This window comes from Poecilia mexicana, unplaced genomic scaffold (genome assembly GCF_051168715.1).
Source record: "Poecilia mexicana isolate PSO_F unplaced genomic scaffold, ASM5116871v1 scaffold_16, whole genome shotgun sequence".
Taxonomy (NCBI): domain Eukaryota; kingdom Metazoa; phylum Chordata; class Actinopteri; order Cyprinodontiformes; family Poeciliidae; genus Poecilia; species Poecilia mexicana.
The window spans coordinates 17,037,126-17,107,207 of record NW_028263385.1 but is presented as its reverse complement, the minus strand read 5'-3'; the positions used below and the strand labels follow the sequence as shown (position 1 = coordinate 17,107,207).

Sequence of the window (70,082 nt, the reverse complement as noted above, 5' to 3'; positions counted from 1 at the left end):
AATATCTGCATGGATCAATGTCGGTGCCTTCTCTCTAAAAGGGGCTCTCTCTCTATAAATTTTGCAAGAGTTGCTCCAACTCCACGTGCAAACACACACACACACACACACACACACACACACACACACACACACACACACACACACACACTTTCACGCTGAAATACACACCTTCCACAATTAGGAAGAATTAAGATGAATGGCTGTGAAGTTGGAGTATCTGAAGACCACTCTGTAAATGTCTCCCCCCAGCTGTCCGGTCCCATCACCACCCCAGATGGTGGAGGGAGGCGAGGACGAAATCAATTTGTTAAGATAGCAATATCAGGCTAATGAGAATTCAAGTGGCTTGACTTTCGACATGAATCCCATCGTGTCACTCACATTATGAAACCAAGAGGCCATTAACAAAGAGACCAGCGTTCTGAAAGTGGAGTCTTTGCTAAGAGTTCCACCTTGTGGTAAGTCGGACAATTACACCTGTCGGGTTTATACTCCACTGATAACACAGTAAATAACAAAAGTTGTCGATCCAGAGGAGAAAATATAGCCATTTTAGCCTTTGCATGTTTATGGGTAACACAATTAGATCTTAGTTTGCAGACTAAGATCTTGCAGACTGGTGTTTGCATGAATTAACACAATGATTGACACATCAATTATCCCCGATTTGGTTTTACTGTATCGGAGGAGGACCATACTTTAAGCCTGATGCCTACGCTGAAAATCTACATGCGGTTTAATGGATGACTCATTTTTTGAGGCTGTCGCTGAGATTATGACTTATTGTATTCACAGCGTGAACTCCCACATCAGCTGCCAGGACAAGAAAACTGCCAAAAAGAAATAAAGACACAGCAACAGCTCACACATGCTTTGTGATGTTGGTTCACATTCCTGAAGCCACATGATCAAAATACCAAGACAAGTTTGATGTTTCATATTTACTCTTTTTCACTTGAGAACAACGTAATTATGTATTGAAAACAAAGTACAGCTCAGTAAAAAAATAAAATGAAATAAAATAAATATATGCAGTTGCTTGTTTTTACCTTACAAATTTTAAGTCTAAACCATTGATCTATATCTAAATTAGGTTTTCTTATAGCTTCCACATCAAAATGATTGCCTGTTGCTGGATAGATGTATCTGTGCAAACTACAGAAATGATGGCTGGGTTTCTGCTCCACATACAGTTCACACCTGTCCCGTCTCTTCGCTGCTCTTTCTCTCACGCACAGGTGAAACTAGTTAAGCCATTAGTTTGCTCTCAGGCTAATGGCTGAACTAGTTACCTACATTGTTGTACATTGCAGTTCATTCTAAAACCACTGGGTGTTGCACTTGAGCAACAGGATTTCAGTCCTGAACAACTCAAGCTGAAAGTCAAAAAGCTGTCTATACGCAGAGTGTGTAACGCACTCATGTGCGGTAGGTGGCGGTATGCACCTTGAAGTTGTTTGCAATTAGCAATAATAAAAAGGAAGAAGAAGCAGAACTGCGATATCGATTTCTTTTTATTTAAGTGAGCCTCACTGAACAACAGGAACGAACCTGCTTTAATCTTATCCAACACGTGTTTATTTACAAAAAACATTACTCCTTGAATCTCCAATACTGCATTTTTAATGAATTTCAGTGTTCTGTCGCTACCTTGCTCATCTTAAATAGTCGTGAGAAAGTGCCACGGACATTGCACATATCTGAAGGTAATATGTCAAACTCAAACATCAAAAGTACACTAGAACACATCCGTATTTAATATTTTATGGTACTTTAAAAAATTTTGTCACTAGTGGAATACTTCCGATTCCGAATGAGGCCAAAATGTGAGGTGAAGAGTTAAGAAACCTGGACAGAGTCCGAAATGCACTAATCTGTGATGTCAAAAATCATATCCTTCACTTAATTGTTTTAGATCATTAAACAAATATTACTCGCAATGCAAAAAGCAGTTTTAAAACCATGATTTTTATCTATAGAGAGGAAAATAGCTATCCGTATCAACTTGGTCTTGTGTGAAAGGTAAGAGCCTTCATTTCAACAGCCACATTATAGGCAGCTTCAGCATTAGCAGCCTGTTTAACATCCCGCCTTCATGCTAATTATTTAAGTCCAGGCATTGATTTGACCACTCCAAAGTTTTCATTTTTTTCAGTTTTTCAGAGCACTTTGTGTTTAGGTCTCAAACTGATTGCTCAGCATTCTTTCCCAAGACTTTCTGCAAATCTCCTGCTCAAGAAATTACTGCAAGATTTTCAGGCTGTAAAGCAGCATAGTAACCCTAAACCGTCACAATACCACTACAATGTTTGCCTGTTGAATTATGTTATTGCTCTAAAATGCTATTACCATCAGACGTGACAGGGAGCTTCCCAGAAAATATATTTTTAACTCTTAACAATAATCTTTGAGGATCATCAAGATAATTTTTGCAAGAGTCATTTTTTCTCTTTAATCTTTTTAAAATCAATTTTGGTTTTTCCCTCATGTAGATGCTATTTTGCCGAGTCTCTTTCTTGGTATTGGAATAATGACCTTAGTTCAGGCAAGTGAGATCTTGAGTGACCTCCAGCATATTGTTGTCAATGTACTCTCATGGTAATTTCGGCATGCTAGCACTCCTGTGATAGTCCATCCCTGTTTCGTTCTTTCCCTATTTGTGAATAATGGTTCTCACTGTGAATGACTGGAGTCCAAAAGCCTTAGAAATGACTTTGCAACCCTTTGAAGACTGGTTTCTGACATGCTTCTGCCTTCCGGTGTGATGCAGGTGTGTGGGTATGTGAAGATGCGCAGCAAGAAAAGAGTCTCTTTCATGAATTTTACTCCCTCCAGTAACGGGTAAGTTGCAACGCCAGCTGAGTTGTTCTAACTGAAGAACTGTGTCGTTTTCAGCCTCTTGCTCTCGCACAGACAGCTCTTTGCAGTGCGCATGCAGTGAGCTGCGAGAGCCGTAACCACAGCAACAGAACATAGAACCTATAAAAGGTACGATACTAACGTTGTCTCTAGGGCTGTGTTGCAGAGGCTCAAAAAAACTAAAATAAAGTGCAAAACCAAGCATATAGGGTTATAAACAGCTTCATTCCCAGATCTAACATTTTAGATCTGGGGGTCTTTCAGCCTACTCCATGTTGTCATATGAATTCTAATAAAATAACTTCTTTATTCTACTAGTGGGAGAGTATTCAGGCCTGCACCCACCACATGGGTTTATTTTCCTTGTCTTTTAAGTGAAGAAGAGCGTCCCTTGTCTTTGGAATGCCGATTAACCAATTACTCTTGTTTAAATGAACTGGTTTGTTTTCTTCTATCCATTTGTGGAGCTGTCGTTCCATTTGCGTTTTAGTGCTCTGCATTCTTTGCTCCAAACTGTTCAGCACAATTTGTTCTTGAGTGTTTCATCCTTGGAGTGAACCACCAATTTGTTTTTGATATTGTTGTTAGACTGAACATTTCCCAGACTGTTAAAAGCTTCACGCTGCTTTTTGTTGTTGTTTTTGTTGTTGTTGTTGAAGCCACTGACTGCTGACATGGGTTTACAGCTCACCTGTGTTTGGTTCACATAAGAGCTTAGTCATCTTGAAATTTAAGAGGTTGTGTATTATTTTAATACTGATTATTTACATAAGTCTCAACTTTTACAAAAAGCGCATAAAGACAGTTTTAGCAGATCCGAGTAACGAGATGTCACGTGAATAATATATTCAGTTCTGATTTGTCACTTTCATTTTTTATATTGATCTTGGGAATGTCATTTATTCTCGAGAGGTAGCATACCTCATACAGACAAAACAAATAGTTGCATCCTGCTCTGCAGTATTATTGATAGTGACTCATTTTCTTCTTGAATGTCAGATCAGTCACAGCTCTTTTTTTATATAGAGAGAGTCAAAATTAGGTTGTCACTCTTATTTGAGAATATTGTTGATGGCAAAGAACCTGAAAACAGAGCAGCAGAAGGGAAGCTACTTCTTTGCTCCCACTGTATACTATCCAGCACAACGCAGCATCATTGCAGTGAAAATTAAATGAATGGCCATGTGGTTCAGGCCACAGCTGCCATGACTAGGGCTCTCCCTCCCCTGTAGGTAGGGAAAACAAGCTTAAAGAGAGAGTGTGTCTCGTAAAGATGATGTCATCAGTGACTGAAGGGCCTCCTCTTTCAATTGCAGAAATGAAAGGGTGTGGGTGTGTTCTCCTCTGGGCCATAAAGACAGCTGATGGCATGTAGATACTGGACCGCTTGGCTACAAGGAAGGAGTTCCACGTTATGCTGAGTGAGGTAAAATGCTGATTTAGAGCGAATGTTGTGCAACGATCATTGCAACAAGAGGAATTTCTAAACGGGAACTGCAAAACTTTCTGCAACATGAAGACTGTGAAAGTGTGAGAGACGAGAAAGGCTTGAAACAAATGGATTGGTAGCTATTTCAGAGGGTCGGCTTTAAAGGTCCAGCACCAGGAGGAGAGCGAAAGCAAATTGGATAGAAGAGCGGGCACAAAACAGGCTGACTTCACTCTGCACTATTAATCTCACTGAGGACTGAGTGATTCAGCACCATGGGAAAATCCGGTAAGTGGAGACTGCAGTCTGACGGTTGTAACACAAATCTTCTGACTTACAATTTTCCAAGACAGAAAAATCACTTGTGTGATCTTTGTAATGTAGTACAAAAAATATATTGAACTGTAAAAAAACAACATCCACTAAAAGCTGTTTTTCTGCTCTTAATCTGGCATACTTTGATCCCTTTGATTCTCGTTAGATTCCTAGTAAACAATAGCAGAATCTGTCCTTCTGTTTTAGTCTGTGTAAATATTTGAATGTACCTATTGTTTAAGCACTGGAGATTGTGAGACTCATGAAAAGGCCAGTGAGTGATAGGCACTGAGTAGCCTTGTGGAGAAGGGGGTGACAGCGGGTTGAGGGGGATGATCCAGCAGACGTTTCCTTACTCACAATGTGAGGTCATTCAGTCTCACCATCGCAGCTCTGAGGTCACGGATGAGTCTCCCTGTTGTATCGTTTCATTCCTGCCGTCATCAGACGTCTAACCGTTCCCCTCTCTGATCCGTCTCCGTCTCTCAGCCTCCAAACAATTTGCTGAGGAGGTGCTGCAGTGCCACAACGAGTACAGGAAGAAGCACCAGGCTCCCCCACTAAAGCTGAGCAGCAAATTGAGCAGAGAGGCTGCTCGGTGAGATACAGCACACACACACACACACACACACACACACGCACACAGATTAAATTACAAAGCTAAAGAGAAAAGGTTTATGTTTAAACATATTGGATACAAACTTAATGTATCTAACATGTTTCTGATTACAAGTGATATTGATAATTCGACTGCAGCTGCATTAAGATGTTCAAATTGCAATTAATTAAACTGCTTTTCAGTCACTTTTATTAAATCAGTAGCACCAAGTAAACTTAGGGATTACGTATTCTCTTGAGTGAAATGTTTTGCAAGTTCCTTTTTCACAAGAACTAGTTCAAATACAGGCAATTAATGTGAAAGAAAGTTCAAAATATAATACGGTTAATGAGCCCGAGATTATTCATGACACTGGCAAATTTGAATATTTTTTATTGAACCCATAGGGAAGGAGACGGGTACCTCTCCGAAGACAATCAAATAACATGTAAAAAAATAAAAATAAGACTCTTTTTTGCCTAAAAAATGTAAACAAAATTTGTGGCACAAAATGTTTTGTCACAAAACGTTTGTGGCAATGATGTTTTCTGCTACTAAGCTTAATGAACTTCAGTCTTTTCTTCCTTTTTGTTTTGAAAAGTGCAAAAAAAAGACTAAATTCTCTCTCTTTTTTTTTTTTTTTTTTTTTTTTTTTTTTTAGTTATGCTGAAAGTCTGGCTAGCACAAGAATCCTGAAGCACAGTGTGGAGTCCAGCAGGGGGAGCTGTGGAGAAAACCTGGCATGGGCTTCTTATGACCAAACGGGTAAAGACAAATAAAACCTAATTTTTATAACATCGCACACATGTTTAAGCTTTGGAGTATGGTGAAGTTAAATCTATGCATTCGATTATTCTCCCCTTGGTCTAAAAAACAAAAACAAAACAAAAACGTCTCGTTAGGATCTGTATGTAGGACCTAAAGTAAATGCTCTGTTCTGACTGCCAGTTGGTGCAGCTGAACAGCTGGACTCTATTTTCCTCAGACACTATGACTCACTGCAGAAAAATGTCAGCACAGGACAAATATTGATAAAACAGCCCAGTAATTACTGACAAAAAAGTATCAATATAAGCCCCACGAGACCAGGAGGAATTTGCTCCAAATGACATCCATATTAAGTTCTCCTGCATTTTAATGATCCATTATTAATCTGCTTGGCCTCTAGACTGATGATGCTTTTTTTTTTTTTTTTTATTCATTGCTGATGCAGGGAAGGATGTGGCAGATCGCTGGTATGAAGAAGTCAAACAGTACAACTTCAGCCACCCTGGATTCTCCTCTGGCACTGGTGAGATTCACACTGTTCTAATGTTTTGTCTCATCTCATCTTTTCTTTTCTCTCTCAGTTTGTCAACAGCTTCTTCGCCCGCGATGCCGTTTTGTGCTTATGTGCTGTCACTTTCGCTTTCTCTCGCTGTCACGCTTGTGCAGGCGTTGGGGTGGCTGGTTGTTATTTTCGAGCTAATGTCAGCGTGTGACTTGGTGTCTCTCCAATGGGAAACTGAGGGGAAAGTCACTGTCATATTTATAGAAGACAGACGCACATGCCTCATATCTCAGTCTGCCCTAATTTCTAAACATAGTCGCCTGTATCTTCAAACACAGTGTAACTTAATAACTTAATAACCACTACAGTAATTCACAAAGATTCATGTTACATTTCCTGTAAGAAAAAGACTGATAAGAACTGGAAGGGAGACTGATTTAGGGCTGAGCGATGCTGGAGAGAAAATTCCCCCCTTTTATAAATGTTTGGGGGAACTTGAGTGCCTGAGCGCACAGCTGCAGCAATTTTCAAACAAAAATGTTTTTCACTCTTCATGTGTTTTCTTTTGACTTTCTGTGTCACCTTCAGGACATTTCACTGCAATGGTGTGGAAGAGCAGCAAGAAGCTGGGTGTGGGAAAGGCCACAGCGTCAGACGGCTCTTCCTTTGTCGTGGCCAGATATTTCCCAGCAGGGAATATAACAAACCAGGGACACTTTGAGAATAATGTCCTCCCATCTAAAACTGGCTCCTGAAGACCTATCGATCCCCCTGGACTTTACCCGGTGGCGGGGGGGATGGGGAAGCTACCTCCCTTGCAGAGCTCTGGAGAATACAACGGCTAAAAACCCAAACTGCAACGTCGTCGAATTTTAAAAGATAAAACACACTCAGTCCTCTGCACCTATAAAGACCTTTATGAGGCAGAGTGTTCAAATTGCCTAACATTTTTGTAACTGTAGATTTTTGCTGTTTAAAAACCATTTTCTCTTAAATTTGTACACTAAAGAAACGTTTCATGTATTTTCCTCTCCTTTTTTGTAAGAGTGAGTTAATATGGAGAAATGGTCGCCGACATGCTGACATATTTCCTTAGATTTGAAGCTGATGACTGTACATGTTAGGAATGTTCTTGTTATTGCCCCTTCTTGTTAAAGAAGTCAGGGCTTGTGTTGTTTTTCATATTCTAACTTGTTTTTTTACAATAAAGCTGAAAGATTGTCATAACAAAACGCATAGTGAGTTTGTGAAAACATGTAGAGTCAGTTTGCTTTTGACTACAAAAATGTTCTCTCAGTATTTTCTGAGTCTGTTTTGGTTGTATGTGTATGTAAGTATATATATATATATATATATATAAAGCTTTAAAGCAAGCATATTAACTTGCATTGAAATAGCATCAGAAAAAAAATAAATGCAGTGCTTTACAAAGGCAATAATGTCCATAAACCTTGTATTTTATTGGAGTTTTATGTAATAGACCAACAGAACTTATGACAAATAAGTGAAATAGAAGGGAAAAGATCAACTTTTATAAACGTTCTACAAACTAAAATCTGAAAAGTGTGGCATAAATTTAGATTCAGCCCCATTTACTCGGACATCGCTTAACAAAATGTAGTTAAACAGATTGCCCTGCAGGAATCACCTATCTAGTAAATCTAGTCCACCGTTGTCTGATTTAATGCCGGCATAATTCAAGCTGTTCTGCGAGGGACTCGGAGATTTGTTAGAGAACATTAACAGAGATCATAACAAAAGTCTAGGAACACAGCAGACATGTTATTCAGAAAGATGTGAAGTTTAAGAAGAGTTAGATAATAAAACATTATTTGAACATTTGAGTGACAATGGAAAAATGGAAAACAAAACAAAAAAAAACGGAAAATGCAAAGCTACCAAGACAGGGTGTAAACTGTGGAGCTGCAGAGATGCACTGCTCAGAACCTTTTGTCATACACTCTACAAACCTTTTGTGGAAGAGCGGCAAGTTGGCAGTTGAAATGAATTCACAAGTAGTACAGTTTAAAGTTTCCTACAAGCCATTTAGGGGACACAAGAAATAAAGACCAACACTGCATTCACCAAACTCAACTGTAAAACATGGTGGTGGAAACGTCATGCTGTGGGGTTGTTTTCCATCTAAGGTAAATACAGGACAGTTGTGGAAGAAAACCTGTGAAAGGAGTTAAAACACGTGAGACGGGTGAAATGTTGCTTTCCGTTTGCAGTCGGAACTGGATAATTCTGATCTCCAAGTCAGAAAGTGTAAGAAACTCACAGCTGCCCCCTGTGGCTGGATTTCAATATGGCCACTTCTCACACCAGCACTGAGGCGGAAATATTTATACAAGACACACCTGTAAGAGTAGGTCTAAAATTAATCTTACATGTAGCGCCTTCAACTCTAAACTGAACAAATTAAAAGTGTTGCTTGCCTATGAAAAGTAAAACTTAAAATGATATTCATGGTACTGTGACCTTGGGCACTGCTATGTTGAAATCCTGACTTCTTAACTGTAACGCTGTTTCCTTGGGCGCAATGTCAAACCCAGCTCCAAGTTCAGATGTATGTCCAAATCAATACCTATAGCAAGAATTAGTACCAAAACATGAATAAACTGGTTAATCTGGTAGAGGCATACCCCCTTTCGGCTAGAATCGTAATGAATGAAGAGCATTAACTCAGGCCTGAATCTATATACACGCCACACTTTTCAGGTTTAGGCTTGGAAAGAAATTTAAAACCAAATATACTTTCCATTCCATTTTATAGTCGCACAATACTTAGTCCACCACACAGAAACCCCATAAAATACATTGTTTTGCGGTTAAACGTGACAAAATACTGACTGCAAGGCACCAGTTTTTCCCGATTTTTCTAAATGTGGGTCTGTTTTTAGTCCCTTCATAGTAATCATCCTCCGTGTTTTGTCAGAGTCCACACTGGAACTTGTCTTAGACTTTATTTAGCAGACTGGGGGATGCAACATACAGCAGCAGCGATACAGAAGAGTACGCAGTAGTTAGGCTTTATAGGCAGGAACAAGGGAGCTGGGAATCAAATTGTCCTCAGTGCTCACTCACATGGTCAGCTCCTATGAGGAAAAATAAAGAACAAAAATTGAAACAAGGCAGAAGAAACACGAAAATCAAGAAAGAAATGTATGTCATTGAACTGAGCATTAGCCATTGCTGCCATCTAGTGGACATAGAACTTCACAACAAAGCCGGATCTCAGCTACAACTCTGGGATGAAACTAATTTGTGCTCTGTTTTCTCATATCAGCCTTCTCCCTTTCCCCCTCCGCTCTCTGGCTATGACACATTGTTTTGTTTGCCATCTGCCCGCCCCCTCGCAGCCGGCTCCTCCTTCCTCCATCCCTCCTTTGTCCTTACCATGATGGCATTCACAATGTCGTTCTTGTTGTGTTTGAGTGCGCGGATGGCCTTGGCTCGTGATACGTTGGCCTGAGCCATCACCAGTTCGATGTCTCTCTGCTCCAGACCTCCATCATCCACCTGATGCGCAGAAAGCAACAAAGCAAGCAATGTTGCATTCAAGATTCAGTGACACATCCCTGAGAGTTTGACGAGACCGATTGTACTTACCTCTTCCTCCTCCTCTTCGCTCTCCTCCTTGATGGTTAGACTCGGTGGGACAGGTGGGGCTAATGGAGACGGGGAAACAGGCACCTTGAATTTCTCTGCTGCTGCTTTATGAGCCTGCTGTGATAAGTCCTCAATCTGCAGAAGAGAAGAATTGAAGAGAACAGTTAGGAGATGGAAATATAAAGATGACTTTATGATCGAGACACAAAAGATTTACCTTCGCTTCTCCAAATACAATATAAATGTCAGACATCGGACTTTTGAAAACATCTGGTCTGGTGATGACAAACAAGATACTCTTGGACTTCCTGATAGTTATTCTGGTCACACCATGGACTGGCTTCAGACCCAGTTTAGACATTGCCTGCAAGACAGAGTTTCAGGGTTAGGAACTCAAATAACTACTTGTTTCATTTAAACTTACATCTTAAACTTGAATAAAAATAAAAAACCAAAACGGTTAGCTGCATCACACACTGCATGTCTTCAAAGTGCATACATCCTTGTACAATTGGCACAAGGATTTTTAGTCATGATCTAAAAACCATGACTTTGATGACCAATTTTTCACTTGACCAGCAACCTGTGCAATTTGATTTAAAAACAAACAAATGTATTAGGAAGAAACATAAAACTTTCATTAAAGAGCTGGATCAATGTGGACACACCTAAAAATCAATAGTATAGAATTGACCCTGATGATGAATGACAATCAGCACAAAAAAAGCAACATTGTAAAATGAATGTTAAACGTCGTGAAACTTGGTGGTAGTATCATATTCTGGGGTTGCCTTTCTTTAAATTGAACAAAGTTTTTGTCAACATGAATGCAATAATAAACAGATCCAAAAACCAGACAGTTTTAATCCGAAACCTTCCTTAAGAAGATGGATTTCATTGTTCAGCGTCACGGTCAGCTCAAATATGTCACAAAATCAACAACCACATGGTTTCACCAAAGGAATTCATGGCTCCAAGAATAAGAAATAAAAATATCTGGAGTCGCCCAAAGAGGACTGTGGACAATAGAGTCTGACAGATTTTGAGAACCTGTTAAAAGTTAGAGAGGGAACATATTAAGAAGTGGCACACTGAGAGTTTCCTGCTTCACTTGTTTTCATGACATGATTATAATGAGCAGATAGTTTTTGTGAGGGCAAAATGCAGTTTACGGTAAACTTTGTAAGCTCTTAACCATTGATCTGATCCTAGTGCGCAATATTGTTAAAATAATGTGACAACTGAGGCAAAAGCATTTCTTATCACTGTTAAAACATTTGATCACAGTTTTACACACATCTATACAAGCATCACTCTGACCTTGCGTGCTTTCTTCTCACTGCGGCTCTGCTTTGGTCTGTTCAATCCATCATCCGCAGCAGAAACACACTGAAAGAAAAAAAATCAATAATGTTTACTTTTAAAAATCTTACAAAGCGTTTGAGTTTTGATAATTAGTTTCATTACAAAATGTTGGATTTGTTAATACAGCAAGAAAAACTATTGTTTTTATTTTGAGCCAATAGGAACTGATTGGCCATTTCCTTGTAGTACGAGCTACAAGGAAAAGGTAGCTCTTTGCAAACTGCAATGTTTGATTGCAAAAATAGTCTATTTTGCGCTTTCATAGCTAAATCAAACTTCAACACCTTAAAATTTATAGGACAAGAGCAGGTATATGTAAGTCCATACTGTGACCTATGTTAAGGTAATTTGATCATATGTTCGAGTTTTTCAAACTTTGATTTTAACTGTAGATTTTTTAAAAATGTTTATTATCTTTCATCTCCACACATAGGGAGCACACAAGCTCATATCTAAACTGTTGCTTTCCCTTGGATTTTTAGACAGTTGTTAATTTATATATGCAGTCCCAAGATAGGCAAATCAAATATTCTTACAGAGCTTCTACACAATCTGGATGGCCTAGAAAAGTCTGAAAAAGTATGGAGTTCGGATCAAATATTTTCTGGTAATGAAAAATGCTGTAGTGACAAACTATACTAATTTTCTTTCCACTACCGTCTCCTCCCTTAGTTATTGTGCCCCAATAACTATTTCTTGTTATTGTCCATAACCCCACCTGCTTCAAAACTAAATATTTTGTCTTAGAATTGGACGAGAGCATCAAGGATTATGCTAATTTTGGTATCCATAAATAGAAACCCAATGCTTGGGATATAAATATGAAGCAAATAAATACAGAATACCATAAAACAACATTGCCTTACAACAAGAAAGACACACCAAGAATTTATCAGATATTATCAGCATGGGTTTAAACTATTCTAGAATACTGTTATTTATTCTTTAGAAAACAATTTTTATAACGTAATAACAAACAAGGAAGTTATTTTCGCTTATAAAGACTTCAGATGGACTTACCGGTGGTTCTGATGGTCTCAGAGGCTCCAGCTCTTCCAGATCAGGCATCGAACCTTCACTCTCAGATTCATTACAGGAGGCCACAGTGGAACCTAAAGGCAACATGTCCCAGAAAAATATTCTGTAACAGTGGTGCAAACTAGATATATTATGCCAGTTAAACCTGTTCTTTGCTTTATCGGTGTTATGTAATTATTAACATTCAACTAAATTAGCAACAACAAAACCAAAGGCAGACAGAAAGTCTGGGTGTGCAGCAGAAAACTAAGGGAATTCTGGGTATCTCTTTATCTCATGTGAGAAACAAGAAAAAATAAGAAAGAAACTCACTGTTATTTTTAACAGATAGATCAATCTCTTCACAAATATTGAGGTTATGAGTGACTGAACAGCCTGACTGTCTCCCGGTTGGTTGGCGACTAGAGAAGGGTTGGATTTCTCGCTGATCTGCTGCGTCAGACTCATTTTTCACCGATCCATCTCTGTCTTCCTCAGCTTCCCTAGGCTTAGGCGTGTGACCCCGCTGGAGCCGTCCGCCATCATCCTTTTTGTCCGATTCTTCTTCGGTCGCACTAGCACCTTACAGGGAACAAATTTATTAACATGCACATTCTACAATCATTTGAACATTTTCTAATTCATACACATCAGACCAGAGGACGATTTTATTTCCCTCTTTTCTGAAAAAAAGACTGCCTAGATGTACAGGGCCAAGGAAATTAAAGTTTCAAGTGTCTTCACTCACCTCTGGAAATGTCTTGGGTGAACCAAGTACAACCTTCCTTTATCTGTTTCTGAGACTGAGTGTTGGAAGTAGACTCTGAGTTTTGATGAGATGACGATTCTGGAGCATATTCTGAATCTAGATTCCCAGTTTCTTGGGTAGCTTGGGACAAGACTACTGGCGTGACAGTGGGCAATTGGGATGAAGAGACACTTTTAGACGATGGTGTTGAAAAGACTTCAGTGACCTCTAGGGGGTTGCTGTTGGAGGGAATTTCAGAACCAGCAGACTTAGGAGTCATAGACTGTAAAGATTGCTGTTGCGTGGAAAGGACAGGTTGGGATTCCTGGACAGGTGTGGAAAGACCATCCATTAACTCTGTTGAGGCACAAGGTAGGGAAGAAGAGGGGCATTTCACAGCCTGAGCGTATGAGATATTCTTCTGAGGTTTGCTGGGACCTGTGTCTATGTTGTTATCATTAAGGTCCACAGTAATTTGTGTCTGACTATCAGCTAATGGTCTGTTATCAAGCACTTCTTGTTTCTGCTGTAAGTCTTGGTTCATTGCCATAATTGGACTGAGGTTGTCTCTTGTACCTCTGTTTAAATTGCATTGCTCTTGTCTTAAAACTTTTTCATCAGGACTGCCATGATTATGCCTCTCCATCTGTGCAACAGGTTCAGCTTTGTCTGGTCCAGATGTCCTCTGCTGAAAGTGAGAGGATGAACAGTTGTTAGCGTTGTAGTCTGTCTTAGTTTTAGTAATGTGTGTAACCCAGTCTGAGTATCCATCTCCTGAAATGTTTGGTAGAGCAGGAGCTTTCTTTGGTTCTTGAACAGACTCAGGGCTAACGTCATTAAGACCACCCGTCTGAGATGCCCTATTTCTATTCTGTTTCCTTCTCTTCCCTTTTGTAGAGGCAGCTTGGGTATCTGTGCAAGGTCCAACCTTTTGTGTGAGCCTCTCAAAGGGATCCGAGTCATTCAGTGCAGAAGAGGACCTATTTTGACTTTCATCCACCTTATTTTTTTCATCGCTCCTTTGTTTTTGTTTGACCTCCACCCCTTCATCCCCTGAGTTACAAACACCACTGTGCTTTCCTAAAAAGGCATCTTTAGTCTTTGGTTCATTCGTACTTCTGGTAATTTCAGCACTGATGTCACATTTCTTTTGGTTGTGTCGCTGATGTTGTGACATCTCCGTGCCATCTGTACAGGTGCTTCTCAGTCTGCCGATGTTAGATGTGCATTTTGCGGGGAGAGACCCAAACGATCCCTCTGGCAAAGAAAATGCATTACTCCTTAGAGAGATTGACTGATACTGTGTAGTAGAATCGCATCTCGACTCAGTTTTACATGGTGAATCTTGGTTTTTGGGTTTTGCAGCTCCTTGAGGCCGCGTGTCAGATGAGGCAATACAAACGCTATCTTTGATTAATAGTGTTTGTTTTGCGTCTGGTGCTTGGTTTATGTGATCCTCTGTTGGTTTTTGTTCTTTAGGAGTTCTGTCAGAAGTCTGAAGAGGCACCTCGTCAAGTGGAATATTAGACACAGAGTCTTTGATAACGACACTGCCGCTCTGGTGTCTCATTTCATCTGAAAGAGCATTCAGACTCCCATACATGCCTTCATTCAAGCACTCAAAGTCAGTCGGACTCTTCCAGTTGTCTTGCATTTGTGTTTCCTTATCGTTATCATTGTCAGGATTCAAATTACTAATGTCCCCTGGAAACCTGGCACTTCCGTCCTCTCCTCCCCCTGCTTCTGAAATCTCTTCAATAGATTTCCAGTGGGCGAGGTTGGACTCAGAGATCCCCTCTTCTACCAATTCTTTATCCAACATTTGGTCATTCTTTCCACTCTGACTGTTGTTATCTTCCTCATCCAGAATAGAACTGAGAACATTGTCATAGTTTTCGCACAGTTCGCTGCTCATATTGGAAACCAAAGCTGTCTCTGTCCTTTGGCCTTCTGTATCGCACATCAGAAGACTCTCTGCCTCTAATTCATACCTCTTACCCAGGGATAAAGACAATGATTCACCTGCTCCCCAGACACCAAACTCAGACCCTGACCCAAATCCCAGGACAAAACCCAAACCTACCCTGGCATCACACCATGCCCCAGATTCAGGGACCACATCTCTGCCTGTATCCGTTTCTGAATTTTCTCTTTTGGGAGATATCGCAAGGGGGGAGTGCAAGGATCCGACAGCTCCTAGTACCCCGTCATCTGTGCCCAAAGTGTTCTCGCTTAGGTTCTCCAGGGAAGAGTCTCTCGGGCAGTGTTCAGGTGTCAGGGTGAAGTTGTCACCAAGTTCTGAAATGATTTCTGCGGAAGTAGAAACAGGGATATTACTGGGATTGGAATTTGACTCTTTAGGAGGGGACAGAACAACAACACCCTTATTCAAGTCATTGGTAGGAGTAATAATATTCAGTAGTGGAGAGGAGTCACTTGATTTAGACTCTACACTTTCAGAATCAGCTGGGGCAAACTCAGTACTTTGGCCAAGCTTGGTATCGGAGTCGCTGTTAGGACTTGACCTACACACAGATCTCCCTTCTACCGGCACATCGTATTTACCACAGAAAGACTTTGACAGAGCGACTCTGGTTGCTCCAACAGTTCTTTGACTTTCAGAATGGCCATGGCGAGGCTTTATAAGCAATTTGAAAGAGTCCCTTTCAGGTTCTTTTGTGTGCTCAGTTTGATCACAAGGTAGTTTCAAGGCAACAACTTTCACCATAGGATTTTCCTCAGGTAAATCTTTTGTATTCTCCTCCACAGACGTGGTAGAATGAGTTGCATTGATGTAATCAGTCTCAGAAGCAGGTGGTGCAGGACCTGCAGCAAGGGTAGTGAATAGATTAGAACAGGGATTCTCTTGAGGCTCCACAAAAGGCTTTAAAATAGCACCAATACTTATCTGGCTTTCCCCTTCATTCTCAATAAGTTGCTCTGAAGTTTGAACTGGTTGCTGGTTATGTGCAGGTGTATCTGAGGTTTTTGTTTCATCTGTTTTAATGGTAGATTTGACATCTGGATCAGATTGGTGTTCAGAGCACATAGGCACTTCCAGGGGTGTTGGTTCTAAGTCGTTACCTTTTGGGTAGGCTACAGAGCTTGTCGACAGATGGGTAGATTGAGAATGGTCCACTTGTGTGTCCGTGTATAGTTGTGTGTTCAAAGAGCCCTGTTCAGCCTCTGGTTGGATTTCAGCTGGATTTGAACCATCTGCAGGTAGAGGTTCTAGGGATTGTGCATGCCTCTCAGTGCTGTATAAACGTTCATCTTCCTCCCCATTATAAGAGGCCGAATCTAAAGAGTCATCTGTATCATCTTGGAAGCAGAAAGACTCATCTAACCCTTCATTGATTGATGTTTCTGAAAGTGAATGAAGGAAAGAAGCTGAGCTGTCCTCAGCCTCATCTTCCATAGCTTTGCTATCGCACACATCATCGTCGTCATCATCATCATCATCATCATCATCCTCTTCTTCCTCTTCTTCCACAACCTTTACCTCTACTTTAGCTTCCTCGTGTTGCATGTTTGCACCCTCAACTTTGACTTCCCCTTCATCACTATCAGGTGTGGAGTCAGTGATTTGATCATTATAATTGTAATCATCGTGATCCTCGTCATCATCTTCATCATCATCCTCTACATCTGCCTCCTCCTCTCCTGCTGCATATGCATCAACATCCTTTCTTTCATTTCTGTCATTGACATCGATGTCATTTTCTTCTTCCGTGGGGAAGAGGGTGATTTCCATTGAGTCAGCCTTGAAGATTAGGCTAGTGTGCAGGGGAAATGAGATGAGGGAGGCAGGTATCATCCTTTCCTCGTCTGGTACGTCATCAGAACATGCAGCTTGCGAGAGTATGAAGGAGCTATCAAAGGCTCCAGGGCAGAAGGCGCCCATGGGGAGCAGCAGTGAATCTGGGCTGAAGCTGGAGGATGCCACAGTCATGTTCTCTGTATCAGGGGTCAAGGTGGTGGGGGAGATATCTGGGTTGGCCTCCATCTGCCGATAATGTTCTTCTGATAAACATCCCTCCAGATTTAGTCTGAGACCTGTCTGCATGTGCCTAGAGTACTCTGTTCTGTCAACAGTGTGCTCCTCTAATGGGTAAAATGAACTTTCTGATTCCCCTTCATCATCCTGGGAGTCACTGCTGCTACTGCTTCTTATAGGGAGTGCACTCTCGGTCACCCAGCACGGACGACAAGTTTCCCTGGAAATCTTCACCTCCTCCCCTTTTAGAGTCTCATCTTCCTCAGGAATCACTGTGTCTGCTATACCTATCCGTGAATTCACAACAAAATCGCTCGGATGGTACAAGCTGAAGTCGCTGGCCTTATCGTCCTCTCGTTCTGGGGCTGATCGACCCTTCTCCTCTGCGACCTCATCTCCGATTTCTGACAATGAACTCACAAAGCAAGCAGGCGCCTCTTGCGTTTCTTCCACAAGGAGCAAGTTAGGAGAAGTGGATGGGGAGGTGGAGGATGTATAAGATGATGCCCAGCTGCCTCCCTCTGCTGTAATGTAAGAGCCAGATGGAGAAGTGAGAGGGGAACAGAGGTCCTCACTGTCAGATGGAGAACCAGGAGAAAGAGGGGATGCTGGGGAGCCAGGGTAGGAATGATGCTTAAGGTGCGAACAGCGGGTGACCATTTTGATTGGAGTGGACGGAGCGGTGTAGTAAAGTTCTGGGTCAAGAGATGAGGGAATGCCAACTCGTAGGGGGTCAACAGGACAGGCTGGTTCAGTGAAGGACAGAGCAACTGGACAAGACAGATCTGAAAAAGGGAGTGAAGGCACTTCATCTACGGAGAGGGTCTCTTTGTCTTCCTTACTGTCTGTTACTTCGTCATCAGTTGTGATTGGTTTTGGAGAGGAGGGAAAAGTGTTTGTAACTGAGGCCTGTACATGTTGTGTTTCCTGATTCTCTGGATTTTGGGGAATTTGTGACTGGATTTCCTCATTGTTGGTTTCCAGTTTTATTTCTTTAGTCTGCAGTTGAGGATATGGAAAACTTGGGAGATATGGCAAAGGGATGGCCTGAGCTTTGAGCTCAGTGGTAATTTTTCCTTTCGTGACTTCTGTTGTTTTGAGTAGTGTTTCTTCACCCATCACCACTCTGGTGTCGATAGTCTGTGACCCTGGATAGTCACTTTCCACCTCAGATCCAGTCAGGACCTGTTCATAAGAAATTAAATATAAAAACCACAAGGTCACAAATGTATCTCACAGTATCCGTGCTGTAAAATTAGAAACACTCACACAGCTTGTACCTTTATTCTTTCCATCTTAACAGAGATGTGGCGGCCACATGGACCATGACCTCCCAGTTTTCCTGACAGTCTGGCTGGGTTGATGCGATTGTCGGAGCCTTCAGGCTGTGGTCTCGGAGTACCAGAGGAACTAGGCTTCACATGAAACACTCGTGGACCAAATGGAGAGGTCGACCCTGGGAGAAGCTTCTGTGGAGTGCTAGGAGAAGGGCTCGATCCACTGTCGTTAGGTGAGGAACCACTGTCACTTGGAGGGGAGTCTGTGGATGGATGTCTTACCATGCCTGTAAAAAAAGAAAAAAAAAGAATTTGAAAACACACATTGTCATTAATTGGGAAAGTAAAGTTTTACCCATTTTAGGAAGTTTTGAGAAAACCATGGACTTAGCCTGAAAATTTGAAGAAACACAACTTACAGGACCTGGTGTTGATGATAGATGGATGTTAGTATTGTTTAAGTGTTCTACTCCGACAAAACTTGTCCTTCCAGGTCAATGATGATGATGTATGTCTTAAAGTGTCGTCAGGATTCAAAAACTAGTGAGATGAAATGCCAGGGTGGGTGAAACAAACTGGGTCAGAGACGACTGAGTGAGCAGATTTTCTGAATGTTCATGAGCAGGATAAATTTTGAAATTGAAAAATTAAAACAAAGAACCGTATCGGTTTTTGCTACTGCGTATCTTGAAAGATCTTTTGCTGAGAAAGTGTTAGACTGAAACAAAACACAACACAAAATTGAAGTCAATTTTTTGATGAACACTACAGTGTTCATTTTCTCTCCTAAGTGCCCTATTGCAACTGTGACTTCAATCCTCATCCTGATTGGCTGTTATGACATACAAGTGGTTCTGCTCAGTCATAGACACACACACACACACACACACACACACACACACACACACACACACACACACACACACACACACACACACACGCACACACACACACACACACACGGGATTTTCTCTGTCAGGAGCTCATATGTCAAATCAAATCAACCTCTGTTCTTCAAAAAACATCACCTATTGTTTTCTTGTTCTCTTTTATTTCAGGGATTCCATGCTGCCATCCTTCCCTTCCTGGGATTGTGACAGATGCACACATCAGCATTTAGCAGGTCTTCCTGATTGTTGCCACGTTACTATGTGAAATGTGTGTTTGTATTTGTGCTGAGTCATCCCCCAGAGACAGAACTGGTGAAAAAGGTGCACATTACAGCAGGCACACGAAAAGGCAAACCCAGTGCAACATTTTAATGTGCTCTGCAGCCTGGTAATTATCAAATTAAAAGAGGTTTATACCAATTTACTTAGCTAAATCCAGGTGGTAACTTTTTTTTTTTCACTTATTTGTCAAATACAAATTTGAAAAGTGGATAAGTGAGAACTCAGGTTTTATTTGTCAAAGCTTAAGGAGGCAGGAGACACACAGCAACAACACAGTGTGTGTAATTATAATAAGTTGTGCATAAAATGGATAAGCAATGTCAAACTCATGAGGAACAAACATTAACATTGCAGAAAGCATGCAGCAATGGCTTTATTTTGCTTCATAAAACACTACAACTGTGTTTTTTTTATGTATTATTTTCTCAGGTCTAAAGGAATCCAGTAAACCGTGTTCCAGATTTGCCGTATGAAAAGCAGGCCGCAGCACACTGAAGCTGCGTCACACAGGCTGCAGCGCCGCCCCCCAAGGGGAGCCTCTATTTCAGCTGCTGCTAAGGTTGTGAGAAGAAATGTAGACACTCCACAAACATCTGAGGCTCCTTTATCTTTTGGATCAACAACATGTTGAGAAAAAAATTTAATCTGTAACCAGGAGAAGCATTTATATAATATGAAGCAATGAAGGCTAAAATGTGCCCACTAAGCAGGGCAGGAAGCTTTTTTTTATTGTCCCAGTGAGCCGTTGTATGCAGCACATCATTTGCTTCAAGTTCAAAATGTTAAATAGTCAAAGAACTTGTCAGTGTGAGGTGGCGTTTGCGTGTTGCAGAGTGCGCCGTCGTGCTGCTGTGTCATGTTCCCGTTACGGCTGGGGGAAGGGAGGAACTGCTGGGCACTGCTTCACTCTTACAGCCCTCTGAAGCAATGGATGGGTGAATGTATAGAGATGGGAGAAGGGAGGAGGGTGAGTAAGGGAGCTTTAGAGTTGGGGCTCTAATATGGATGAAATAAGGCAATCACACAAAGGCTTTGAAAGACTTTAGCTAGAATTTAGTGGGATATATATTTGATTTTTTTTTTTTAAATAAAAGGAGTGAGGTAAGTTGGGAGGATGTCAACACCCTGGAGTTGGAAAGATGGACAACATGCAGTTTAGTCAAACGTCCATCTAAATAAGAGCTTTCCTAAGCTGTCAGAGATAATCCAGTCCTTAAATAAGTCTTCTCCATCCCTCCTACAATCTCTTTCTTCTCATCTCCCACACTTTCTGTTCTGCACACTCAACGTTTAACTTGATTTGTTTTTATGCCACTTCCTCACAGTCTCATGCCAGTCTCTGCCTTTTTTTTTTTTCATCTCCAAGCTTAATGACCTCATCCGTATCCTCTCCCCCTCTCCCAGAGCTTCCTACCTGGTCCTGGAAGTCCCGTCTCCTCGCTTCCCAGGTCCCGATGCTTGTCGTCGGGGACAGATCTGTGCGTGCTCTCCCCCGGCATGCTTCTCGACGGCTCTGACGCAACAATGTACCATGTAGCTGGAGCAGGCAAGGTGAACAGGGAGAGTGAAGGAGAGGAAGGAGAATAGAGAAAAGGGAGGGGAGGGATCCGAGTGCAGTCCTGTGCTCAAATCTTCCCTGCAGCACGTGTGTGAGACGGAGCGAGGCAGACAGCTCGAGCGAAAGACTGAGAGTCAAAGATAAAGGGTGGGTGCGTGTGTGTGTGTGCTGCAAGGTCCTTTCTGTGGTGCAGCACAGTGATGCTGCTGTGGTGGGTGTGTGCTTTAAAGCCTCCTCACGCCACTTATCTGAATATGCGTGTATGTGTGTTGAATCTGAGAGGTAGCTGCAGTATTCTCTCCTGATGCCCAGTTCCTGCCCCCCCCCCAGCCCCCCAACCCTCCCCTCACCCTACTGCTCCATCCTTCCTGTGTCTCCCTCCTCCCTGCTCTCCCCCCCCCATCCCTTTTTTTTTTTTTTTTTTTTTGCTTCAAGCCAAGCCATGACTGGATCTTAGAAGATGATGTCAGCAGATTTGTGCTAATTCCTCAGTGCTGCCCCCAAGCTTGAAGGAAGGGACCAGTACTGCAAAAACAAGAGATACACAGGCTATCAGGGTGGGGGATTTCAGGGAAAGCACAACTGAAGAGGAGAAATGGAAACCAAAAACTCAAACTGTCCACGAGATTCATGTGAAACCCTGAATATTCCCCTCATTAAATCCTTCGCCTTTTGCTCTAATTATGTCCAAAAGGAGACAACAAGGACGACATGTCCTCAGAGCGCTGTTACAGCACAGTGCCCTTCATCTGTAGCTCTTGTCTGAATACTTTTATTTACAGTGTATAACAAAAGCCGCTCCAAGAAACCAACAGCATAGCAAAAAACTTTTTTATTTTTATTTTTATTTATTTATCAAAGCATCAAAAATCTACATCCAGTAATGGGCTCTTTGCACCTCAGCTTCCGCGTTCGGGGTAAAGCGGCTCGATTGTTTCCGATCCAATACAAATATCATTTACATTAGGTGCTTGCAGGGCTTGGCCAAGGTTTGTACATCGATCCGAAGCCCCAACAAGTCAGCTGGAGAAAGGTTTTAAGATGTTCGCCTCGTTATACATTCACTGACACAAAGGTGAGTTTTACTTAAACTTTGTGGCTAACATTAACGTTAGCTTATGCTAGTAGGCAATATTCTCGGACATTGTTCTTGTAAAATGTGCTATTTAAGTATCTAAACATTCTAACGGACAATGTATTTATCTAATTTTCAAGTATATTATGTGTGTTTATTGTCGTTAGTGTCAGACTAACGGGGAGGTTCCGGTTCGGGCTTTTTACTTCCGAAGCCTGACGAAGCTCAACAAGCCTCATAGCTTGACAGTAGCGCAGCTCTGGTGTCAGAGATCTGGTTCAGCTGTTCAGGTTCAAAGTTGCTGCTTTTAGAAAAATATGACCGTGTTGCTTCATGTCTCCGTGTTATTTCGTTTTATTACCTTTGCATGTTTCTTGTGAAGAGCTCAGATAGGACGGTGTTTACAGCAGTATGTACAGGCGGATCAGTTGCTCGGCTGTCTGGCTCTGGTCTGCTCTCTCGTTCCCATAAACTCTTTCAGGCTGAATATAGAAGTGATTCCATGGAAATAACTCAGGGAGGCTCCTTTATTTACCATCCGTATCCCCGGTAGTTTTAGGCTGATCCGGAGTGAAGTGAAGGCTGCAAACTTTGCTGTGCGGCGTTAGCTGGTAGCGAAAGATATTTACAAGCCATCTTCTTAATTCAGGATCGCTTGGAAATTAACGAAAACTTAAAAGCCCATTATATTAGGAAGACAACAATGTTAATAGTATTGTTTTTTTGCATCTGAAATACAACTTAGTCTTTTCTACCAGTCATGGTAACTCAAAGCGGAAAAAAGTGAGCCGCATTAGCCCCTGGAGATGTGACGTCAACGCCTTAGGTGCAAAGAGCCCATTGGGCTACATTTGCTCTACTATTTCTTGTGCTAATTAAATAGAGAACAACCTTTCATGATGGACCAAGCAGGGGAGCCTCCACATAGTTCCTTAAAGGGGTTGCCAAGTGGGGGCCACAAATAATATTGGGAGATGCACCACAAAGCCACAAGCCAGAACAGAATGTCAGGAGATTCAGTTATGTTGCCATTAAATACAAGGGTTCCAGAGGGAGTGGTCGGCCAATATCGAGGATAAAAACACCTACTGTAAGCTCAAATCGATAAATTAATGGAGCGAAATATTCTGAAGCCTTAAAACAGGGTTCCCATTAAAGGAGGCTATGAGTTCTCTACACAACCATCCACACCCCTCTCCTTTCTCCATTCAAACCCGTCTGGTTACATCAAACAACACTCACCAGTCTCGCAAAAGCCTTAAAAATCTGTTGCAACATTTTTTTTTTTTTGTCCTTTCATGTCATCATTCCTATTGGTGACGCCTATACTCTCTAATTGAGCCAACCTACAGTTACAGCAGAACTTGTAGCTTCTGGAGGCTTGGGGGCTCCTGGCACACCTGAAATCTCATATGACAAATTCATAATTTTACTAGTTGTAAATCCAGAATCCACAGAGGGGGAAAAAAAAGCAATGAAACTGCCTTTTTTAAAATGACAGCTTATCCATTAGTAACTCAGAAACCGGAACGATCAAAGAATTGAACAAGGACTTAATATGTAACGTAGCAAATCAAGTATAAAGGTCATCATCTAAATTTGAATCAATAGAAGAAAACCTTTTTTTTATTAATTGAGATTTGGTAAAGAAATAAAGTCCTGAAACTACTATTTCCATAAACAGTTTTCTTCTCTCCAATGATAAAATCAACAGGCCAGAATGCTTTAAAAACATTTTGGACATTTAGGATAAACTGATAGTGTCTGAGACGCAGAAATTGCAGCCAATTATCTATACCCATTATAGCGTAAAGCAAGTACACTTCAGTGTAGGTCAAATCTAGTCTCGATACAGATCTGTAAATTATCAACACACCTCCACTTGGTTTCCTCCTTTGGATAAAAACAACTAGGTTGAGAGTGATGAAACATAAAGAGAAGGATGGGGTGGCAGCAGTAAGCCAAAAGGATCTGCAACTGTAGTTTCCATGGCAACCTAAAACTTCCCACGGCCCGGAGTGCTTGTTCAGCAGAAGAGACTGACGCTTTTCTGGATGGGATCTAATAGCCTCCATGCTGTACGCATGCCCTGCAAGAAAATAGCTGGAGATTTAAATTGAAACTTGTTTTTTTATTTTTGCGGTTTTCCTCTAGCATTCACCTCAGGTTGTCTGTGTCTTGCAGTTCTTTTTGGACATCTGTTAGAGGCGAGATTGAATGTGTATTTTTAACATTTAGAATTTATTTCGCAGAAACTAAGCATCATTTAAAAAAAACTCAAAAAAGAACGTATTTGCAGAAGACTCGGCTCAGCCTCGGTCTTTCCTGATCCTTTGGCCGTTTTCTAGGTCGTGCTCCTCTCTCTGCCTCCCAGCGTCTGATGTGTGAAGCTGCCGCTGTCCGTGAGGTTGTGTAAGCAGTAAGCAGCACTGTTCCTCCCTGAATCTCTTGCCCTTGCCGGCTCTCTCCAATGCAGGGCTCTCTCACAGACGTGCACATCGACTGACACGTTTGCAGAAACATAACTAAGCATTTGCCAATAAAGGAACTTTTCACTTGGTTGAAATATTATCAAGCTGTCCGTGAAGATACATTTTTCAAATAAATAATTATTGCTGTAAAATAAATATTCATTCAGATTCCAATTTGGATTAAACAAAAAATGACACTGAAATGGCAAAAGGATGCGATTGCGACTGATTCAGCTCCATTTGTCTGCGTACCTCCCAGTTTCATTTAATCCGTAATCCTTCAGACATTAACAGCAGGAAGAATTGTAATAAACCATTTATTCCATCATATGATGACACATTAACAGATATAAGTTATTCTGATAGTTACATCCAAATGAGAAGCAAATATTTCCCCTTACTCCGGAGCTTCGGCTGCAACAATCCCCTTGCAGATGTAAAGACAAAGATCTTGAGTAGATCATATCTCTGTTGTGTTTATTTACATCTCTCTCCTCGTCCTAAACTCTTTACTCGTCGTCACCATGGAAACAGGGAAAGCCCCACATGTTGCCAGGGGAACGAGAGCACAAAAAAAAAAAATTAAAATATGTGACGCTGCTCCAACCCCAGCGTGAACGTGGGTGGATGTGTGCATTCCCTTTGGGTCCCTCTGGACTGGGAAAGCTCTGATCGAGCTGAGCTTTGGGAGAGTCGTTCCGATCACTTGGCCATGTCCTCGGCCACGGCCTTCCCCATTTTATCCTTCAGGTACGCCAGTTTCTGCCACTCGGTCTTCAGCTCCAACCACTCATAGAATGGCACCTTAACAGGAGGAAAAAGGAATATTTTAAATGCGATATGGTCTTATTTTAGGCACATGGTGACAAGTAAAAGGATGCAGTTCTTGGTCCAAGACAAAGAAACGGGGATTAAACAAATGTAGATTTTTATCTCGGCTTTTCGACACTTTTTATTTGATATCTGCTTATCAGAAAGTCTTATGCAAGCGCTCCAGTCATACCCAGGACGTTTTATGCAGCAGCCAAATCTTTTTTCATAAATTTGTCAACTTTCACAACTATTACTCAAGTTTCAACCTTTAACTGAACTTTCTGAGTCAGCTGGAGCTTTCCTTACACAAATGTATAGCTATTGTTGACAACTCTTTAATCAGATTTGATAGCCAGTATGAAGTAGACCACCACAATATATAAGCTCATAATCACAATATTTATAACTGTAATACTGCCGTAACAAAGGGCTGCTTGGGTGCAAAATCTGGTTTAATATATTTCCAGCACCATGCAGTCACACTTTGCTTGCAGCTAATATTTGCCAATTGGACGTTCGCTGACTTCTTTCATGGACATCATATGTATATTTTACTGACTCTGAGGCTAAAGCTCACAAAGTCTTGCAGGATGCGCTTTCCTGATATTGTGCAAGCCATGCCGACCGAGGTTTTAATCAAATTATGTTCTAAGACTTCTGCAATGTTGCTGTTAATGGAAAAGTTTAAATAAAAAGTTTCTGGCCTGGTCTTCAGCTGTTCCTCATTTATTGCTGTTTTCTGTCAGCTAAAAGGCTACCACCCTATTTCCTTGAAACAAGAGACAGCAAGGAAGCACAAAAAGCACAGACTGTTATGGTGTGGAAATTAAAGGAGATCTGACATTTATAATTCAGCTGTGGTATTTCTATCTAGACAAGTAGTTATGTGAATAAAAAATTTTAATTCTAGAGCCTGTTAAAATCAAGCCACCGTAACTAATTATCATTTTAGTAATCTACAATACATCTGACAATAAGCAACATGTTGGAAATACTTCCCCCAGACTCAGTCTCATATTTGCACTGAATTGAACTAATCTATAGCAAAACCCTGATTTCTCATACACGCAAGTTAAAACATTTTGCAGAACAGCAAAGGCAAACCGGGGAGGTAAGGAGATTGTCCTAGATGTGACAGAGACAGAGCTTGGATTGGCCTAGATGAGGCAAATCTGTGGCTGGAGCTCTATTTATACCACAGACTGCAGAAGGGCCCACCTGATACACACTTCTAGAAAAGCTTTAGCTCCATTGTGAGCATTTTCTCAACCTGTCAGGCGCAGCTGCAGCAAAACTGTTTGCCTTGCCGCCTTATGATGAAATGTCACTTTTCACACGGCAAACACAGCCAATCCTCATCGCAAGCAGCTTTAGGGTAGACGGACTGCCACAGCCTCGCTGTACCTCCACTAGGATGAAGCCGGCCAACTGGAGATGCCTCTTCATCATGACGAAGCGCCCCAGAAGGTCTCTGCTCTTGGAGCCAAAGTTGGGAAATTCCCAACTCAAAAAAGCTAATCTGAAAAAAAGAAAAAGAAAACAATAACTTCGGCATATAAAGAAAAGGAAAGTGACATGTTTCAGTGATTCTCCTCCAGGACTCACCGCCGTGTCTCTGCAGGTAAATCCTGGGTTCCTCCACCACTTGGTAGATGAGGGGCTTTTAGATTTGTCATGTCGACTGGTTTATTGTCACAATCCACAACAATCTCTCCATCTGATTAAAAAAAAGTGGTTTCAAATAATAATAATAATTAAAAAAAGGACAGTTTATATGGAAAATAATCTCTACAATTGGACATGTTTATTTCCCCCCGAACCCCCTTACCAATTGTCCATCCATACACGGTGTCAACACCGGTGCGAAGGGCCCCCGTAGTCCCACCAAACAAACTCTGCAACGCCTCTCTCAGACTGCTCTGCAGTTTGGATAAGGACGAGTTAGTAGCTGAGACAGACAGGACACTAAGAGAGGGGACAGCGTCCGAGGAACCGGGATGCTCCAAGACGAGAGTGGCAGCAACGTGCAGTAGCTTCAGTCTGTAGCTCTCCACTCGAGCTGGGCTGCCCTCTACGAAAAAGATAAACATAAAGACAAAGGTTGATAAATTACTTAAAAAAAAAAAAAAAAATGTACAAGAGCAGAAATGTTACAGTGCTATGCTGCCATCTTGTGAGGCAGAGGAGGAATTTGCCGTTCGGCCCCCAAACACCGAGAGACCTGACAGCTACTTAGATCAGATCTGACAGACGCAAACCTCTCTGGGTGTGATTTAACAAGCTGATTTACTAACACGCACAGTTTGTGTCAGTGAGAGCCTTCTGGGTGGAAATATGAGCTTTAGGAACGCAAATGTTGAAAAACCTATCTATTTTTGCAACATGTGACATTCAGGAGCAGAAGGTAAGCATTTCTATATTGTTTAACAGCAGCACAAATCAGACGGATGTTTTTATATTTTGCAACCAACTCCATAATATGCAAGGTGTTTGATTTAAAAAAAAGGATAAAAGTGTATTTCTATACAAACTTGTTTGTTTTGAAAAAAAAAAAAAAAAAAAAAACTTACTTTACGGTAAGCTGAACAACCCATCAAATATGTAGGAGGTTATTATTATCCCTAAATGGAAATGCACAAGAATGCAAATATGCATTTGCGCAGACAGAGAACAAATAGGATAGAACAGAAAGCTGATATAACTTCTTTTCAGAATTAACGTACTCAAATTTATTTTCAAACCTTCAATCCTACAGGACGACTGAAAGTGCATGCAGAAAAATTGGATGCTGACTTTTAACTCCACTGTTGCAGCATTTTCAATCCCCTTAAAGGTGTTGATAATCCACCACCCAGGTAAGCAGTTTACCTTGCAGGTTGGTAACATGACTTGTCTGAGTCATAGGGATGAGGTAGTCGGGCTTGGCCTGCTGTAAGACACACAGGGACCACACCACATCCGTCTGCAGGGAAGGCTCCAGACTGGCGAGAGACTCCTTCAACACAACATGAACCTTTCGAGAAGCAGAGAACACGCAGAAGTTGAACCGACCGGGCGCAGCCAGCAGATCTGCAGCAACTTCAACTCGTTAATACCTTTCTGTAAAACTCCTCTCCTTTGGTGGGCTGGAAGCCAAGCCTGGCAAAAGTCATGAGCAGATTGCAGAGCTGGAAAGTGCTGTACTTTTCACTCTTCGCTGTGTAGTGCTGGGGGAAACAAAACAAAAACATGACAGTCAGTGAGGAGAAGAAACAAAAACAAAACTAATCTGAGGTCATTGATGAAGCCCTGGATAACAGACAACTGACCTCAGCAAAGGCTTCAAAGAGAGGAATGTGGAGCCATTTGAGGAAGCCCAGAGACTTGGCACAGCGCGTGACGTCAGTGGAGCTGAGCTCAGGAACTCTGGGTAGCAACTCGCTGGCCATTCGTTGAAAAACCTGAGATTGGTTGAAATTCAGCTTTCCTAGAAAGAATGAAAAATATGAGTCATTGCCATATTTATTCTCCTCCAACTTTACGTCGACATTGAACTTTACAACTTAATTAGTCTTTTTATAACCAATAGAAGCAGCTTCAGATCATTTTATTGTCAGGGATATTACCGTATGCGAAGGCCAGATCCATTATTAATGGAGTGGTGAACTCGGATGAGGGTTTCTGGAGGAGGTGGTAGGACACGGCCCTGAGTAATGGGATGCTTCTGCGGTTCTGAGCTGCCAGTGCTACACAGACTTTCCTGATATCTTCAGCTGAAAAGCCCTCTGAGAGCTCTAATGCCTGCAAAAGATTTTATTTAATCTTTTTTTTTTTTTTTTTTTTTTTTTTAAGAGGTCCTTATAATGCTTTATAAGTGGGAATCTTTAGCAACAACATTCAGTGGTACCAGTGGTTCTCAATAACAGCAGCATCTTAATAAATAATATTATATTTATCAATTGCCACCGAACCTTTATCAGCCGCTTTTTCTTCCACTCAACTTTCTATTAACATATTTGAGTTCAGAATGGGGGGGAGGATTACCAACGAAAGCACGCTGGACTATTGTCAAGTGTGCGGTTTTCCTCATTTCCTCATGCAAATACCATATTGCCTTTTTTTTTTTTATTAAATGTTCCAATTCACTGAGAAAGATATATCAGTTTTACTTCTTTAACTGAATTCCCAGAATGCACTTTTCAATTATATTCGAGTTAACCGGCATGCACTTATCAAGTGTTTCTACATGTAAATAAAATAGCTGATACCTTATCTTCAAGTCTGTCCACCAAAGCAGGCGCCATGTGCTCTCCTTTGGAGATCAAAGCGCTGACGGTTTTGGCATCGGCGATTTCCGTCCAGCGCAGCTCCAGCTGTTTCAAGGCAGCGTTCACGATCGCTACATCTTGAGGGGCTTTCCTCGCCACTCCCCAGTCTATCAAGAAGCCCAGTTGCTTGTAGGAGAGCCTTCGGACTCTCCACCGGACCTCTGTTTGGACAGAACCCAGCACTGGATGGGAAGGGGGAATCTTCATGGTCCAGAGGGACCGCAAAACACTCACCAGATTGCCATTCCACACTGATGACACCTGGGGGGGAAAAAAATAACATATTGACATAAAACAGGCACAAATACCTAATTAAATAAGTAAGCAATAGGGGAACCCTTACATCTTTTGATAGAGTACTCATCATTTCAACCAGCCTTGAATCTGTCAGCACTTCATCTTGGTCTCCTGTAAACTTCTCCTTTGCCTTTAGCATCAGCTGAGTCCACTTCACCAGGGAGGCAGCCGCCTGATTACCACTCCCTCCGTACTGTTCCCAAGCAGACAAAACCTCGTCTGGAGCCGACACTTTCTCTATCATCTCATACAGATGAGTTCGCACCAGAACATTGTGATGTGGCTCATCTTTGGTCGCTGTCCACTCGCAAAACAATCTCTCAGTGACCCATAACCAGTTTCTAACCCTCGGTACCTCTACAGGTCCACCTAAGGGTGGCTGAAAGCGGACAGCAGTGGCAGTCGCTGCAGCCTGAGAGGAAGACTTGCAGATTAAGTGGGCACATCTGCCCAGCAGGCGGTTGGCCATTCGTTCAGAGCGGTGAGACTGGAGAGGAAATCTCCTCACAATCCAAAAACACGCATCCCACTGTTGATCTGTGAGAAGCAGAGCAGTAAAGTAATTTTATTTATATAGCACAATTTCAGCAACAAGGCAATTCAAAGTGCTTAAATCTGGTGTTCTGTTGAGGCAGGTTACCCGATTACTATATATATATATATATATATATATATATATATATATATATATATATATACAGAAACAGCCCTTCAAATTCATAAGTGTGCCACTGATTAACTACGGATTTTTTTGCGGTTATGAGTTTGCAATTCTGATAATGAATAAAACTCTGTCAAACACAAAAACTCTGCCACACATCCCCACCAGCTCGACTAAAGTTTCGGAAACATGAAGATCTTGCTAAGGAGGAAATGGGGGGTTGTACGACCTGCATTTACTTACCGGAGACTCGCACAGTGGAAAAACTATATCAAATTCTGTATCAGAGTCACTGTGACTGTATCCGAAAATGTTTCTTCCAATTATTTTTTTATTTTTTCCAAAGCTAACGCTGAACATGTTCCTATCATGTAACACCAGAACCTGACCTTGTGTGGAAATGAGGAGACGCACTGAAACAACGCCAGTCCTTTTTCCTCATCCAGCAGATTAAAATGATAAAACCTGAACACAGACCGCATCTAAAGAATGCTATAATTACATACCCACTGATGACTTACCTAAAATAATGTATATTGTTGGGAGAAAACCACCCGCATGAGGAAATGTCTGGCAAGCAATAGGCGTCGCAGGGAATTGACGTCAAAGAGACGGTGTCACGTGACCAGCGGATGAAGCTACGATTGGCTAATATTTTTCATACGTTCAAAACTATAAAAATACTGTATTGCAAAGAAACAGAAACAATATGTAATTGACATTCCTATACAAACATCACAGTAAAATAAAGAACATTTATTAGAATTTTTTACATAGAAACAAACATCACCTTTCAGTACTCTACTAAAACATAAAAACATGAGGTACAGATATTATCATCTTACTTAAATGTTGTGTGTCATTAGCAAATTAAAATTATTTCATTAAGATGAAATCAAAACATTTGTCCTTTAAAAAAAAAAGTAAAGTTACTGTTATAAACTAATAGAATCCAAAAAATAAAATATAAAAACATATCTTTGTACCTACATACATTTCTGCATACTGAAATTTGTCTTGTTATCTTGAAATGTTTTTTATGCAACCTGCCAGATGGCAATCTTGCCATCCCGACGTGCAGAGCCACTCAGCACATAACGGTCCTCAGCAGAACAGAGAGTCTGGATACTGTCCGAATGGGCCAGAAGCTCTTTTGTCACCGTCAGACTGTCTAAGTCTAACACCAACACCAGGCTTTTCAGCTGACCGTCACAAAGACCTCCGATTCTGCTCCATCCTCTGCAGCCAACCCAGATCTGGGAAGAGGAAATGAAGCGGAGCATTAAATAAGTCCACACCAATAAGTGCCACAAAGCAATACCCACCTAGAGCCACTCTGGAACAATTTCAGGCTCTGGGTCAATTTAAGTCATGATTACATGGCAGATTAGTTTTCCCATTTAGTTTGACTGAACAAATCAAAAATAAAATAGATTTTCTGATTATTACCATTATATATTAACGCTAAAGGAGTTAGAATTTGGCGAATAAATATTAATTAGATAAGCCAATAAGCCATGTAAACAGGCATGTATTCAGAGCTCACCTGGTTTTTGACTCTAATCATACACGTGACTCCTGACGTGCCTGGCAGAGAAATTCTTTTGGGTGATTGGTTGAGGTTGTCAGTCTGCCAGAGACACAACTCCACCGAGTCAGAGCAGCCTGTCCAAACTTGTCCGCGCTGCAACACACCGACCTTTTAGTTAGATTTGCTGGTTTTCATTACGATTTGGAAAACATTTTAAAATTTCTGGTTTAGAAGTTTGAGCAGCAAATTATCTTGAAGGTCCAGTGTTACTCAATGACACCTGATAATATGTAATATAAACTTGTGAAAGAGACTGCTGTGTTAAAGTTTTCAAGTCACCTCTGGAACAACAATAAAGCAGCTGAAGCAACTGGGCATGCTCTGCAAGTCATCAGGAAGCACTATCCTCCTCTGTGGAGCGCCACACTTTTTTAGTTCCACAATGCCGTCACCACAACCTGCACATGCAAAAACACTCAGGTTAAAAAGAAAATACTTAAAGTGTCTGCTTGTCGATGAGTCATGATGAGCAGGTAAGATGAAAACCGTAAAGATGGATGAAGAGTTATCGACATCTCATTTAAGTTTGTTAGAATTTTATGCAACAGAGCAACACAGAGAAGCACTTAACTGCACAGAAAAAAATAAAAGTGACCCGTAGATTTCAATGATTCTTGCATTTGAATACGTTTAGTGTGGGACGAATTGATATTCGCTCTCTGCGTTAATAGTCTGTAGAACGACTTTTCATTGCACTTGCATCTGGAAGTCTGTAGGATATACCAGCTTTGCACATTTTGTTGAAATGCGAGCATATTTCTTTGAAAAATAGGTCGACATCAGTTGAACTGACGAGAGAAGGTACAATGACAAACACGCACCAAATCAGATTGAAATGTCCGACTGAACCAACAGTGTGTTACTCACAGCACCAAAGGATGCCGTCATAGGATCGTATGGAGCAGAGGCGGTCACAGCTGAGGTGGAACTGGCGCTTCACCTTCAGGGTGGCCGAGTCCCATTGCAGGATTGTCCCGTCGCAGCTGCAGGAGTAAGCAAGTTGCCTAGAAAATTGAAAAATAGAAAGATGAAAAAGTGCTAGTTACAAACCCACATTCAATTTGAAGAGGCTGCTATTTGAGGAAAAAAATCATTCTCTGAGAATAATAACATCTTCACCCATTACTATGATCTGTGGTGTCAACAGAGAGGCCAGTCACTTCATGTCGGTGTTCAGTCAGCTGTTTGTTGCAGGACATGCTGTGGGTGTCGATGATGTAAATAACAGAGTCCTGAGAACCCATCCAGACCTGATCATGGACCAGCCCCATCATGCATGTCTGCACAGAGAATAAAATTATGTGAAAATTTTGTTTCACCGTCCTCAGAAACATGCTACCAGAGTAAAAGAAAAAACAAAAAAACACAAGAAATGCCTTCTTTGTGTACAATGTTACTATTTATCTATTAAGTACTATTACACTATTAATGTGAGGCATAAGCCGATGAATGCTTAGGACAGTTACTCAAACATACGAAATAAAAAATAATTTAATAACTTCTAAGAACTACATTCAAAGTACAAAAACTGGAAATAACTTCAGTACATTTTCGAAAAACAATGGAAATGTGTGTGAGAGAAGGCTTTCTCTGAAACAATGCTTGGCAATAACACATATAGCCAATATAAAGGAAATGTGGTTTATTTCTCTAAAAAGGTGTCACATTTGCAAAAAAAAAAGGGCATTTGTGGGTATAGAGTGGCAACGTTGAATACATAGATTCCACCCACAGAAAACTTGCCAAATCCTGTCTGTAAATACCAAACAGCCTTTGGTGAAGGTTGTGTGATGGTGCAGACAACTCTGCTAACAAACACTTGGTCATGAAGTGTTCGTCTTGTAGGATGTCAATAAAAGGAGATGCCAGGTTGTTGTGGGTTGTTACAATAATAATAAAAAAAAAAAAACTAAACAAACGTCGACTTAACTCTAATTTCCGTACTCAGTTTCTAAGTTTATTAATTTTTCCCCAGAAAAAGCAACTTAGCAAATAAAACTAAAACATGTTGTTCTCAGTACATTAACAAAGCAACAAAGATGATAACATTTTTCTTTTCTTTTACACAAGCTGTGTTTCAAGCAATACTAAAATTCTCACCCACAGGATTATATCCTTAATAAGCTTTCGCATTACTTTGAATTATTTTTAAGACCTTTAATCACATGTGTCTGTATGGCATCAGGCTGCTCTCACCACTTGTAACTCTCCCGTCTGAATGCAGTCCTGCAGCATCGACCAGCTGGCTGCATCAAATACGACCACTCTGCCGCCACTCAGTGCCACCCACAGCTTGGGGTTCATCACTATTGGGGATTTTTTGTCCTGCAACTGACCTGAAATTGTAACAAAAAGACATTTAAATTGGAAGTGAAAACCAGTTGGCGATTCTAAAATAGAGCAGAACATCAGATTGTTGAAGAAAAATACATGTTAGTCATGCGCCTTTTTATGTCGTCTCGCATTATATTAGTTTACGCCAGTTTTTTAAGTGATTGAGAAAGAATCTAGAAACTGAAAAATTAATCTACATTTAAAGGATTTCTGTTTGTCAAAATAGTTAAACACTCTATATGTACCAATGGCAACACCTAAAACACGTACGGTTGTTGAAAGCCAGTCCTCGAGGGCTGCTATTCTGCATGTTTTAGTTCTCTCCCTGGTTCAACACCCTGGTAGTCGCTACCTCCTCGGCACATCAAAGCTCTGCAGAGGCCGGCTGACGAGCCATTAATTAATTTAGGTGTGTTGAACCAGGGAGGGAAATAAAACATGCAGCATCCTGGCCCTTGAGGACTGACCTTAGAAACCTCTTACTTGAGGATCAGGGTTGGGGAAAAGTGACTTGAGGGAATTTCCATTTTTCTCTTGCAGGACATCTGAGATATAATGTTCCAGTACAGACCAGCTTTGTTCACTCGAAGAACTCAGTGTCAACATGTCAAAAACATGTGTAGAGGAAAATGCACACGCATTGCCCGACACATGAGGAAATAAAGTTGCAAATCTCAGAAAAATAGTTGCACATTTCTTAAAGTCAAACAATCAGATACCTGGCGTGTACAGCAGCACACATACAGTCTGAGGCTCTGCCAAGTCCAGAGATGGGTTGATTTTATGCTTTAGAGTCTCTGAGGTAGTATTAGGAACCATCATATCAACTGGTCAAAGACAAAAAAAAAGTGCATACATTAATTTACAATAAACGTACAGTAACATAAAGCAGTAATACAAAACTGACAAAAACTTATCAAAAAGGTCATCCAGTTGTTTAGAGCAAACTTCTACCATGTGACAGTTGTAAAAAAAAAAAAAAGTCTTTAAACAAAGTCACTGCATCCGAAAGTAGAGAAACCAGGTAAGAGAACCTGACCTTCATGTAAGACTTTATCAAAGTAAACCAGCTTCGAAGCTGCAGAGATGGATCGGTGAGGGTTCAGGCAGCCAACGACGGCATCCATCAACAAGACATTAGTCAGAGCTTGAGTCATGCACTGCGGGTCCTGAGAAAAGACAACAAAGACGTGAATAAAATAGAAGGTAGACACATAATTTCCAAACGCGTTCTGAAAACAGGAGGCCACAGGTTTAGGGTTTTATCGTTTGTTGTGTTGTACCTTATCTTGGTCGCCCATCTTGCGCCCAGCCCACATCTCTTTGATGATGAGGTTCCAGAGTCCGGTCTCCGTCTTTAGGTTTGCTTCAAATAGCTCAGGCCTGCTAAAAGTCTTGATCCGAAGACTGAGGATACGGACAAGAAGAAAGGGGGCGGAGGCCATCTTTACCTCCTAAAAAAAAGGGATGGTAGGATTTATAACAGCAGCAAAGTAGAAATTTTCAGTATGACGTATCTGAATAAGATATGTTTAACCTGTATGTCTCTGAACTTTGCAATTTCCAGGAAGCCCGGCTGTCCCTCCGTGAGCAGAAACAAGCGCTTTTGCGTCATGGCAATTTTTCCGACGCCGTACGAGGTCTTGACGCGCGAGGACAACTTGGAAACGCATTCGCCATCGTCGAGGCGGCTGACGACCTCAGAGAGGAGGTTGACATCTTGTGCTTCGGCCTCCGTCTCCTTCCAGAAGGTGTAAAACATTCGAAAGACGTTTGGGTCCACCTTCGTATGTTGTTCTGCAACAAAGATGAGGTTTGTTGTCAGGGTAAAACCATCATTAAATTTAACAAAACAATAGTAATAATAATAATAAAATATAAACAACCTGTATTAACATTTTGAAGATTTTAACTCGTTCCACTTTTAATCTCGCAAAAGCTTGTTTTACGTTTGCGCTTACGACACATTCTTGCAACAAAACATGGACTTCGGTGTTCACCGCCGTCAGAGTTTTGGTGCATTTTCTTCCATCTAGCTGTGCATGATTGTCTTTTACATCAGAACTGAAAGAGGAAAATAAATCTTTGTCCCACATACAAAGACTCTTTAAGAACTGGGTCATGGGTGGGAATTTAATGTTATGCCCTGATGACCTCTAACAATAAATGCACTTGATCCTCTCTCACTCTCGGCGTTATCTGACATGCCGATTATCCTCACTTTTCTTTGAAGAAGTGTGCTGTGCCTCATCTTTCATTTAGTAGCAGAGCAGACTGATTTGCAAGCCACAAATATTTTATTCTGGAGTTTTTGTGGCCTCAGAATAAAACATGACATCAACAGCAATGCACCGTCACACTCAGCCGACAAAGTCAGCGACACTCAAACCGTTAAGTTTGATCTCTGTCTTCCTGACAGCTGAAACAACTCGAGTCAGATTGTTCAGTCAGCTAAGCATCAAAGTGCTTAGTAAATTCATTTACTTTTATGAAAGATTTAAACAGCTCTTAACACATCTCAGCTTGTGGCTCAGAATGCAAAATAGGGAATTTGTGAATTTCTTACAATAAATATTATTGTAACTTTGCTTAATGTGCTTGCAAAAGGGTCAGGGAAAGGCTTTGGTTCGATTTTGCAAACATGTTGACATAAAGCACCCAGGGTCAGAACTGTCCCTTTGATTTTGCAACTTGTCTTTGAGGACACTGTAGATTTGATTTTGGCAACAGATGGTGATACACAGGTCTTCTCTGCTGGCCAGGTATTATGTCTTGATCTCTGATTAAAACGTAATTGAGTCATCCAGTTAAATGATCAACCATAGAAAAGAAAGCTACTTGGGACTTAAGCTGTCTGGCAAACAGTCTGATTTGCACAAAATAAACTAGCTGTTTGAATGCTTCTTATGAATATTTACTTGAAGACCTTTTCTATCTAGAAACGTCAAATTCATTTGACTATAGGTTATTATGAGTTGTGCATCGTAGGCTTTTTATACTTGCCATTTTATCCCTTACCGTCAGTGAGTGCGTCAAATAAGCGACTTATTGTTGCCACGTCCTTCACAATTCCACATTCCTGAATGCAGCGTACAAACTCGTCCTGACCCAAGGGATTCTGAGGAAGTTTAAACTTCTTGATGCGATTATCTGTCCGAACAGCCGGCTTCTCGTTATCCGTTTTTATCTAGCAAAGGCAAACAGAACGACTTGATTCATTCACCCGCTGGCAACGAGCTGCAACTGCGACCAAAACGCAGCGTGTGTGAGTTTGCTGACAGACCTTGAAAAGAAGACTCTTAAGCTCAGGTCTCGTTTGGGCTTGCTGCAGCTCCTCTTGTTGCAGCGAGTCCACGAGCCACGCGACCAAATGTGTGGGAAAGATTGCCATGTCGGTCTTGTTGAGACTCTGGAAGTCACTCAAGGCGTCCAGTCGCCTTGAACACAGCGTGTTGATGAAACCTCGCAAGTAGTAAAATCTGGAGAGACAAAAATAGTAGGAGTCATGTTGGTCGGTTAAAGTTTTACGTTTTAATCCGAGATCAAGACGTAATACCTGGCCAGCAGAGAAGAGTTCTCGGTTTGGACAGAGAAAATAGCATTTCCCAGCAGCTGGATGAGCTCACTATAATAAGCTTGGACAGTGTGGAAAGACAGAAACACTGGGAACTCTGGGAGTTTAAAAACTTTTACAGGGTCGGGTGGTGTTTTCAGCGCTGGAGGAAGAACGGAAGAGAATGTGGAACGAGACGAGAAAATAAATACAATAGAAAAAAAAAAGAAAGAAAACACTCAGTGAGCATCAGTTTCATAAATGTACTTAATATATGTCTTAACTATGTAGGCCTATGCAGTGACTGTTTTTTTTTTAAACTAATGCAAAACACTCAAACATTTTTGGCCTGACTGTTATCTTTAACTATGAAATATCTGAAGTTTTATGATTGAAGACGCCCTGCACAAGACTTAAATCAATGCTTTCATTTAAGGAAGCTAAGAAAGAGCCACGAGTTAAAAGCTTATTTATGGGACTGATTAACAGATACTTTAAATCAAAGTTGCAATTTTAACACATAAACGTTACATCAGAAAGTCAAATGAAACGCTCGTATACTGTAATGTGCCACCGAATGAAAAATAATGCTTTGTCCCGCCTCACAGCCGATTAGTTTTATTTCTCCCACCTGAATCAGACATGACGGCCCTGGTGAGCAGCGGGTTTTTCTCAATGCTGAGAACCTGATACCCCCCTAAGTTAGGGAGACTCATCCCCAGTCTTTTACTCAGCTTGTTCCCGAAACCAGAGCTCTTTCTCCGGGTTAGGATTTCTTGCATGGTCGGTCTGCGCGGCACCTCAACGACAGGCATTCTGCAGCACACACAGGAAAAGAAAACCAGGTCAGTAGACTGACCGTGGTTTTACAAAGCAATACCATAACATGCTGAACAACTTCCTTGTTAAATCTTCATATTTTCAGGTTCTGAATTGATTCAGATCATCTACACAGACGGATCAAACGTATGAGTTTGTATTTTTTGCTTCTACTTCTATAGTTGTTCACAGCACTGTACAATACAGTGTAATGAAAAAGTTTTCATTTCCTTCAAAATGTCACATTATTTTATTGAGATTTATTTATTTTTATTTTTTTTGGTAGACCAACACAAGACGGTGCATAGTTGTGAAGTGAAATCGCCGTTGCATTTCTATGCATTTATTTAATAACTAAAACTCGTAAGTATCCAATTTATATTCCACAATTCCCCCCAAAAAATAAAAAATACAGATTTTTGAGGTTGTAATGCTATAACATGTGAAACAGTTTCAGAAGGATCAATAGTTTTGCAAAAGTGCAGAAATTTCACAAGGATTTTTAGGCCTGCTCAGTTGATACAATGACGCACTTCTGCATCTCAGCCCGAGTGCTGAGCTCCATTCGTGCAAAGTGATCCATTTTTTTGTTGAGTCGATCCCTCAAGAAGGAGTGGAAGATGTGTGTGTCCAATACCTGCAACACAGGCGCATCAATATTTTAGATGTTTTAAATAATACTAGCTAACCTATAACCAAACCTTTGCAACTATAAATAAACAAAAGCCAGAAAATTGAGGCAATACCACTTTGTAAAAAAGCAGCTCGTCTGGCTCTCTCGTTTTCAGGAACTCTTCGCTGTGAAACACTCGATGTTCATAGTTCAGATGGCTGCAAACATCCCTGATTAAAACACACAAGAGTATTCTAGCATAGCGAAACAGAATATGTTTAAGAAAACGATCAACCTGCAGCCAAGCGTTCGTAACACCTGAATATGTTGACCAGCAGTTCCAGAGAAATCTTCTGGATCTCGTGGTTGAGTTTGCGTTGCCAGGCTCTTCTTTGTGCACGCTGCTCGTTGACGTCCATGCAGCTTGCACTGTGGTACTGGTCCAAGTCAAAATGTATCCGCAACGAGCGACTCCTGTAAAAGGCAAAAACATCTCTCCATTCAGTACGTGTGAGATGGTGTTTTGGTGTAGCTCAGCTTTGATTACTGATCCTAAAGCACACTTTACACCTCTGCATGAAGCAGTTTGCAGCAGCTGGAGGAATTTCAGGGATATCGATGGCGTCCGACAAAGAAGTGGAAACGGTCCCATCGTCAATATTCACCAAGATCAAATCATCAGTTTCCTAAACAAACAAACAAACAAAAAAATAATAAGAAAACCATATTGAAAAGAGAGTAAATATTTATTTATTTTGTTCTTAATGTCTTGCATAGAGCTGGAGACTTTGGCGTTAACTTTATATGCAGAAATGTTATTTTGGCAGGTAATGAACTTACAGCAGCAACTTCAGCATAATGGCTCAGATGGCATCCCATAAGAAAGGCAGTGGGAGCCATCAGGAAGTCCAGCATTCCTCTGGCCAGCACAGGAACATAAGGATGCTGCCATGTCAGAGGCTGGGGAAGATGAAAGCAACGATATATTAAAACACACGTCTAACATGGCGCAATACAGAATTCGTTTTCCCTTAGAGTTTTATGTTTTACAGCCAACATTTTTAAATAAAATATATTCTCAAAATTCACCAGCAAGATGCAACAAATCAGATCACTGGATTATTAGTTTGATGTTTTTTTTATTTTATTTTATTCTTCTTTGAAAGTTTTAACAATCTGAAATCACTCACCGCCAGAGACTGTTCAACAGAACAAGTTTTATTTGATTAAATTTTACGTGAATGTCTTAATTGTAAGGATTCCAGCTGCTTTCTGGCCATCTCATTATTATCGTTTACCATAATGATCATCAGCATGGATTTTGAATTAGATGAGGTAGTCCAACACAAACCAGAATAAAAAAAACCAAAAAAAAACATTGTTTTGCAGTCGACAGATCAACAGATGTATGTGTTAACGGACCTGCAAAAAAATTAACAGGCTTTCTGCTACTAGCGTCAGTCTTGCCAAGTCAGCAGAAAACAATACCACCCGTTGCTCCTGCAGAAGACAAGAAAGCACCTACAGAAAGAGAAACGCAGAGACGTAACCATTAATCTGAACCGCCTCTTGTTGCGTTTAAATCCTAAATCAGTGCGAAATACCAGCAGTAGTTGCTGCGGTTGGAAGCAAAGGAAGGGCAGGTGGAGGTCCAAGTCGATAGCTGGAAGGCTTTTGTCCTCTCTGGACGGCAACACGATAGTCAAAGGACGTAATGTAAACATCTGGCGAAAAAAATATAAAAATGGAGCACAAACCCTGTAGTTTTACTGCTTCAAACCAACATTTCTATTTGGAATACTCAAGAGTAATGAACGTGGTAAAACGTGTTTAGCAAAATCATCATTACGACGACGACGTCCAGTTAGAACTGGTCCACATACCAAATGAAGCTGCCCGGGAGGTGGAATTGGCACAAGGCTCAGCTTGATTGCAAATTCATTCAGTTTCTCCTCCATCTCTGACAACCGACATGAACTCAGCTGAAACAGAAGACTGGCAAATAATGATAAGAAATATGAGGCAATGACAGACACAGGGTATAAAACAACAGGATTGTATCGAAACACGCACGGCTTTGTCATAAAACAACGCCAAGGCTGATTTGCGAGCCATAAATACGGTAAATATGTTGTACCTACACAGACACAAAATCATTTCAGCAATGTCATACGCATCAGGTTTCCTCGGTTTCTCACCATGACAGGCAGTCTTTGAGGGCAGTAAAATAAGGATACTTGGATATGACACAAACGCCGACAGCGGAGAAACATTTAGAGAGCTTTAAAGATCCGGCTCCACGCTGATAACCGGTCGTCCCTTCCTTTGATAGGAAGTAGAAGAAATTAATCATTCATTAGTTTTCATTTCAGATCCCAATTTGAATTCTATATCATTATTATTGTCTTAAATTGTGTTGATGGTTTCAAAGAAAACATTTCTTAATAATAGTAAAAAACTTAACTAGGCAAACTGTCATTAGACATTACTATTATTTGAGGATGTTGATAGTTACAGATATCTATTTAGCATAACATTTCCTGTTTCCTGTTTAGAGATTGCAGAAATTGCGTTGCTGTATTATTTATGAAGCAGTGCATGCTGCTCAGCGTACCAGTATTGATCGATAATACTGCATCACTACTCCATGAGTCTTGTTGCCGAAGACATCGGTAAAAACCAGGAAGTGGAACTGCTCTTCTTTCTTCTCCCCAGTGACCAGCAGACCACCTGGCGATAAAAACAAAAACATACCGCATCTTAATGTTGCAGTCTGCATATATGGATCCCCTCACAGAAAGCACTGATTTTAATAGATGAAGACTTCTACAAGACATTATATAAGATAAAAAAAAACTGAATTTGGGATTCGAAACTCTTCCCCTGTGACTCCAGGAGTTGCTTTTTGTCCTTTCATACATTTCCAAGAACCTTTCTAGGTTCTTGGGCGTAATTGCTGGTGTTTTAGTTATACATCACAGGAAAGGAATAGCTTTGTTTAGTCTCCTTTAAAATACAAACTAAAACAAAAAAAAACACTCTTGTAAAAGACCACTTTGAGAGGGAACTACAATCAATTTCAGTTCCTCTGTGGGACAGACATCACGATCACCAGTTCCTCCAGCAGAACTATGAAAAGCAAAGCTCGTCTTCAACATTAGAAACAATGAAGACATTTAAAAGTTCAGATCCAGTATTTTATGGCAGGCCATTTGAATAATAAAGGAATGGATTAAGTAAATATGCTAATGCTTAATACATTTTTACATTTACAAGTACATGTAAGAAATTGTCTAAATACAATTCCTTTTTTTTTCTTTATAATAAATCTATTTCTATGTTAGAAGTGCATTCAAATAGAGTTAAATTAAGCAACTTTAATTTTGTACCATAGTTAAACATAGGTCAGGTCATTACCACACATTGCATTTTAAAAAAATACATGCAAGTATTTACTCCAATATTGCTACTCCAAGTGCTTTATTCATATTACAATAGTTAGTACTTTTCATGATGAAGGATTGCCTCAGAGTCAGGTTCGTTGTTTCTGCGTTTGTGTATAAGTAGAGAAAATAAAAATGTTTCACCAGGAAAACAGAGCTCAGGTACCGCCGTGAGGTTGATATTTTTTGGTACACCGACATCTTCGCTTCCTTCTTTTCTCCCTGATGCACTTTGATCTGGAAAGATGTAAATTTGTAAAATAATAAAACTTGAAATAATCCTCAGAATAGCAGTACCAGTAAAATAAAGTACTAATATCAGGAACCTGAAGAACGTAGCAGACGTGATTCTTTAGAAACGATCAGTGCTAGGTCGTATGCATCAAATCTTGACTGGTTGTTTTTTGGTTTTTGTTTTTTTTTACCTGAGGAAGGATGCTCCTTCTTCTTTCTGAGGATCGAGTGGTGTCGTTTTCCATGCAACTTTGATGTCTCATTCTCAGCTGACCTGCTATGGAAGGGAGGAGCCAGAACATGAAGAATCTCCGGCTCCAACAGGAGAGACTCTGAGCTTATACTGCTGCCACCAGCCTGAATAAGACAGGAAAAACATACTGCATTAACTTTTATGCATTCCTTGAGAATATAAAATATACTTTTTACATAATCTATCCAATTATTAGACCATTGATTCCATGATTGTATGTCAAGGTGATTGATCCTATGGTAGTTGTTTAGAAAGTCTTCCTGTTTCCATTATGCCGTTTCAGCCATTCAATTTTTGCTTTATTCAGTAAAAATTGGTTACCAGTCATTAACATACTCAAGTAGTTTTCCAATTGTGTCAATGTTACGAACATGCAACAACGGCTAACCTCCATTTCAACAAAATAAGAAAGATTTCACCCCATGTTTGCTAGCGACACTGCAAAATGCAGCCGAACAAACCAAATTTAGACGCAGAAACCTGGTAGATTTCCTGAAGTTTTTCACTGGACGCTCCGACCACCACACAGGCTTCCAGCAAAGTAGGCAGCAAACAGTCAGTCATCACTGGGGAAGCAAAAGATCATAACGCAGGAGACAAATGGATCAAATGTGAAACGGGTGATATGAAAAGAAAATTAAATCATATAAACGAAAAGAGCGTAAAAATATAATTTTCTACTGGTTGCTATAAAATAAACCCAAAAAAACAGAGCGTGACAAAATCTTTTATCATTACTCATCACACATCATCCTGAGTTTAACCAACATTTTCTTGCTAATCATAGGGACAACTGTGGCTGTGGTAGAAACCCTCAGGTCACATGATTTTACATCCCCATCAGTGAATTAATCCAGAACGCAGAGTAGAATTGACCTCTTGGAGCTTACTATATTTAAAACTTTCCAGAACCAGAATAGGACCTTTAATTCATTTTACAGCAACAGAGTAAATGGTGTGAAAATTGTATTTGTTCTACATGCAACTGCTGCAAAATATACAACTTATTAAGCATTGTAACTGCAGTATCCTCGTTTCTGTAGCCTACTTGAATGCTTGATTGTTTTCAGTAACTGTGACTGAAACTTATTCGTAGCAACCCAAAAATATAAAGCTGGACATCATTAAAAGGCACAATATAAAGAGCTACAAAAGGTTTACTAAATTATCCTTCAAAAACAGCAACTTTTTCATCTTCTAAAATTATTCTGAAGTGTCACTCCTGGTCCAATTTCAATAATTTCAATCTCTACAACCACCAAGACACTGATGGGTAGATGGTGTGAAACTAAGGGCTTGAAAAACATACCATGCTGATGTATAATAATGCATGATGAGACCAATGACAAAGTACTCCTCTCCAATATTTCTCTTTGGAGAGAGGAGTACCTTCCAGAAGGACAAGTATCTCTGCAGTGATCCACCTGTGAGACCTGCATGGTAGAGCGACCTGACAAAAGCCACTCCTTAATAAAAGTCACAAATCAGCCCATGTGGAGGTTGAAAGACTTTCACATCACGAGAAACATAATTCTCCGGTCTGATGAGACAACGATGAAGAAACTCTCTGGTGTGGATATCAGGTGTCGCATATCAGTACCATCCGTACACTGAAGCATGGTGGTGTCAGCATCATGCTGTGTTAATGTTTTGCAGCAACAGTAACAGGCTATCGTATTCAGTATTTCCCCAACCCTGTTCAGTAAAAACATGCCACACTGCTTGTTTTAGATGTTTCACTGCTTCAACAAACCTGATTTCAGTTGTTGGCTTATTTACAGGCTTTTTTTTTTTTTTAAATTGCAAATAACTGAATCAGGTGCGTTCATGAAGAAAAACATCTAAAACATGCAGGGTGGTATGAATTGAAGACCAGTGTTGGGAAGACTTTTAATTCGTCTGTAACAGAGGTGAATACTATTAAATAATAGAATGGCCAGTGAAAGCCATAGTTGAGAAACACTTGTCCTATAGGAGACCGTCAATAAAAAGAGAAAAATCAGTGTACAAAGGTAAGCATTGATAAGTCTTAAGTTTTTTTTTTTTTTTAAAAACTCTGTTAGTTTAAATGATGAGTCGCTGCACATGACTCAGTCACGCTGCACAGGTGATCAGGTGCCTGCTTACCTGCAAGGCAATTTCTAAATGCGTTTCCTCACGAACCTTACCTCGCTAATGTCGTGTCAGTGTTACGTACCGTCTTCCACGCTTTTTTTTTTTTCCTGCTTCTTAATTCTTCCTCCTCATATTCTTCACGGCACCTCCAGAACAACTCCGAGCCGCGGTGAAGTCCTGCATGAGAAGCTCAGTTCCTTACAGCCTGCTTCCTGTTCCCCCGAGAAAGCGCAAACATGCGTGTCAATCAGTCAAGTGAGATGAGTGACGCTTTATGGCGCGGTATATTTAAAGCCCACACCGCCTTTCGCCACACTGAAGCTACACAGAAAGTCCTATAGTCTGTAAATTGGTACAAAAGGAACACTTATAAGACATTTATATATTTAAAATGATAATATGTATTACATAAGTGCTGCAAAATATAGCATCTATGAAACGTGTCACGTTATAAACCATACTACAGTCTCACACAAGAACCCCGTGTTGATGAAGATTTAACGAAAAAAGCTGGCTGTACTGACTAAATGTGGCCTGTAGATGGCGACAGTTTATCAATTACATTTGAATTGGTCAGTTTCTGTTAAATGAATAAAATGTGAACACACTGCAAATCAAACATTAAGCATTTCATTTTCAGCATATACACTACATATCTTTCTGACATACAAACAAGCCATGAAGGAATGTTCATTTTATGCATTTTCTTGATATTAAACCAGTTTTTGGTCTAAAAGTTTAGTCCATGAAGTTAGAAACTTTGATGGACAACATTTGGACTATAATAACCAATGCATTTGTCAAGATTTTGGTTCAAAAGATTGATGTTTTAGATGTTCTCTAAACAACACATTATCAAAATGTGCAGGTAAAAACCAGGGTCATGAAAAGTTTGGTCAGAATTAGACTAGTTCCTCATTTATGGCTACAAAAAATTTACTAAGTTTCTCTGCGACTGGCTAAGGGATGTTTAGCCACTTGTTTGAGTTTGCATGCATAATTTTGACCTGCCAAGATGAAAGAAAATCCACTACAAATCAAAGGTTTTGCATCCAATTCTTGAATTTAAAACTTTTTTATTTCAAATAAAAATTTGAAATAAAAACAAAAACAAAAATATATGACATTCATGCACAGAACATAAGTCTGAAAACCTTAAACCACACACCACCATGTAGCTAATTTAATTGCTTCCAATTGATAAAAATTGGTACAGCTTTCACTTATGGAGTCAGACATGTTGACTGTGCCATAAGAGACATTTCTTGGAAATTGTAAAATATTTGTGTCCCATATTTTTCCCTGTCTCAGATTCTTATGTAACAGAAGCTGAAGAATTAACTGGACCACTGCTGGATTCATTTGTGATGACAGATGTTGCCCATTCATCTCCAATTAACAGGACAATTTACAAAAATTCTGTACATCAGCACACAGAACCAAAAATCAGTCTCAGAGAACACACAATGTGTTCATTTGTTAAAGAAAAAGAAAAAAAAACCATCTCAAAAATAATTGCAATATGCAAGTAGTTTCGCACTAATATGGGAGTTCTAAGATAATATGAAAACAATCTTTGGAAAAATCGATAATTGAACTAAACTAAAGGCATTAAAAACATTGTTCCGTTTGCTCAGATTAAAGAAAATTTATATCCAAGTTTGTATTCGTTATTGGTAAGCTACTAATTTTTTATTTTTGACAAAGGTATGATATAACCCAAGTAGAAAAAAAGTGTTTTTAAATTGTTCATTACTATTAGTTTTAAGCCTGTTGTGGGGGGAAAAAAGCATTTGAAAACATCTGTCACTTGTTTGAAATAACAAAAAATGTCCTCCAAGTTTTATCATTGCATTTCTGATATTTCCTTTAAAATGCTGACACTGCCTGAAAACGAGACAAAGATGATGCGGTTGGGGAGCACAGTAAATCCCTTCAACAGAAGATGACAGAAAACCCATAAGACAGAAAATCAGGTCTGATGTTTCTCCTGAGCTGAGCAATCATAATACTTTAAATTTTGCAAATGAGCCATGCAAAGTCATCCTCACTTTCATTCAACACGGATGATTGGGAATAATGCACCACGTGGTGTTACGGTATAAATGACAAAAACACTATGTCAGGCTTTAAAAATCTGCTTTCTGAATTCACAACACATTTAATGACGTTCTGCTGTAGCTCCACAACTATTAAATGCACTTTGGGAGCTTAGCCTGCCCCAAATACCAAACATGCTTTCTGTATTATCGTGCATTTCTTTTTTTAACTTTCTTTCTCATTATTCTGGAGCAATGTATTCCCCGGTGTAGCTCTCCAACAGAAGACGGATTTACAGTGACCAGTTGATCTCATGAGCATGCACAACAGGGTAAAGGTCAGTTTGCTTTCAAGGAAATGCACAAAGATACAACTACAATAAATCCTCCAATTCTCCACTTTCATTCTAGCTCATCTTCAAGGATACGGTTTACAGATTTGAAATAAACATTAAAAATTTGCTTCTCTATCCAAACTGTTCAAAATAGCCCAGCAGTCACAAATTTTTTTTTTTACAAAACACCCTGAGAGATAAACTTCTAATCATCAGAAATTTGATTTAAAAAAAAAAACAAAAAAAAAACTCTCTGGAGGCTCAAATATATTGCTAAAATGAACCACTATGGACACATTTATTAACTATAGTCTTACTAAAAAAAATCCTGTTTGATTGTATAACACCTATTCAACTAGAACAAACTCAAGAGGTTTATACCTTTTGACATTTTTTGGCTTTTGTAAAATGGCAGTGAAATGTCCGTGAAGTCCACCAAAAAGTGGAACAAATATATACATCTGTATTTAATCTGAAAATATGCAGGGTTGCACCTAGTTTCCCTTCTACAGCATTATGATTGTCCATTTGGCAGTTTAGAAGCAGCAGCAGAGTAAAATGTGACATATTGGTGATAGTTGGCACCATCCGCGTGGCAGCACTGTTAAAAAAAAAAAATCAAAAATCAAAGTGCTTTGTGCTTCCAGTAGCCTGAACTAAATAAATTTCAACAGTTGGACCAGAAGCTCGAGCTTGGTCTTCGCTGTTGTGACTTACCGGCTAAACATTATTTTTCTTAGTGTTGAGGTAGCAACTCCACAAACAGAGCAGCACAAGCAGGCATTGTTTTTATATGATTTCCTCCACTTCATATTTAGATTACAATAGTAATCCAAATCTACCCATCCTACATTTTTACTAGATGGAATATCATCTGTCAGTTATGTTTTCCCTCTTTGTGTTTCTTTGCTGCTCCACATGGCACAGCCCATCACATATGCACACCAGCAAAGTTTGGTATAATTTACACATGATGCAGTTTTTGGTTGTTCAGTCAATCCATCATGGCAGTTCTTGTCTACCCTTAGGCAACAGTGTCTTCTCTTGTCTGATCTGTGAGGTTAAGCAGAGATAGTCTCTAGTCATTGGTCCTTTTAATATTCTGATCCTCCTCTCCAGGTATAGCATCAGAGTCCTAATAATCCACAGAGCTACCGGGCTCTGGGTCAGGATAAATTACTAGGAAACAAGCAGTGAGGAATCCAAGGAAGGAGCCCCCGGAGGCAACAACTGGAATGACACGTACACTATCAACAGCCTCAACTACAGATCCAAGAGCTGATGCAACCAAAATTTGACTGATGTAAACCTGGAAATAAAATAAAAATACAACATTACAGGTTAAGAATTATGAGGGGCAAAATCTTTATTTTAAATTCTGATCATTTTTAAGTGAAAGCAAAAATTGTACTTGCCTGGCAGGTTAGTATAGCGCAGTCTATACCAAAGCCTCTTCGAGTATTGGCTGGACTATGGTTAATGTACTGAAAAAGAACAAAAGAAAAGGGTCAACATTTATCTAAAGTCCATACATTGGCTCCCTGCATGTCAGAGAATATACTTTAAAGTACTTTTATAGCTTACTGAATGGTTTAGTACCAAGATACATTAAAGATCTGTTTTCATTGTACCAATCTACAAGACCATTTGGGTCTTATGATTCAAGTCTACTCTATAACCCCAGAATCAAAACCAAACTTGAAAGCAGCATTCAGCATATATGTTCCACTATATTGAAACAATCTTCCACAAAACTGCTGAAACACTGAGTTCCTTTAAATCAAGTGATAAAATCAAATTGTTTAGAGTTGCTTTCCATTAAAAACAGGGAGTCCGTCTTTAACCTCTCACAGGAGCATAATGCCTTGCTTGTTGTTTTATTTTCTTTTGTAAAATTTGAATTGCTATATTGCTCATGTGTGCCATAGAAAAAAGTTGTCTTGCTAATTTTTAAAGAAAAATTTTGTTTTATTTTAAAACAAAAGTAAATCCTAGAAAAGCTTAGCGCTAAAGAAATTTAGACATTTATGTATAATAAAAACACTTAGTTTTTAGATTGAATAATGCTTTTTAAAATGTAGAATCAAAACAATGTGTGGTGAACTTGTTTCTGATCTTACTTCTTTGATTTCATGGTACTGTCCAAGTAAAGCGTAGGGACAGTATGAGATACTCATGGAGATGATTCCCATGGTACTGATCATCACCATGGAAACGTAAACATTAGGGAATATTGCCATAATTGCAGTTCCTAGAGAAAGAAAAAAACACAATGTAACAAAAATGTCAGTTTCTAATAATAATAATGCATTACAACAAAATTTAGGAAGACAAATTAAACCTATTTGTCTACAAAATAAGTGAGAATGTCAACATGATTATTTTATGTGTCCCATTCTCTTTGAGAAACTATTAGATCATTCAATCATCAAAAATCATGTCAACCCCGACCCAATCAATGTCTGGTTCCAACTCAACAGTGGAATCTGATAATGGTTCTGTGAAGTAACTGTTACCAATAAGTGCAACAATTTATCTGTAATTGTTGCAGCAATCTTGACATAATGTTGTATTTAATAAAAGTGGTTGCTCTATAGTCCCACTCAGAACTTTAGCAAAAATTGAAGGATTTTGAATGAACACAAATACAAGTCTGAAGCATCACATGAAACTATGCTGCAGACTTACCTATTGAGAATCCCAAAGTTCCCACAACATAGATGACCCTAATACTCAGATCAAAATTATCCAAAGACTTCTGAAGAATGGCTGGAACAGGGGAGAAGTTTTTGGTCATTAGTCATCACATTAAAGGAACAAAAAAGGGAAGCTTAACTGTATTATCTGCAACTTCCTTTTGTGTAATTTGGTAGCTTGCTCAGTGCCAAGTACTTTCAAGATGAAAAAACAGGGTTGGTGTTTTACCAGAGCAAACAGCAGCAGTTGCAGCATAGACCACCAACCCCCAGCACCCCATCTGTACTCCTCTGTGATAATCTTGTAGCTCTGTGGAATTGCCTGGTGCCTGACGAAAGCAGAACACACAGGCTTTAAGGCAAGACAAAGAGACTGGACAGCTTGAATGGAACATAAATGAATAGTAGTCCACTACATGATGCACAATTTCAATTTTCTATTTAAAAGAACAAAAAGATGTATGCATTTACCTTAGGGTTTCCACGAAAAATGACCTGACCCATGAAGTCAGTGTAAAACACGGCTTCAGCTATAATGGAGAACCATGTAAGGAGGTGACATACACACAGTCTCCAGAGCTGCTTTGGCATCTGCAGAACAGGGAAATAAAAAGAGTGACAATTAGCCTAAAGCTTAAATCAGTTTTTACATTTTGTGAGCTCAAATTTTCTGTGTTCTTGTGATTTTCATGACAGTTTTTAAAGATTTAAAAACAAAACTTTTGTGTAAATAAATTAAAAGCATTACTGATGGTCGGGCTTTAAATTCTGAACCTGTATAAATCAGAGATAATGGAACGGAAAGCCAAATAGATGGCGGAAAGCTAGTGATTAAACACATCAAAGAATTTACAAATGCAAGAATAGATGAATGAACGAACGATCAGAGGGAGGACATGGGGAAGAAAATATATAACTTGTAGAGTTTCAGAAAGGGAATAAAGTATGGAATTACTAAAAACCTAGTGCGCTCTCATTTCCTTTCCAGACTTTGAGCATACTAATCTCATTCCATACTTTTCCAGACCCCTTTTAAACACTGACTTCTTCACAAGACAGGTTCCATTAATGTACAACCACAAGTTTCCCTCAAATTTTGTATAGGTAACCCTGTACAAAGTTTAGTTCACCTTGAACATGGATAGCCAAAGAAGCTTCACAGTTGTACCCCTATCCATTTCCCCAACACTGCTGGAGCCTTCAGATGAAAGGCTACTTGCAGACAGCTGCCTCTTTCTTCTGTGCACAGGTCCCCGGATGCCTCGCAGATCAGTCAGACTACGGGAGGTGGTGATTGGCCGAGGACCCGTGAGTCTTGTGCGTCTCAGTCTGTAGCGTTGTAATGCCACTCGACCATAGTATGAAAATGTAAAGGAGGGCTGAAGATGAAGAAAGAGCCGGTGTCAATCATGATTAACCCAAAGGGAAATTAGATGTTGTAATAACTGTCATTACGTAAGAATAAATTAAATTCCTTAAATAAAATGGAAAAAATAAATAAAATAAGTCTACCTGTCTGTAGAAGGTTGCTGGATGTTGTCGTGATGAGACAGAAGTGTTGCCAGTGCGGGTCCCTGGTTTGGTGGAGGTGTGGCCTTTACCTGTATTCAAGGCTTGAGAGGAAGGCAAACCAGCACTGGTGCCATTACCAGTTAGCTCATGCTAAAAGAAGAGAGAGACGCAGAGATGCCTATTAAAAATCCAAACAAATGTCACAGGTTTCTACACTTTGCAAGCACTGAGGTTTTCTGACTAGGCAGGGTCGTATATACTAAAGTTAAGTGAATACAGACAGTTTACAAGACTAGCTACGTTCTCAAACTGATTTTATGTCAAAAGAAATTTATATTCAAAGTGGATCATCTCACCCATCGTACGTGTGAATTCTCTGAGGCAGAACTGGCCTGAGGAACAGAAAGCTGGCCATTTTTTGGGTCCTTCATTTGAGGCACATCTGTATTTGTAGGCTCTACAAACACTCCCCCATTAGTGTGTGAGGTGGGGTCAATAGTAGATGATGACTCCATACCGGTGTCTGATGGCTTAAAGGCATTGTCCAGGTCTTCTGGTAATAAAGGCACTTCAGGTAAGAACATCTGCCTGTCTAGGTGAAGGTCAGAGTCTAACTCGATTGTAGCATCTGGCATGGCAAGGACTGAATCACTTTTACTCCGAACTCTGTCCACAGCTAGGAAATCCATTTCTGCTTCCTCGGGATGCGTTTCTTTCTCCTCTTGGCAAGAGGCTGGTGCAAAAGCATCTTCCTCTGCAATTGCAACGAGACAAGGTCGTGTGCAGCCAGGCAGTTTTACTGACAACTGACTGGTGGACTCATCATCTTCATCTTTCAGTTGGTTAGCTGAAGCAAAAGTCCTCTCAGGGATACTGAGCATATGCAGCGTTACAGAAATAATAAAGATAACCCCAGCAAACAGGAAGAGGACCTGTTCCTGTGACTTAAATGCTCTACCCAGAGCAGTGCCGGTCCAGTCAAGGCCTCCCAACATGTAGCCAACTGCTCCGCCAAGTCCTGGAAAAACCAGAAAAAGCACAGTAGAGATTCCTGAAATAAAAACGTGACTTAAATTCACACTCAGTTTGGGTTGCGAAAAGCAAGAGCAGTTTGGGTTGCTCTTTCTTAAAACCGTTTATAAAAAGGCAAGTTTAGGCAGTTTGACAGTTTCACAAACTATGTGCTATTTTTCCCTTCAATTTCCAGAAACATGAAATGTTTTGTTTAAAAAAAGAAAAAAAAAGTACTATAAATAGTAGTAGTACTTGAAGTTAATCTGACTATAAAACAGACAAATTCTCTATAGCAAGTGTTTATGCATTTTTTATGTAATTTTAAAAGTTCACCAATAATACAAAAATAAATAAATAAATGTAAACATGTGAGGAATGTCTTACCAGCAGACAGGCCATGTATATTCAGAGCCATGTCTTGCTCATCAGCATCAGCAACATCAAGAAGGTAAGCCCTGATTGGTCCCTCGGAGGCATCAGCGCAGAAGTCTAGCACCACAACACCAACAACAGTAAGAACGATACCAATTGGCTGCCGCTTGGAGTTTGGGCTGTCACCGATAGAAAGGCCTGAAACAAAAAAACAAAATGTATACAAAGTGGATTAACCTGTAAGAACTGTAATCCTAGCAGATGTGTGACATCATCTGAGACTCTGTCTTACCAATCAATGATCCGTTTAAAAATAGTGCAACACCAATTAGCACTCCTGTGCAAAGAGCCAGAATGAATGGTCTCCTCCGGCCCCATCGCAGAGTGCAGCGGTCACTGGCTGAGCCAATCAGCGGGGTGAACAGAAGACCCAGTATGGGACTGAGAAACCAGGTTAAACTGTAATACTGCTCAGGAAGACCTAGAAAACACAAAGTGAATAAAACAGTTCAGATTATGCCCAAAATAAGATTTTACAGTCTTAAATTTTATCCTTTGGAAAGATCTAATGTGAACCAGGAGACATATGCTCAACATCTTTAGACACTTCAAAGTGTTAAAGAGTTACATTTAGATTCTGTATTTTGCTTCAGTCTGTAATATCACAATATTACTGGAATGAAGTGTTTCATTTTTACAACTATGCCCATTTCCTGAAATCACTGCCTTTGGAAGGAAGTTATGAAAAATACATTTAGTACAGATGGTCTATTATTTGAATTAGGAAAACAAGCAATATAACAATATATAAAAAATATTTACAACACTGAAAGAAAACTAGGGGTGCACTGCTTTATCGGTGTCGATTTCCTTAATTTTAGGAGATCGGTGATTGGCCGATTTACATATGAAGCCGATCTTATCCACCGAGCTTATCTTGCTTGGCAAATGTGTAAGAATCAAACACTGTCCTCTTTTGGTCTCCGGTGGGAAAGGTTTGACTGACAGACCTTTCAGTCAAACCTAACGGGACATAATGTGCAGACCAAGTTATGTCTGCACGTTTATTTTATCTTATAAAGAAAAAAAATATAAAATAGAATGAAACAAACTAAAGAAATAAAAGTTAAAATAAATTATTATTCCCAAGTGACATGCAAATTTTATATTTTCTGTTCGAAAAAGAGCTGGTAGAAGATACAATATCTTATAATGTCCTGCCCCTTTCATTTTTATCAATTTATAATCAATTAACTGTCAAAACACCAAAACGAGACAACTTGTTTCCACTTCGCATGATATTTAAAGATGTACAATTATTTAAAACACTATTTATATCATGAATAGCATTTAGACTTTATAACAGTCATCTTGTAGAACAGATTTTGCAATAAGGTCCTTTTTAAACAGTTTTTTAAGTTGGTTTGTAGTTGTACTTTTTTATAACTCATCATTCAATCCATTCCAGATTGAATGAAGAGTTGTGAAAACTTTACAGCCCTGCTTATTGAAAAGATGATTATTTCTGAAAACTAACAAACGACAGCAAAGGGGAACATTCAGGTTGCTTAATACAAAAAGAAAAAAGAAATGTTCAAAATATGGTTATTCTAACACACTGATTTTTAAAATTAACAATAGTGACCCCACTGTTGCCAACCCAACAACTCTCTTGCTATATTGAGCAACATTTCAGACAAAACAAATTGGTATCGGCAGGCTAAGCTTTTTAAAAGATCAGTAATCGGCAATCGGCCGGAACACTGCAATCGATGCACCCCTGAAGACCTTTCTTTGTACAATGTGTATACTATACTTATTCACAAAAGAAAGAAACATTTTTGGCAGCTTTAGATGTACCATTTTAAATAAAAAAAAGTCTATTTGTAAATATATACAAATAAGCAGATCTTATTTTAAGCAGATCTCTGTCAGAGTGACCTATAAGTCTATCAGTCAACCAATCTGAACATTGAACTATACAAATGTAAAAGGTTAATCTGACAATACTAAGAGAAAAAAAAGTACCCCAACCAAATGCCTTAAAAAAAGCACAAAAACACAGTAAATAAAGTTTAATACACCAGAAAGAGTAGAACATGGTGAACCTGAAATGTGCTGTGTTACACATTCTTGGCATACCTGGGCAGGGGAAACTGCCTTTGTTTCATTTCTGCTACGCTGGCAAAGTTGACATCTAACACCATGCTAAAGCCCCTCACTGGGTACTACTGTTACATAACAGAGGTGCAGCTTGGGAGACAGACGGAAACATCCAGTCTAACCCAATGACAACAAACTACATGATGTTTTTCCAGTATCTCCTGAGAACTGTTAATCATGGAGACTTACGTAAAACTCAAAGCATTCAAACCCAACCCTTCCAACAAAGAAAACGAACAAACACCATCATCATGGCCAAGTGTGGGCCAGATTGGTTTAATGTCCTGACAATGTTTGAGGAATTTAGTCACAATTATGTCGCTGAAGTACCTCCAAAGAAAGAGAGATAGCTGTAACTTTTGTCAACATAAGTTTAGAATAATCGCACCGACATTATAGTGAAGCAGCTGTACTGAGCCACCTAAGCAGAGTGAGTCTAATAACTTTACCCACTGCAAGACTGGACTTGTAGGACAACACAGAAAAGTACCATGTGTGCTTTGCATCTGTCATACCAGTTCGGTGGAGCACAGGTTCTACGGATAAATTAAAAATTTTCCTTCTCAACTTCATAATACATCCTCACTTAAGTAACAGGGCAAGACAGGAATGTGACTTTAAGAAAGACAGTATTGCTTACCTATCTGTAGAAGAACTGGTGTCACCAGGGCGGTTTCCATGGCGTAGCAAAACTCTCGTCCAAACATCACAGCAGCATGCATGACCCAGCGATATCGGGGAATCTGAACTGCTTTTCCCTCCTCCTCTTCATCCTCACTTTTATCATCTTTCATGACTCTGCTGGGCTTTCTGTCATCAGCAAGGTCCAGGGCCTTATGCTCCTCAGGTTCTCCTCCCATTTCAATTTGGTCCGACTTCATTTGAACTGTTTGTGGTTAGTTTCTTTCACAACAACTCCACTCATTTAGTTTCATCCAAAATAAATTTTAAATGATAATACTAAAAATACACATGTCCATAGCCCTACTCTTGCTGAGTTATTGAGTGGGAATAGTTTATTTTTCTAAAAAAAATACACATGTGTAGCATTAAGAAATATTGAGTTAAAAGAAATGAATCATCATTGTAATGGGGTAAATAGGCCATGAATAGTGATTAGACATTTAGCGATTACACTGATATAAAATCAGAAAAGATGGTTCTTAAGCCCAACTGCAAAGTGATGGAGAGCCTAACGGTCATTTGCAACAACAACAACAAAAAAAAAGTAGTAATAATAATAATAAAAAAAAACTTGGAAAGAAGTTGTATTCTTATTATTTCCAGTTATTTTGCTTGTAGAAAACCAGGTAAAGAATTGAAGGGTCTCCAACTTTGTGCAGATCCAGCTGGCCAGGAAATAGCAGAAATCTGGAAAAAAACAAAAGTCAGTTGAACCAGTAACAAGGGTTAACGTGTAACACAGAAGATAATCTGTAAACACATTGTTTTTACATTATAGTAGGTGATTGCTGACCTTTTAAACGCAGGTCCTTGCAAAAACATTCGTATTTCTGAACATATTCACGTTTTTTCCTTTACCAATTATAATTTTCATTGTATTTTAGTGGATTTCTTTGTGATGTACCAACACAACGTTGCACATCACTGAAGCAAAAGAAAAATGTTTTTACAATGAAACATTTGAGAAATGTGGCATGCATGGTTTTTCTAATTTGATGCCCTAAATGAAATCCTGCAAGATCACTTCCAGAAGTCACACAGTTGGTAAACATAGTCCTGATTTTATTCTCACAAATACAGCCATTTCCCTATATGCAAAAGTGTCATAGCAAATCAGAGCTGCAAACCCCATTGAGGACAACATCCCTACAGTTTCTTCAGGAGGAACACAGGAGCTAATAGGAAGATGGATGAAACTAGATACAGGGCAAGACTGAGAGAAATCTTGTTAAAGGCTGCATAAAACTTGAAACCGTGGGGGAGGTTCACCTTTCATCAGAACAATGATGCTAACCATACAACCAAAGATGATTTACATATATTCGTGTTAGAATAACCCAGCGAGTCAAAATCAAAATCCAATTCAAAATCTGTGGCAAGACTTCCTTAATCCAACTGCTCTTAAGTTGTCTTGTACAGAAGAACAACCAAAAAAACTCTAATTTATGACTACCAAAGCTAACGGAGAAGGAAATACATTTAAGTGTGTAGTTGCAAAATGTGGTAATGTTCGAAGGGTATGAATACTTTTGCAAGTCACAGTCCCAGAAAGCATCAGTGTGCTCCAAGTATTTTTGTACTTTTGGCTTCCATAATCGGAAACAAGAACTCCTCTGAGGTTTAGAAAAATGTAGCCCTGCTCTAAAATAGATGACATAAAATATGATGCAAATCAGTTTTGGGAAAGAACTGGATATAGCCAAAAGTTCAAGCTTTTTTCCCATGCATAAACTTGAGACTATATAATGTAACCGCAAACAATAGGCGTCAAACCATAAAACTGACATCTGAAGCACAAGATTAAGAAACAAAAACCACATTACAACACTGTCCGTTGCGCAAGTGTTCACTGTTTAAATTGACAGATTTATCTCAATGCTATAACGTACCTTTAAGGGCAGCGCGGTTTAGCTTTGAGGATAGTGATAATAAAGCATTTATATTCTTTAATCATTCCCTTTCACTGTGTGTCAATGTTTAAACTTTTCCACTACAGATGTGCGACATTCCAATAGTTATTTTGCTGCGTGTAGAAACGAAACTCGAAACTCCGTAAATATAAGATACACATATCAGAGAGAGCTTGTTCAGATAAAAAGGAAAAAGAAAACTGTCTAAACGTTTCCTTTTAAAAGGAATGTACTAGTTAGGGGGAGCGCTTGATAAACTTGTCATAACTTGTTTTGCTGAGGGAAAAAAGCCTTAGTAAACTTTACTTGTCCCTCCTGCCTCTCACCCTAAGTACACACACCGAGTTTATAGAGGTTTCCTTTTTACCGTTTTCTGTGTTTACTTGAAAACAGGTAGAAACACCTCTCCGTAGGGACGCTGACGTTAACCCTACCTTGGCTTGCTAACGTTACCTTGGCGAGCTAAGCTGGCTAAAATATATCTCGACTGCAAACGTTTAACGACTTAACACCAAAAGACTCTTTCCTGTGAAACCACAAAAAGACAGAACATACCTGGGAATTTCTTCTTTTGGTCACCTTAGAACTATTGCAGCATTTTGAATTTCTTTCCGCAAATGTGCCCATAAAAACGTCAAAATGGGGCTAGCGTTAGGGCTAAGCTTCTCCAGCTAATTCAGTGACTATCTGATACACGCGCTCCACTCATCTATTTTATTGGTTTCCACAGTAACAAAGAGGGGGTGTGGACAACGGTGTTGACCGTGACGTCAAGAAATTATAAATAAGCAAACTATTACATTACTTAAGATATGTTTAAATGTTTGAGTTGCTCATTTATGACAAAATATGTTTGAGTTTGACCATGTAAAAGTATACCGATATGGAGAGGAGTCTATTTTGAGCAATACTTTTATTTTTGTCAATTTTTTTTCTTGCAGAAATTTAGTTTAACAAGTTCCTCAGTTGCAAAAATGTGACCCTGTCAACATACTTTATTTCGTCAATATTTTTGTATCTATTCTGTTACCTTTGCCGCAGGTTGAGGAAAGACACTCACACATCCCTCTTCCCCAGCAATAATTTCCAGTTTCAAATATATTGAAATTAGATAGAAGATTATTTAAATCTACTGCAGATTTAAATTATCTGCAGTAGATTTTTGGGGTGCACATTCATGACACAAAGTCCATCCTTTTTAAGGATGGCTCCACTCTGGTTATAATGAGTGGATGCTCAACAACAAAATTCTGCACATCATTACACCACACACCACTGAAATGTTGATAAAAGGCAGGTTAGATCCATGCATTCATGATGTGCATTTCAAATTCTGACCCTACCATCTGAATGTTGCAGCTGCAATCAAGACTCATCTGTCCAGGCAATACTTTTGCAATCTAGTTTTATCTGATTTTGCTGAGCCTGTGTGAATTTCAAACTCAGTTTCCTGTTCTTAACTGACATTTGTGATGCCTGGTGTGGTCTTCTGCTGCTGTAGCCCTTCTGCTTCGGTTTGATGTGTTGAGATGGTATTTCATATAAAAATGTAGATTGAAATGTATGGTTCTCATCTGACTTCTGATGTCATCAAGGTATTTTCATCCACACATCTGAAGCACACTGTATAGCACACTGTACATTTTCTCTTTTTTGGATCTTTCTCCAGCAGATCAGCAGTTTTTTAAGTACTCAGACCAAGTCATCTGGCACCAACTACCATGTCACATTCAGTCACTTAATTGCCTCTTGCCCATAATCTGATGTTCTATTTGAACATCAGCCTGTCGTCTTCACGTCTAGATAGTTAAGTACATTGAGTTTCTGCCATGTGCTTGACTGAGTTGCTATTTGTGTTAATATGAAATTGAACTGGTGTAACTTATATATTGGCAAATAATATGATTAAAACAGCACACATTATTAATATGTTTAAATAATCTGCTAAATTTAATTCTTTTATGAAACCATACAAAATGTCTTTTGGATTTTTGTATGGAGCAATAATCCTTTACTGTAAGAAGTCATTCTAAGGACTCTAAAAAAATAATGATCAGTACATAAAAGAGTGCAACTTATCTTGATGGCTTTCATCACCATTTTCACAAGAGCAGTTTTTCATGTCATTTTGACTATTTCTAAAACCAGTTGCATAACAGATGTCAATTTAATCACATAATTTGTTACAGATGTACTAAATTTATTGCTAAACTGTTAATCTTATTCAAGATTGGGGGACATTTTCATAGTACAGTTACTATCTAAATAGCTATGTAAGTGCAAGAGTAGGGATTTTTAAAAATAAAAAACTTACTTTGGAAGCATTGGTAAAAGCATTAGCCTACAAGGCAAATACTTTTTTTTAAATGCAATGATGTCAATACATTTCATTATATCTGAAGAAGCTTCAATGAGACTTCATTGTGTATCCTTTAAGCAATGATACAAAGGTCCTTTATTAGTCTTCTGAGAAGCAACATCACCAGATGAAAACTGAGAGAGATGACGTTGGCTCTGCATGATGATAGTTGGTCGCAAACAAAATCCTTCTCTTGTCATTGCCCATAATTGGTCACACCCACCTATATTTCTTTTTGCTGTAGAGCTCATACTAAAAACTTATATCTTGACTATAAGTCCTGAGCTGAAGATTCACGGTCATTACAAGGGAAAGCATTTTTTTTTTTTCTTAATGAACCAATGTTTTAAGAAACTATTTATCTCTGTCAAATGTAAAACCAAGCACCTCTTGCTGGCACAGTTTCATGGAGTATGTTTGTTATCCAAAATGTCTCTCAGTCGTATGCTGGGAATCCTGGTCATCATGATCCTGTTATTGGTGATGGCGCTAAGTGTCCGCCCAGAGGCCTTGGAGCTGTGCTGCATACTGACAATGTCACCACTGGTCTGCTCTGGCTCGGCACGACGGAAAATATGTTTCATTGTAGCCTGTGGACAGAAATAGTGGTAAATATTTTAGTGACGAACAAAGTGAATGACTGACCGATGGGTAAACAAATCACGATTTGAAGAAAGGATAGACGTGTGGCAGAGAGCACAGTTTTCAAGGTGGATATGGTAATGAGAAAGAGTGGCTAGACAGGAGACTCACCTTAAAATTATTTGTTACAAAGCAGTAGACAACTGGATCCATACAGCTGTTCAAGCTACTTAGAGTGACGGTTAAGTGGTACACAATCACTTGATGGGGCATGTCAGGGTAGAAATACAATAAAACCTACAATAAAAAAAAGACAAATCCAGTCAGCTCTGGTCACAAGCCGTCATATTTTAAGCACAGGCAACCTGTTACAGATACAGAGACATTTTTGTTGCCAACTTTAAGATTCCAACGTATTTATAACCCCATATATTGCCACTATTTCACATTTAATTTAAAGATACATACTGTTTGTCCATATTATAGTGGTTGTGTAAGTAGTGTTGAGTCCAGGTGTCCGTAGAGATACAGATTTTGGTAACCCTTTATTTGAAGGGGGTTGAATAAGACTGTGATGACACTTTCATAAACATGACATAACACCTGTCATGAACATGAATAAGCCTTCATGAATATTTATGACTGCTGTCATAAAGCGTCATTTGGTAAATTATGACACTTTTAATACAAAGTTGACATTATTCAAAATGTCTTTCTTATGACAATTTGACATTAACCAAGAAATCATTACTGATATAAATTTGTTATAAAAGTGTTACTGATTGCACTTTAAAAATGAGGTAACTTTATGTTATTAAAGGTAAAGTTTAAACAGTAATGATTTATTGGTTAATGTCAAATTGTCATAAGAAAGACATTTTGAATAATGTGAACTTTGTATTAAAAGTGTCATAATTTACCGGATGATGCTTTATGACAACAGTCATAAATATTCATGAAGACTTATTGATGTTCATGACAGGTGTTATGTCATGTTTATGACAGTGTCATGTCAGTCTTATTCAACCCCCTTCAAATAAAGTGTTACCCAGATTTTTCTTAATGTCTTAACTAACAATGCTTCAGGTTTTGTTAGAAATGCCGAAATTAACTCAACTAGCCAGACCAGTGGGATAATTCTGAATTTGATGCTTTTTTTTGTATTTGTTCAATAGCAGAATGAGTGTATGGCGATGAATGAAAGAATGAATGGATGGATGGATGGATGGATGGATGGATGGATGGATGGATGGATGGATGGATGGATGGATGGATGGATGGATGGATGGATGGATGGATGGATGGATGGATGGATGGATGGATGGATGGATGGATGGATGGATGGATGGATGGATGGATGGATATCTTACTCACTTGTCTGATGTGGAAGGGAGTGAAGCAGACTGTGAAGATGATCAGCACAGTAATCAGCAGCTGGACAGCTCTTCTCCTCCGCTTCCTTAAGAAACATAATCTGAAATGTGATCAGCTGAAGTCGATACAATCAGGGATTTTCCAAAGCTTTGAAAGTAAGTTAATTCTCTGATATTTTTCACTTGTTTTGGTTAACGCGTGTGAACTGGTAGCAAAAAATTCTGATTTTCTCTTCTTCTGCTCGCCTTTTACCTGCTCTGCTGCATGAGTCGACGGTCAGTCAGGGCCCACATAATGCGAAGAGTAAAAACCACAATGACGATGAGGGGTAAAAAGAACTCGGTGATTGTGAGGAAGAGGAGCTTTGAGATGCAGCAGCCTGTGTGCTGGAACGCAGTGGAAAGAAAGGAGTATGTGACCACGATGGCAAACAGCCAGACGGTAATGCAGACCAGCTTGGCTACGCTGGAGTTCCTCCAACGACGTGAAGCTTCAACCTGCAAAGACACAGGAAAGCAAGGCATTTGAAACATCTAGGTTTAAGATCTGCAGGTTGGAGCGCTGATATTTAAAAAGCCTACTGAGACAAATGACTGGGAATAACTCACCTGCACAATGGCAAGGTAACGGTCGACACATATGCAGGTTAAAAATAAGATGCTGCAGTACATGTTCACAAAGTAGCTGAATATGTGCATGTAGGAGCAGGTGAGGCAAGCTCCACCGCTGTAGTAGAGCGAGATGCGGGTTGGCAGAGAGAGATTCACCAAGAGGTCCGTCACTGCCAGGTTGATGGTGTAGATCACTGAGGTGGTCTTCTGCTTCGTACGGTAACAAAAAACGTAGAGTGCAACTGTGTTGAGCAGCATGCCCACCTGGAGAAACAACGTAAGAGATACAGTGCCTTGCAAAACACCCTGGAACTATTCCAGTATATGCAAGTGCTAATTCAGTTTGTTTTAAAGGTATTTTATATTGCACACCAATGTAAAGTGAATACAAATGTGGCAAAACATGGCAAAAGGTCAAGGTGTGGAAATAAGGAGGATTGCATAAACATTATGGAAACAAGCTAGGAAAGAAGCTTTGTGAAAACCTACCAGGAATATGACAGAGTTTATGACCATCAGTGCAATCCAGAGGCCGTAGAAATCATTGTACAGTCCTTCGTCTAAATGGGCCAGTCTTTCAAGATACGCTCCCATGCCACTCCTGTTAGCTGGAGTGTTTGTTATGGGCAGGGTGGAAAATGAGGTGTTGCTATAAAGCCAGGATTCAGTATTATTGTAGTTCATCGTGTTGGTGGTGACCCACATTAACAGCATGAAGACGGGGTTAAGTTGATGATGGAGATCCTGGCAACTCAGACAAAAAGTGGCACTGTAAGAAAGAAGAACACACATTAAAGTTAACTAAAATATCAACATGCATGTCTTTTTATAAAATTTCAATCATTTTCTAATATCCCTCTAAGTAGCGGATCCAAAGTCTCAGTCGTTACTCACCATTGTTGTGTTACTTTTTTCCCCCATCTTCAAGCATGACAGTAAAAACCTCAAACATACTTACAGCATTAGTCATTGAGCAAATGTTTTTACCCTGAAATTGTTGCTCTTGCATTGTTGCTCTTTCAGCATTCACAGCCTTTGTACTTTTCCACATTTAGTCACTTTTGCAAACACAAACTTCAATATATTTTATTATGATTATATGTGCTTGTTTTGATTCTAAATTCAACAAGGAGATTTGAAAGTTTAGGTTCACACTTGCTCTGTATCCAGCATTACTTAACTATGGCTAAATTGCAAAATAAATAAATAAATAAATCTGTGTCTTAATGTGCAAAGCTGGTAGAGTTAAACAGTTGTAGGTGATTCTGCTGCGTATTGGCTCATTAAGGCTGAACACAAATATACAGCCCTCTTTTCACATTTTTATCTGTAAAAACACATTGTAATCATCGTCTGGTTTTCCTTCCACTTCACAATTTGTATCTATCATATAGAAACCAAATTTAACAAGTTTGTGGTTTTAATGTGAAAAATTAGAAGAAAAAAAAAATCAAGAGCTATGAATACTTTTGCAAGACTGTGATTTTGAATTCAGTGTCTGAAGATGCGCATTAGAGCAGGGGCAGCTTTTTCTACATTCCTCTGCCTTGACGTGACCTCTCTCTGTTTGACCTCAGAATGCTTGTTGTTGTTGGCACAACCGCACTGACAGAGCCACTTTAAAACCAATATCTGAGCAATTTGGTGCAGCTATTTCTAAAATAAACATACCATTTACTGCCAGTAGAAATACTCTCTCATGGGCCATTGGCATATGTGTTTGCATTTTCTCATCAGAAAAACAAACAGTATGTTCTTTAACTCATATGAAAAAAAATCCTGATTATTAAATTTATGTGTTTTTCATCTCAGTGACTCAGAAACACCTGGCTCTGTAACGCTGTAAGAGTTGTGAATCTCAAGTTGGACTCTGTGTGTTTATTTTCCTTGAGGAAAGATGGTAAATGGTTCTCACAGCTGAAATAAACCGAATGCAATTGAGTAGAAATTGTTTTCGTGCTGACAGGGTATTTATAGCTTCCTGGTTTGTACGATATAATTTGATTAGCTAAGCTGTTAGTTTGCAGTAATTTAGTGGGGAAAGAGTCATTGCTGTGGCTTGTGCAACTTCCAGAACAATTTTACTGTCAAGATAAAACGTCTTCTCAACTTGTTTTTTTTTTTTGTGTCGAGATTCCAACTGTAATATTATATTTTATAAAGTCGGAGTACAGAATAAAACATCCAACAATAATAATGATGGCTTATTCTAAGCAAGACAAAAGGGACAGCTTATGTCAACATGCAACATAAACACATTTAGCAGTTACACAGCTTGATGATAAAATCCCTGTCAATGAAATGATGGTAATCAATTTGAAATAGAAAGACATTCTAGCAGAAAATCTGCCATGACATGGAAAAATGAACACAACATTTTGCATTAATTCTAATTTCTCTAAGAATAACAAAACCCCAGGAGGCGGCCAGCATGTCACGTGTTCCTGCATGACTAATGCGGTTTAATTGCTCGTGCGAACCAAAGAGAGGACAGTTCAAGACGCTAAGTGTGATTAGCTGTTTTATTCTCATTACACAATAATCAGCAAAATATCACCAGCTGATACAAAAACATGGTTTACTCAGAGTAATGAGAATGATATGCTCAACTGAGGGTGAGGCATGAATAATGTGATTCATTATCAGGACCAAAACGAGCCCAGCCACAGTACATTAGCACCAATGAAGGGAATGAATGGGACTCTTGCAGTAACATCTTCTGAAGTCTGGCTTTTATCTTTTAACGTCGAGAAGAGGAGCGTCGTCGAAAGAAAGCTAGAAGAAGTCCTGCTTGCGGTTTGCTAAAGAGACGATGGGGGGACAGTTCATATCTGTGGTAAGACTTGAACACTGATGTTCACAGACGCTCTTCTTCCAAACTTACTTGGCTTCAGCTATTTTGTAAGAAAAAATAGGTGAAAAATAAAACCAGTCTCGCCACACAGTTCACACAGTTATCAAATATTTTATGCTGGTTTACCACAAAATATCAAGTAATAAAATATTGAACTTTGTGGTTGTTAAGTCAAGAAACATAAAAAAGGTTTGTGGGGCTTGAATATTCATTCAAGTTGCTCTAGATAAGCTATGGTATAAGTAGTAACTTTATTTATGTAATTATATATGAATGCAACAATTTAATGTTGCAAAATGCCCAACAAAAAGGTCAGGGTGGCTCTCCGCCCTTCACAATGACATTGTGGGAAGGCACAAGTCAGGAAAGGGTATGAACTTATTTCTAAAGGTCTGAGTGTTCCCACAGGAGCCCGGTAGAATGAAAAACAATTTAACTTTCAAGCTGAATTGAGTAGCTTAGGAAGGAGGTCCTGGGACACAGAGAAATGGCAACAACTGCGAAAAACAAAGGCTTCACAGAGATGAGTGACAAGCAAAGAAAAGGTTTGCAGCTCTCCATTATTTAGGCCTTTCATAGAAGACTAGTGAAACACAGGAAATTCGGAAATTCTGAATAAATGACAAATAAAAGCCCACTTTGAGGATTGAATGCAGTTGTGAGATCACAAAAACAGATAAATAAAAGATCTATGAAACCAGAAATGGTCATTTATCTAATTTCACCGAGTTTGTGATAGTAGCAAGACCACATAAAAACGCTGAAGTTTAGATGTTTGAATTGTAAAGCAAACAGAGAAACTACCATTACTTTTCTGAATCTACTTCACCGAACTCTACCAATTTACTTAGAGTTAGAATTAGAAATGTTATTGCCATTGTACCAGAAAAAAATAAAAGCAAATTCAACAAATACAACTGGTGGTCTATGAACATTTCAGAGTTTGTGTTTGTAATTTCGAACCTGGGTGAAACAAAAAAATTTGATTCGAACTGCATAGATCAGGCTATTCTGCACACACTGCATCCTTAATTGTAGGCAATTGTCAAATGATACTGCGAGGAAAACAAAAGGCCTAGAGGCAGATCGAAAACAACATTGTCCAAATAATCTCCAGCAGTGTGGGAGTCCTGTTTGGATGATTGTACTAACTGCCTGAGAGACAAAAAAAAAAATACTGAGAAAAAGACAAACAAAGGGTGAGATGGCGACACAGAAATCTCACGCCGATCTAAAGTATTCCGATTATCGCTTCAACAAGACGCCTTTCAGGTAAACTGAACTTTTTCTTGATGTGATTTACATTTAACATCCAATTTGACATGAATTTCCTGTTAAAAAAACAAAAAAAACCCACACAAAACAACTTTCATACCTTAATGAGATCGTCCATGTTGATCTTAACTTACCAGCAGGTTTTAAAAACAGCAGACTACCTATGGGCTTTGTCCTAATGAAGTTGTCCTTTCCTCGAAAGCCAAAAATCCTTCATCAATGTCCAAGGAAGCATCATTCTCAGTTCAACACCAATCATGTATTAAATAGCTCAGCCTTTCAGACTGAACTTGACATCAAGCAACAAACCTATCAGGTGTTTGACTCATCCTGCAAGGAGGCAACAAAAAATATCTCCCCATAAAGATGAAGCATAAAGAAATGTAATTTCTATTTTCTTACATGGTCATCTTTTACTGTATCACTTCTTAGCATATAAAAAAAAAATCCCAATATGCTTCTGCCTTAGATTCTTGATTTGAGTCTCACTCATTTTACTGCTATTTTCTGCTTTTCCTCTGTTCCCTCTCGTGTCAGCATCATTTTTAGTCTCTGGTCTCTCTCAGTGTCCCTGCCTTCCCATTTTTCTTCCTCAAATTCTGAAGCAGCCCTCTGTTTGGTGCTGAGACAGGAAGTCTCTGTAGTGTTTATATTCTGGATAGACATGTTCACAATGTGCACACACACACAAAATGTAAGAGTAACCCTTGTTGGAGCATAACTTTACAAAAAACAATAAATGATGTTATCGCTTAAAAAAAAACCCAGACTGAAAACATTAAAAAAATGTTTTTTTTCTTTTGCCTTTGTGGTATTTTCAACTAAATACAATTCATTTTTGTAGGGAATATATTTTAGGTAATGTCTTTAACTAAAAGACACTTGTAATTTGAGTCAAAAACAACAAATAAATAACAGAGCAACAATTCGTGCAGTTTTGCAGAAGTACTTCTGTAGAGAGCAGGGCTAAAATTATATAACGCTCTCGTGTGTTTATTGCGATCTCTGGTAAGTTGATCTTTTGTTGAAGTAGTAAAAGCGGACACTAATAAAACTACAAAAGTCTTACTGGATAGAGCAAAAAGTGCAGTGTAGGCAGAATCCACACTTATTGGAGTCCCCGGCATTTCTTTTATGATTCAAGTATTTTTATGAAAAATGTAAGAGCTTACACTTGGCAAGTCCTGTATAACTAAGAAAACACACAGTGTATGCCAAGCTAGAAAGAAATGTGCTTTCATAAGAAACTGCCAACTTTTGTGAATGTGTCCATGCCTACAGTCAGAGTAATAATTAAAACTTTAAACCTGGAACTGTGGAAACGAGGTTGGATGAGGACCAGCGTTTATCACCCCACTACACACAATGATGAGGACTTTAATGACGGCTCGCTGTGAACAGCGGTGACCTTTTTCTGATATTATTCAACTGCAGTAAAGGTCAAATGTATTTTAAAGCCTTTTACTAATTTTATTTTTAGTCTGTTGCGACTATAGCTGACAACTGCAATAAAAAGATTAACATTCAATGCAATGTTTTCCATAAATGTTTAAAATTAGACCTTAACATGCAGATTTAAACAATTGTTTTTTTTTTTGTCTCTCGCCTGCTTGTTTGCAAGTTTGTTAAAAGACGTTCTGGCTCAGCTGAAGCGACAGCTTCCTAATAAGAATACAGAGACAGTTTGCTATAATGTAAAAAAAAAAAAAAAAAAAAGTAAAGAATTTAATGTTGGATTGATTTTAGAATAAAAATAATTTTAAGGTATTTAAATCTGAAATGCAAGTGAAACAACTATTTTGCAAGATGTTTCACGTTTATGTGGGGTTATATACATAATGTAAGACTTTTACATTGCCACCGTAAATACTCCCTGAACCAATGATCCATCCATCCTGAGAAATGAGACGGATTTGTGTCTCCTGGTTTCCTGGCAAGAGGATCATCATTACTCATAACCTGTCAGCGTTTCTGGGAAAGATCCGGAATAACAGATGTCTGAAGAAGATCCATGGATCAACCTGTTACCCGAGATGGGGACAAAAAGAAAGACAGGAACAGACACAGAACAAAGATAGGGAAACATGCCTGCTTAAATTTCTTAATACAGATATTTGAAGATGAACATTTACCTCAGATGCTTGTGCTTTTTACTAGAATGAGTGGCGAGAAAAAGAGAGAAGAATGGCTACCCTGGCTTTTTTCCTCACCTATTTTGGCAGTAAGAAGACTGATGAACCGATTACTTGTTCAGGTAACATTCACTCTCTTAAAAATCACAAAAAATGCAGAAAACAAACCATCACATCACACCACTTTCCCAGTGGAGATGAGATTTTTTTTTCATTTATATCCACCATATCAGCATTCATGATTTTTAACAAGAAACCAGTCTGAGCATGGTGCATCTTCCAAAGTCATGTCTTTCACATCGGTGAACTGATCCTTATTAACGACTGTTTAACATTTCATAAAGCACACGAATGTCTGATGACACTTTGCG

General features: G+C 39.4%; 6 protein-coding genes across 6 annotated transcripts; 1 reads left to right on the top strand and 5 right to left on the bottom strand.

Annotated features, from left to right (window-relative positions):
* The first annotated feature begins 4,177 nt into the window (after positions 1-4,177).
* glipr2l (GLI pathogenesis-related 2, like) lies at positions 4,178-7,706 on the top strand. Its single transcript, XM_015004743.2, has 5 exons — positions 4,178-4,579; positions 5,096-5,204; positions 5,866-5,969; positions 6,418-6,495; positions 7,063-7,706. The coding sequence occupies exons 1-5, from the start codon at positions 4,567-4,569 to the stop codon at positions 7,227-7,229; spliced, it is 471 nt and encodes a 156-aa protein (XP_014860229.1). The 5' UTR covers positions 4,178-4,566; the 3' UTR covers positions 7,230-7,706.
* Positions 7,707-7,910: 204 nt separating this feature from the next.
* nacad (NAC alpha domain containing) lies at positions 7,911-21,536 on the bottom strand. The gene is made up of 10 exons (XM_015004742.2): positions 21,077-21,536; positions 18,494-18,777; positions 13,217-18,398; positions 12,802-13,050; positions 12,472-12,563; positions 11,407-11,475; positions 10,304-10,450; positions 10,087-10,221; positions 9,874-9,996; positions 7,911-9,572 (listed from the first exon to the last, which is right to left on the bottom strand). The coding sequence occupies exons 1-10, from the start codon at positions 21,159-21,161 to the stop codon at positions 9,558-9,560; spliced, it is 6,381 nt and encodes a 2,126-aa protein (XP_014860228.2). The 5' UTR covers positions 21,162-21,536; the 3' UTR covers positions 7,911-9,557.
* Positions 21,537-25,069: 3,533 nt separating this feature from the next.
* tbrg4 (transforming growth factor beta regulator 4) lies at positions 25,070-31,461 on the bottom strand. Its single transcript, XM_015004748.2, has 11 exons — positions 31,366-31,461; positions 30,230-30,720; positions 29,827-30,147; positions 29,185-29,359; positions 28,888-29,045; positions 28,675-28,785; positions 28,448-28,592; positions 27,408-27,650; positions 27,185-27,296; positions 26,984-27,098; positions 25,070-25,570 (listed from the first exon to the last, which is right to left on the bottom strand). Exons 2-11 carry the CDS (start codon positions 30,650-30,652, stop codon positions 25,469-25,471), a joined length of 1,905 nt encoding a protein of 634 aa, XP_014860234.2. The 5' UTR covers positions 30,653-30,720; positions 31,366-31,461; the 3' UTR covers positions 25,070-25,468.
* Positions 31,462-31,579: 118 nt separating this feature from the next.
* Positions 31,580-46,727, bottom strand: LOC106928470 (DENN domain-containing protein 3-like). Its single transcript, XM_015004745.2, has 28 exons — positions 45,882-46,727; positions 44,165-44,250; positions 43,623-43,788; positions 43,342-43,434; positions 42,369-42,484; positions 41,953-42,077; positions 41,638-41,749; positions 41,359-41,478; positions 41,177-41,275; positions 40,595-40,714; positions 40,325-40,440; positions 40,073-40,228; positions 39,888-39,984; positions 39,675-39,778; positions 38,954-39,138; positions 38,326-38,485; positions 38,053-38,248; positions 37,788-37,956; positions 36,307-36,566; positions 36,053-36,223; positions 35,809-35,938; positions 35,489-35,596; positions 34,632-34,771; positions 33,555-33,715; positions 33,303-33,439; positions 32,715-32,833; positions 32,391-32,528; positions 31,580-32,100 (listed from the first exon to the last, which is right to left on the bottom strand). Exons 2-28 carry the CDS (start codon positions 44,246-44,248, stop codon positions 31,882-31,884), a joined length of 3,801 nt encoding a protein of 1,266 aa, XP_014860231.2. The 5' UTR covers positions 44,249-44,250; positions 45,882-46,727; the 3' UTR covers positions 31,580-31,881.
* Positions 46,728-46,855: 128 nt separating this feature from the next.
* Positions 46,856-59,246, bottom strand: LOC106928471 (polyamine-transporter SLC45A4-like). The gene is made up of 13 exons (XM_015004747.2): positions 59,080-59,246; positions 56,571-57,301; positions 54,060-54,248; positions 53,780-53,965; positions 52,738-53,399; positions 52,382-52,531; positions 52,000-52,248; positions 51,341-51,460; positions 51,099-51,198; positions 50,862-50,942; positions 50,294-50,424; positions 49,589-49,657; positions 46,856-49,482 (listed from the first exon to the last, which is right to left on the bottom strand). The coding sequence occupies exons 2-13, from the start codon at positions 56,809-56,811 to the stop codon at positions 49,309-49,311; spliced, it is 2,352 nt and encodes a 783-aa protein (XP_014860233.2). The 5' UTR covers positions 56,812-57,301; positions 59,080-59,246; the 3' UTR covers positions 46,856-49,308.
* Positions 59,247-60,444: 1,198 nt separating this feature from the next.
* Positions 60,445-64,280, bottom strand: gpr20 (G protein-coupled receptor 20). The gene is made up of 6 exons (XM_015004740.2): positions 63,940-64,280; positions 63,448-63,714; positions 63,092-63,336; positions 62,840-62,924; positions 61,637-61,762; positions 60,445-61,473 (listed from the first exon to the last, which is right to left on the bottom strand). The coding sequence occupies exons 1-6, from the start codon at positions 64,240-64,242 to the stop codon at positions 61,288-61,290; spliced, it is 1,212 nt and encodes a 403-aa protein (XP_014860226.1). The 5' UTR covers positions 64,243-64,280; the 3' UTR covers positions 60,445-61,287.
* Positions 64,281-70,082: the final 5,802 nt, after the last annotated feature.

Coding starts and splice junctions, on each gene's coding strand:
- glipr2l (XM_015004743.2), top strand. Junction 5,970..6,417: donor GGCTTCTTATGACCAAACGG/GTAAAGACAAAT, acceptor TTGCTGATGCAG/GGAAGGATGTGGCAGATCGC. Junction 6,496..7,062: donor TGGATTCTCCTCTGGCACTG/GTGAGATTCACA, acceptor TGTCACCTTCAG/GACATTTCACTGCAATGGTG.
- nacad (XM_015004742.2), bottom strand. CDS start 21,161: ATGCCGGGGGAGAGCACGCACAGATCTGTCCCCGACGACAAGCATCGG. Junction 13,051..13,216: donor CACCCAAGACATTTCCAGAG/GTGAGTGAAGAC, acceptor GTTCCCTGTAAG/GTGCTAGTGCGACCGAAGAA. Junction 9,997..10,086: donor GCGAAGAGGAGGAGGAAGAG/GTAAGTACAATC, acceptor TCTGCGCATCAG/GTGGATGATGGAGGTCTGGA.
- tbrg4 (XM_015004748.2), bottom strand. CDS start 30,652: ATGGCCAACCGCCTGCTGGGCAGATGTGCCCACTTAATCTGCAAGTCT. Junction 30,148..30,229: donor TGAGTACTCTATCAAAAGAT/GTAAGGGTTCCC, acceptor TTTCCCCCCCAG/GTGTCATCAGTGTGGAATGG. Junction 29,360..29,826: donor TGGACAGACTTGAAGATAAG/GTATCAGCTATT, acceptor AATCTTTTGCAG/GCATTAGAGCTCTCAGAGGG.
- LOC106928470 (XM_015004745.2), bottom strand. CDS start 44,248: ATGACTGACTGTTTGCTGCCTACTTTGCTGGAAGCCTGTGTGGTGGTC. Junction 39,985..40,072: donor CTGCTGGTCAACATATTCAG/GTGTTACGAACG, acceptor TGTTTTAATCAG/GGATGTTTGCAGCCATCTGA. Junction 35,597..35,808: donor TGATAAAGTCTTACATGAAG/GTCAGGTTCTCT, acceptor GTCTTTGACCAG/TTGATATGATGGTTCCTAAT.
- LOC106928471 (XM_015004747.2), bottom strand. CDS start 56,811: ATGAAGTCGGACCAAATTGAAATGGGAGGAGAACCTGAGGAGCATAAG. Junction 50,425..50,861: donor AACTTTGGGATTCTCAATAG/GTAAGTCTGCAG, acceptor TTCTTTCTCTAG/GAACTGCAATTATGGCAATA. Junction 49,658..50,293: donor AGTACCATGAAATCAAAGAA/GTAAGATCAGAA, acceptor GTTCTTTTTCAG/TACATTAACCATAGTCCAGC.
- gpr20 (XM_015004740.2), bottom strand. CDS start 64,242: ATGTGTGTTCTTCTTTCTTACAGTGCCACTTTTTGTCTGAGTTGCCAG. Junction 62,925..63,091: donor CGACTCATGCAGCAGAGCAG/GTAAAAGGCGAG, acceptor ATGTTTCTTAAG/GAAGCGGAGGAGAAGAGCTG. Junction 61,763..62,839: donor CTCCCTTCCACATCAGACAA/GTGAGTAAGATA, acceptor TTTTTATTGTAG/GTTTTATTGTATTTCTACCC.